The 72,089-nt window shown below is 42.0% G+C and overlaps 3 protein-coding genes across 11 annotated transcripts in view; 1 reads left to right on the top strand and 2 right to left on the bottom strand.

Annotated features, from left to right (window-relative positions):
* cavin1b (caveolae associated protein 1b) overlaps window positions 1-23,320 on the bottom strand; it is a 28,506-nt gene extending 5,186 nt beyond the window's left edge. Inside the window, exons 1-2 of one of the 5 annotated variants that reach the window (XM_010901235.4) lie at window positions 23,074-23,320; window positions 22,386-22,986 (exon numbers count right to left, since the gene is read on the bottom strand). In XM_010901235.4, coding sequence (XP_010899537.1) covers window positions 22,386-22,913 — 528 coding nt within the window. In that variant the 5' untranslated portion in view covers window positions 22,914-22,986; window positions 23,074-23,320. Of the gene's footprint in view, window positions 1-22,385 lie in introns of all 5 variants that reach the window. The other 4 variants (XM_010901236.4, XM_010901237.4, XM_010901234.4 and 1 more) reach the window with 4 other exon arrangements.
* A 14,724-nt stretch (window positions 23,321-38,044) lies between these two features.
* On the top strand, window positions 38,045-61,502 carry atp6v0a1b (ATPase H+ transporting V0 subunit a1b). Of its 5 annotated transcripts, none has more exons than XM_010901230.5 (22): window positions 38,045-38,162; window positions 39,324-39,483; window positions 39,601-39,679; window positions 40,708-40,805; window positions 41,396-41,524; window positions 43,975-44,057; window positions 47,804-47,930; window positions 48,381-48,463; window positions 48,865-48,958; window positions 49,903-50,115; window positions 50,942-51,092; window positions 51,319-51,458; window positions 51,758-51,921; window positions 52,780-52,870; window positions 53,022-53,140; window positions 53,503-53,719; window positions 54,074-54,181; window positions 55,278-55,475; window positions 56,691-56,708; window positions 57,728-57,845; window positions 58,316-58,487; window positions 61,289-61,502. In XM_010901230.5, exons 2-22 carry the CDS (start codon window positions 39,367-39,369, stop codon window positions 61,380-61,382), a joined length of 2,613 nt encoding a protein of 870 aa, XP_010899532.1. In that variant the 5' UTR covers window positions 38,045-38,162; window positions 39,324-39,366; the 3' UTR covers window positions 61,383-61,502. The 5 variants fall into 5 exon arrangements, with proteins under 5 accessions (XP_010899532.1, XP_010899531.1, XP_034147995.1 ...); XM_010901229.5 differs by having other exon boundaries at window positions 39,321-39,483; XM_034292104.1 differs by lacking the exon at window positions 38,045-38,162 and having other exon boundaries at window positions 39,367-39,483; window positions 55,368-55,475.
* A 6,612-nt stretch (window positions 61,503-68,114) lies between these two features.
* LOC105028464 (C-reactive protein) lies at window positions 68,115-69,698 on the bottom strand. The gene is made up of 3 exons (XM_010901227.4): window positions 69,592-69,698; window positions 69,328-69,398; window positions 68,115-69,169 (listed from the first exon to the last, which is right to left on the bottom strand). The coding sequence occupies exons 1-3, from the start codon at window positions 69,597-69,599 to the stop codon at window positions 68,553-68,555; spliced, it is 696 nt and encodes a 231-aa protein (XP_010899529.1). The 5' UTR covers window positions 69,600-69,698; the 3' UTR covers window positions 68,115-68,552.
* Between the last annotated feature and the right edge of the window lie 2,391 nt (window positions 69,699-72,089).

Below are 72,089 nucleotides of genomic sequence, written 5' to 3'. Positions count from 1 at the left end.
AGACCAATAGAGCTCCTGAGCCGGTGAAGCCCGGCAGCACCCCTGAGCAATCCAAACCGGTGAAGCCCAGCAGCCCAGATCCGGCCACCCCAGAGCCGCCTGGCGTCCCTGCCTTGCTGGCCCCGCCCGGTGTCCCTGGTGCTGCCCTGGGGAGCTTTCCGCCTGCCATTCATGAGGATGTTTCTTTGACACGTACCACCAACCTGAGCATTGTTGCAGACTATGTGCACTCTTTCATGGTAACGGAATACCCTGATGGCTTTGGCGGCAGGATAATGCGCCCTGCCACAAAGCAAAAATGGTTGAGGAATGGTTTGAGGAACACAACAACGAGTTCAAGGTGTTGTCTTGGCCCCCAAATTCCCCAGATCTCAATCCAATCCAGCATCTGTGGTATGTGCTGGACAAACAGATCAGATACATTTTAGGCCCCACCTCGCAACTTACAGTACTTAAAGGATCTGCTGCTAGTGTCTTGGTGCAAGATACCAGAGCACACCTTCCGAGGTCTAGTGGAGTCCATGCCTCGACGGGTCAGGGCTGTTTTGGCGGCAAAGGGGGACCTACACAATATTAGGCAGGTGGTCAGAATGTTATGGCTGATCGGTGAATATCCACAGATTTCGATGGGGTTTCTATTTTGTGATTTTGCTGCCATCTCCACTTAACTAGCTACTGTTGCACTGGAGGCATTATTCTAGTGAGCACATGTATAAGCCCCTCCCAAGCAACGAATTTGATTGGCTTAACTTGTTTTGAGACATTATAAAATCCCACCCTTTTGTTACAAAAATACTATAGATATTCCCCAGGCCTAGCGACAAGCCATGCCTGGTTTAAGAGGCTACCCGCAAACTACCCCCTTAAACAGTGTAAGTTGTATTTGAATCCTTATGCCATGTGTACATTAAAGTAGTATTCAAACATCAGCACTGAAGGATACCAATAGCACCTCCTTCACACATTCGCGGACCCTGAGGAGGAACTTGCTAGCCTTATTAAAGCAGGCCTGCTGTTTGAAGCACAGTTACCATTAGCTTATGTACGAGGCTTAGGCTCCTGTATATCAGCAATAATAGCCTGCACTGATTGCTGGTATATTAGTACCTTGTCAGCAATGGCTTGCTCCATATAGCGGTCAATTGAGCAGCCCACTCCCAAAAAGAGCACCTTCCGCCACAGCAACAATCTGGTGTTTTTGCCACCTTTACTATTTTACTACCTGTTCCACATCACTGGCTGTCTGGTTGACAAAGTCTTTATAAGGGCAGAAGGCATTAACCACAAGGGAAACAGGCTCCATTAAGTTTAACTCAGTGAGTAAGATATAGAATGGATCACGGTTTGTATGGTACCAGTGAAACAGTGACCTGGCCTTAAGAGTAGATCTTAACATCATTACAAAAATAGTTTAGTGTTTAAATAAACACACACACAAATAAATTTTTTTGTTGGCTTGTGGGCTGTGAAGGTTTGGAGAAGCCTTAAGGGCTTCGAGCTCCATCTTAACCTGCATGCTGCCACACGTTTGGATTCACGTGCTATCCTAACTCAGCCCCACAGCATCACATCCATAGGCTGGAACCAGAGAAACCAGACAGTGAAGACAACTTTCAGCCTAAGCATTTGTGTACGATTCCCTCACGCCAACCAGTGGTAGCACTGTTCAGTGTGAAAGTACAGGGTTTGAAAGTCGAAGTAAACTCTATGACAACTGTTTAATTTCTCCACATTTTAAAGGACAGGGACGTTACATTTTTCCAAGCTGGACAGGACCCTACTGGTGCTTATTAGTTAGAGAGGTGATTCTCATCCTCCATGAGATCCCACCACAAATGCTGCTTCTCGAAAGGACCTGACAAGTTGACCTGCCTGTATGAGCGCTCCCATAGGCCGCTCATGTTCTTAGCCTCTTGTTGTTGTTTCCTCCTTTCATGCCCTTCCCCTTTCTCACCCACCCCTTCTCCTAGGGCCGCCTTTTCCTCTTCCTCCTCCTTGCATTCCAAGCTCGCAAGCCCCTCATTCTTTTCCCGTGTGCGTGTGTTCCGCCAAAAACCACGTACAATGCACCGGCTTGTTGATGGAAAATACATTCTGTCTTAGCAATATCACTGAGTCACTTGTTAGAACTGCTGGCTCCAATGGGTCTCCAGACGTTATTGTGTATTGTCTCACATAACCCCCTCACCCACTCCCTTTAAGAAAACAGGAACTCATAAAAAAAAATCTTGGAGGGGCAGCGGAGGGGGGGGGGGGGGGGGGGGGGGGGGGGGGGTGGGGGGGTGGCAAGAAAACAGAACAAGGAGACACTAACAGCTATTTTCGTTAGCACAAAAGGTGATGATGCTTTTGCTGCTGTGGAAAACTGTCTGCTCGCTTTGCTGTTGGAAAAAATGTGAGCGGAGCGACGGAGCAGGTGGGAGAGGAGCCTTCCTTATTGCGTCTCATTGTTTGTGAGATTGGGAGTGTACTTTTGGTCAGGCATTGTGCTGCACTGGTGTCAGGGGGAATGTCAACCTTGACTGATGACCGCTCATTTCCTTGATAGCACACAGAAGTTGCATCCCAAAAGGCACTTTGTTGTGCACTGAAAGAAATACTGGTCTATTTGGAACACTAAATGGAAAACAGGGCCATTTGGGATAGTAATGGTTATATGGGGCTGTTTGGACGCTAAAGGGAATAAGGGGACATTTGGAACACCGAAGAAAAAATTTAGCCATTTGGTGAACTGAAAAGAACATGGGGCCATTTGTAACACTAAATAGAATATAGGGCCATTTGCTGAACTAAAGGGAACATGGGGCCATTTGGAACAATAAAGAGAATGCAGAGCTATTTGAAAAAATTTAAGGAATATCAAGCCATTTGGAACACTAACAGGAATATAGGGACATTTGGAAAACTAAGGGAATACAGTGCCATACCATGATTAACATCATAAGCATAACATGGGTTTTCTTCAAACAATTTAACATCTCACTAACCTTATGTGTTACTAAAGCTGTTGTCTAGGGCAGAACAGTTAGGAGTGGTCCTAGCGAAATAGTCATAGTTTCATAAAATGTAAGGTTAATATGATTGTAGGATCGTTAAAGCATTGTTATCAATGACAATATACAACTCATGGGAGGCAAATGCACAGGCAAAAGTCTCAAAGTTCAAAAGCGCTACTGTCCAAACTCAATCACTCTGTGTAAGTACCCATTCAGCAGTAACGTTTAATATATTTTATGTTAAAAACTGGACATCTGTGCCTTTTTTCTACTTTTAGCCATTTGCATCGTATACCTTTGGCCAGCTAAGGAGACTTCAATCAGAATGCAACTTCACAGACTGTTTTTCAGGGGACAATGTGTTAACATTACAGGGCCTCTCATGGAGCCAAAATTGGCCAGTCAACCAGAAGAAAGTATGTATCAAATAAGTCCCAAATGACACCCAGTCCCCGGTGTATGTGAGTTCACGTGTACTGGTCAAAAGTAGGGAACCGTAGAGAGGAAAAGGGTGCCGATTGGGAAATGGGCAGAATGCATCAGGGATCATTTTCTTCCTGACCCTTCCTTATTTAACAGGACATTGTTCTCTCGGGCCGGTATGGGCGCAGACCATGAGGCAGAAAGGCAGGAATGTGAACTCCTGCGAAAACCCCGGTTGTGGAAAGAGCACCAAATGGAAAGCCGAGGTTTGGAAAGGGAATAAGTGTGTGTGTGTGTGTTTTGTTGTGTTTCTGCTTCAATGCAGGGATATGCGATGCGCGTGTGTTTGTGCACTCTTCGCAAAGAAAGTACGTTTCAACATATTTCACTTCAACTTTGCCCATCAATTACAAATGCCCAGCGTTGCACAACTCTGTGTCAGGGTTAATATGACCTAGAGTGTGCTGGGAGTAGTCTGCAACGTGTGTTTCACCATGACATTACTGTGGGCTTTTATCTTGTGCTGGTGTCGGGTAGGACAGGGTTTAATGTGTGTGACTGTGTGTGTACCCAAATGCATGTGTGTGTGTGGTTATTTCAGACCTCCCCTTCTCTGCTCCAAATTCCACTGGCTACTGCTGTGTTCCGTTCTACAGTGGACACACACTCCTCTGTTGTCCTTAGCAACCGCCGCACAGAAACTCCCTCCGAGCCACAGCGCCGTGCCCCAAGTGGTGGACACAGTCTTTCTTTTTAGATCTCTCTCTCTTCCTCTCCTATCATTCTCTCTTTCACTGTCCTTGTCTCTCAGAAGCTCTCTCCCCTCTTTTTTCTATTTTCTGCTCCTCTCCATTTCTCAGTAAGTCCTTGTTTTCTTTTTATCTCCATCTGTCATTCCTCTTTCCCTCTCTTTTTATTCACTTTATTCGCTCTAGCTTTTTTTTCCATTACTCTCTGTCTCCCTCACTCTGAGTGAGAAAAGTGGAAAAGTAATCAGTCTTAAAGTGTTTACAGTGGCTCCACTCACTCTCACTGAGTGCCTCTGCCACCCACTAGGAATATGTGAGTGCACGAATGTGAGTGTTCGGTTGTTTGTTTGTTTGTGTCTGGCGTAGGTATGTCAGTGAGTACACAAAAGTGACCAGTTGGTCTGTGATAATTCAACGCCACACAGTGCATTGCACTGCTGCAGTAGCTGTATTGCACGCAGTGAATAGATAGTCCTGGTTCACTTACATTGTTATTGTTTCAAACGTATTGCGTTGGAGTAAACATGAAGTGTCAACAAGCTGAAACGAGAGCCACCTACGATTCACCACAAGGCAGCCATCGATGTTGCTATACCTATCATGTGACCATATTTTTGAGGCCTTTGGACCATTGAAAACAGCTACAGCATGAATAATGCAATACAGGTTGGAATTACAGGTTGGTGGTGGCATGTGGCACAAAGAGCCAGAGTTTGGCTAGGCTAGCTAAATGAAAAACGGGCGACCTATGTTGAATTGTCATCCTGCATGCTTTGCCATTGTGTTGTAGCGGGGGTCCGGAAAGTTGGGTGGGGGCAGTGTACAGGGCCTGACTGAAGGGATAGTGGTCAGACGGGCTCATATGCTGAGATCAGCTGTTTGCAGCACCATGCCGTCAGCACAAATATGTCCCATTAGTTTAACTAACAATCGTACATGATTCTCCCATCTCCCTTCCTTTGACTGGTCATAATCCCCACAGACATTTTTTGCCAGACCGCGTAAACTGAGCCAGCCAAGAAGAGCAAATGTTTCTTACTAAGTGAGTGAGCGACTGACTGACTGACCCTTGCTATGTAGTGTAGTGGTTAGAGATGCGGCCCTACATGCAAGCGTCCGGTAGATAGACAAAAACTTTGCTGGCTACAATCTTCAGTAGCTGGCTTATAGTAAGCCAAAAATAAAACGTAACAATTATATTGAAACTATTTCTGGTGGATCTTCGAAATGTGCATTCGTGCATTGCTTTTTCAGGTAACAGCCTATAGATGACAACCCCTTGCGCAGTAAAAGAGGAGAGGTTTTCACGATTATCTCTTTTCACTTGACGAAATAGTCAGTTATCTTCACCTATATTGATATTTATTGTTTCAATTTCATTCACAAATGAACGAAAAACTAACGTTGTGCCATGAAATGAAATGTCTTGCTAGCCTTTGCTAAATTCTTATGACTATTCCAAGTAATAAGTAGATGTTAGTGGGCCTATTACTGCCTAATAAAAGCTATACAGTTCATAGATGCTATTTGTGGTGGAAGTAAACTTAATAAGAAACGTTTAGTTTAACACAATGCTTAATGGTGTCTAGCTAAATATTCAAACTTGGTGTGATGTTACCCATATGGAAAATAAATTCATTTTAAATATATTTTTTTAAACATATACATTTAAAAACAATAATTAGCCAATTAATGTATTTAAGGCAATGTTATTAATACATTTAGAATACATTTACAAATACATTACCAAATTCATATAAAGTGTAACAACATTTTTTGGAGATGCATTTGAAAATGTATTGGAAAATACATACTAAATATACTTTACAATACATTTGGGAGATTTTTTTATGCATTTTTAAAATGTAGCAATCAGCAGGCCAGGCTTCAAGCCCATGATGTTTGGTTTCCAAGTAATGTGTGCTAACCGTTACTCCAGACAGGGATATCTGTTTCAGCAGGGCGAGATGTGGTCTTACCAAATTTGCTACAGTATGTTAGAGTATATTGGTGACTCCAAAATTAAATGTATTTTGTAAATGTATATCTATAAATATACATGTATTTCAACACCTAAAAGTGATGTCATCAATACATCACTAACGATGAACATTTTGAAAGTGTTGTTTGCATATTCAGTGTGGAAAGACAATGACGCTGCATTTGTTTAGAAAATCCAGTCCTATTTTTGGCTGTAACATAATATTGATTTCAGAAAAGGAAAACTGGGTTACACCTAAGGGACCCCCCAGTCCTTGCCTTGCCCAATATCCAATAAAACCTGAGGCCTGTAAGGGAATAACACCTGTGTTTAGCTGTAAAAGAGATCTTGGTCTCCGTTTGTGTTCCTTGTTGAAATAATGGTAAAATCATTTTCATGTCTGTTGTGAATTGAAAAGTCTTACATGACATATAATTTTGGACTGTGAACATTAATTGTTTAGAAATAAATGTGGACTACATTGAAATGTACTTATACATTTTGACATACATTTCAGAAATAAAAGGTGAAATACCTTTTTATACCCGCAATTTATTTTGAAAAAAAGATGTATATTCGACATATATTCATCATACATTCTACATGCATTCAATATATTGCAAAAATATATTTATTTTCACGAGACGCAGTTTTCTGAAGAGATAGTATGTCCCAATCAGTCCCAATACTGGCATACTAGCTTACTATATACAAAACAGTACATACTTTACCATCATCTGCAAAGTAAGTACTTATAGTGCGTAGTATGTGTTATTCAATTTGAGATTCAGCCAATGCTTTAGATTTTCTTGTAGTTCACATTGCGTAGTGGTTAGCTATTCAACTGTTATTGTATGGACGACCATCAACAGTAATCTTTGTACAAAAGTACACTTTAGTTCTGTTAATAAACGTTATGTTGCCCACGTTATTTCAGCAAACATTTAATGGCCGGGATGAAAGTGGCATGTGGAGGCTGTATGGAGATGGTTCTGACCCTGGTTCTATTCTACTCTCAGATGTTCCAATTTTTGTCTCTCCGAAATATTTATCCACTTGGTACTTTTCAGCCATCGCACAACAATATATATCCACTTTGTAATACCATGAATCTCATATATTTAAAAGAGTAATTGTATTACGTGACCCTTTCATACTGTTATTGTTTTCTAAATAAAACAAACCAGCCGTGGAGTGATTGGAGTCATTGCTTTTGTTATAGGCATGCTGTATAACTATTGGCTAGCCATCTACAGTAATCTTTGTACAAGAGTACACTTTAGTTCCGTTAATAAACATTCTATTGTCCGTGTTATTTTAGCAAAAATGTAATGGCTGAGGTAAAAGTTGCATTCCAGCTGTTTAAATAGTGTAATGATTAAAGACACAGTCAGCCACATAGGAAACTGCAGATCGAAACCAGCTCGGGACAACAACATTCACCCTTTCAAATCACGGGCTGGCTGAACTAGGCTTGCCTGGTTCCTTTTCTGGTTTTTGTACATGTTGAGTATATTTATATGTATATTTCGAAGGCATTTGTCCAGTGTAAGTATGGAGTTGAACAGGTATATACAGGTAGAACAAGTATTTGATACACTGCCGATTTTGCAGGTTTTCCCAAATACAAAGCATGTAGAATTCTGTAATTCTTATCATAGGTACTCTTCAACTCAACGGAATCTAAAACAAAAATCCAGAAAATCACATTGTATGATTTTTAAGTAATTAATTTGCATTTTATTGCATGACATAAGTATTTGATACAGAAACCTTTGTTTGCAATTACAGAGATCATACGCTTCCTGTAGTTCTTCACCAGGTTTGCACACACTGCAGCAGGGATTTTGGCCCACTCCTCCATACAGACCTTGTCCAGATCCTTCAGGATTCGGGGCTGTCGCTGGGCAATATGGACTTTCAGCTCCCTCCAAAGATTTTCTATTGGGTTCAGGTCTGGAGACTGGCTAGGCCACTCCAGGACCTTGAGATGCTTCTTATGGCGCCTCTCCTTACTTGCCCTGGCTGTGTGTTTCGGGTCGTTGTCATGCTGGAAGACCCAGCCACCACCCATCTTCAATGCTCTTACTGAGGGAAGGAGGTTGTTGGCCAAGGTCTTGCGATACATGGCCCCATCCATCCTCCCCTCAATACGATGCAGTCGTCCTGTCCCCTTTGCAGAAAAGCATCCCCAAAGAATGATGTTTCCACCTCCATGCTTCACGGTTGGGATGGTGTTCTTGGGGTTGTACTCATCCTACTTCCTCCAAACACAGCGAGTGGAGTTTAGACCAAAAAGCTCTATTTTTGTCTCATCAGACCACATGACCTTCTCCCATTCCTCCTCTGGATCATCCAGATGGTCATTGGCAAACTTCAGTCGGGCCTGGACATGCTCTGGCTTGAGCAAGGGGACCTTGCGTGCGCTGCAGGATTTTAATCCATGACGGCGTAGTGTGTAACTTATGGTTTTCTTTGAGACTGTGGTCCCAGCTCTCTTCAGGTCATTGACCAGGTCCTGCCGTGTAGTTCTGGGCTGATCCCTCACCTTCCTCATGATCAATGATGCCCCACGAGGTGAGATCTGATCGAGGGAGATTGACCGTCATCTTGTACCTCTTCCATTTTCTAATAATTGTGCCAACAGTTGTTACCTTCATACCAAGCTGCTTGCCTATTGTCCTGTAGCCCATCCCAGCCTTGTGCAGGTCTACAATTTTATTCCTGATGTCTTTACACAGCTCTCTGGTCTTGGCCATTGTGGAGAGGTTGGAGTCTGTTTGATTGAGTGTGTGGACAGGTGACTTTTATACAGATAACGAGTGGAGAACAGGAGGGCTTCTTAAAGAAAAACTAACAGGTCTGTGAGAGCCGGAAATCTTACTGGTTGGTAGGTGATCAAATACTTATGTCATGCAATGAAATGCAAATTAATTATTAGAAAATCATGTGATTTTCTGAATTTTTGTTTTAGATTCCGTCTCTCACAGTTGAAGTGTACCTATGATAAAAAAAACAGACCTCTACATGCTTTGTAAGAAGGAAAACCTGCAAAATCGGCAGTTTATCAAATACTTGTTCTCCCCACTGTATCTGAGCATGACCAAAATGAAAAGTAAATACATTAAAAGTAATGCTACATTTCTGAAAATCTAAGAAAGGACAAGCGATACTCATGTAGAGGGTACAGTGATGGGTGACAGTGTTGGGGTTTGTATCCAGTCTCAGTACCCCTGTGGTACATAGTGTCTAGCATATACAGTATAATGACAACCCAGATGCTATGCATATTCAAGGTATCAATACAGTCGATTACTGGCAAGATTTCTGGATTACATTTATTTCTGTAAAAGAAAAACGCAACTATTTCGAAAGTTTATAATAACCTTAAGCCTGTGCTTTTCAGTCCTTGTGTGGGATTTGATAGTGAGGCTAATTTTAAGAAATCAAGTTTCTCTACCCCACTATACATTTGTCGATGGACTACTATTGCCACGGTAACAACTGCCTGTCCATTAGTGTGTGCCTGGTCAGTGTTTCCACATTCCACCCTCAACAGGAAAAAGAGATTGAACTTTACAAACAGGCATGTGTCAGAGGACCATGTTTGACCACGGTGAGGCTTGAGGTGAGGGTGAGGCTTTTCTCCCGCCCAGCCCCAAAGCCAGCCCACAGCACAACCACTCATCACTTCCATGAATAGCTCTTTGAATTTTTGTGTGTACAGCTCTTTTTACTGAGTAGTGTGTGTTCGTGTGTACAGCTCTTTTTACTGAGTAGTGTGTGTGTGTGTGTGTGTGTGTGTGTGTGTGTGTGTGTGTGTGTGTGTGTACAGCTCTTTTTACTGAGTAGTGTGTGTGTGTGTGTGTGTGTGTGTGTACAGATATTCTACTGTGTGTGTGTGTGTACATATCTTTTACTGTGTGTTTGTCTGTGCTCACTCCTGTGTCTCCACTCAGCTACAGAGGAATCCCTCTCTCACCAACACTCCCTCTTTGTCCTTTTTTCCTGCTCATGCCCCACCCTGGACATAACCTCCCGCTGAAGAGGAGGAAAAGGGAGGAGAAAAGTACAGAAAAAGGAGGGGGTTTCCAGTAAAATACAGGGAATCCTCATGACATAACATCTGATGTCAAGTCAGCATGGACAGAGTGGGTCATTTGTGGTACAAATGAGGATTGTTGAAAGAGCTTCAAAGACAGAAAGGATGTATGTGTGTCAGACCTGTAACATAATTCAGAATTTGAATTCAATGTTGGATTTTATCTACCATGATCTTGCTGCAAAACCAATAAATCATATAATAAAGTGTAAACAGAGTACAACATTATTTTGTGGTATTCAACCAGGGGTCTGGGGGTCCACATGGCTACTGCATGGAGTCCTTGGAAAGATCTCCCAAAGTATTTATTTAATTGGAAACTGGAAAAAGAACATTCATGAATATGATGTTAAGAGAGGGTAAAGGAAAGGGATTTGTGCTTCTTAACTTAAATAATCAAGGAGGGAAGTAAAGAGACAATGAAGGTACAGGGTGAAAATAATTTATTAATATAATATTGAATATAATATTCTATGAAAGATTTGACAAATTGCAGTGTTACGAACCCTGCATGCATAACATGCTGTAATAAATATTATTATAGATTTGATTTTAGTTAATATATATATATACATTTATATATATTTACATTTAATAGTAGGTCCTTTAGCAGGCATTGTAATCCAGAGCAATTTACAATGTGAGCAGAAAGACTTTCTAACTGGTCCTCCATGTCAATCAAACCATGGGACAACATGGCTCAGGAGGGGGTCCCTGGATTAAATTTTTTTTTTAAGAACACTTGCTTTAATGCTGTTTAATAAACTGTATGTGAATTGCAAATTGTACATTCCATACAAACAATTCACTCCAGATATGAGTATTAAGCCTGTGCTGGAATGTTGATTTAAAGGGATAGATCAGGATTTTGTCTACTTCGAGGACAAGGGCTTTGTCTACTTTGGTTAGATTGCCTCCAGATACCATTTTCATGTTCCTGCATCCTGTTTGATGGAAGTTGCTATCTAACGTTTGTGCAGTTACTTACTAGCAGTAGCACAACAATTGAAAGTCTATAATGGGCTTAGTTGCCAAAATCCCGAACTATATCTTTAAGACCAGTTTTTCTCTGGTGGTAGAACTGGGGGGGGTGAGGGGGGGGGTGGGGTGGGGGGGGTTGCTGGTCCTGGATCTGTGGCTAATGGAAACCTCCATGCTCACCCAACCTTTCAGACCACTTGTCCCTACAGGGGTGACAGACTTGCGGGCACGTAGCCCACAAGACAGATGTCTGTGTGTGGAACTCTCATGTGAGCGGCATGGGAAAGCGTGTGATGGGCAAACAGAGAGAGCCTCTGGGGTGAATGACTGCTCTTTTTTTCCATTCTGCTTTTCCCTGGCTTTTTAATTGCAATGGTGAGAGAGAACAGAGAGAAAAAGGGAGAGGAAGAGGGAAAGAGAGAACAGACAGAATGAGCATAGATAGAAAGGGAGATGTAGAGAAAACAGAGACTGAGAGACAAAAAAAAAGCTGAGAGACATAGACAAGATTGACAATGTAGAGAAATAAAGGCAAAAGAGAGACGGGTGGATGTAAAGAAAGAGAAATAATTAGATAAGGAAAAATTATTCCAGACAGCATGTGGGAGCGAAAGAAAGACGAGAGAGCGGGAGAGAGGAAAGTCTCAGTCACGTAGAAAGACAGAGGGAGAGGAGAGATTGCTATATAAAGTTATGGCATGCCTGAGGTCCCTCAGGGGGAACTGAGCTCGATGAATCACAAGCTCTGTTTTTGAGACATCTCTTCTCCTATGCCCTGTAATCACAGACTGGCCACAGCAACACCAAAACCTTTCTTGCCTTCCCCTAGAGTCCCCTACTGTATGTTGTTGCTATTTGAATGGGTACACTTAGACTCCCCTGTGTTGTTGCTATTTGGATGAGTACACATAGACTCCACTGTGTTGTTGCTATTTGGATGAGTACACATAGACTCTTGTATGTTGTTGCTATTTGAATGGGTACACTTAGACTCCCCTGTGTTGTTGCTATTTGGATGAGTACACATAGACTCCCCTGTGTTGTTGCTATTTGGATGAGTACACATAGACTCCCGTGTTTTTGCTATTTGGATGAGTACACATAGACTCCCCTGTGTTGTTGCTATTTGGATGAGTACACATAGACTCTTGTGTGTTGTTGCTATTTGAATGGGTACACTTAAACTCCCCTGTGTAGTTGCTATTGGGATGAGTACACATAGACTCCCATGTGTAGTTGCTATTTGGATAAGTACATATAGACTCCCATGTGTAGCTGCTATTGGGATGAGTACACATAGACTCCCATGTGTAGTTGCTATTTGGATGAGTACACATAGACTCCCATGTGTAGCTGCTATTGGGATGAGTACACATAGACTCCCCTTTGTTGTTGCTATTGGGATGAGTACACATACAGTAGACTCTTGTGTGTTGTTGCTATTGGGATGAGTACACAGGCTCCCTTGTGTTGTTGATATTGGGAGAAGTTCACATAGACTCCCCTATGTTGTTGCTGTTGGGATGAGTACACTTGGACTCCACTGTGTTGTTGCTATTGGGATGAGTACACTTGGACTCCCCTGTGTTGTTGCTTTTGGGATTAGTGCTCAATGTCTGATCTCCACTGTTCCCTTTAACATGAGAGCACTTTGACTCCCCATACTCTATCCCTTCAGGGATGAGTACACTTTGACTTCACATTTATTGCTCTTGGGACTCCCAAAGCTGTTTTAAAAACCTCCCCCTCCCCTTCCTTGAATGGTTACTAAAGAATAAGTAACTCAAATCTCAAATCTGTTTTCATTTTTGCCTGAATTTGCTTTAACATTTTGTTTTCTCTGCAGGTTATCGCCATTCTCAGTGTTTTCAGGTTACTTAGTAGAAACACTTAAAAAGTGGATGTTCTAACTTGCCACTTCAGAAGGTTACAGGAAACAAGCTACAAATCACTGATGCAATTCTGTTAAATTCTTATAGGCAAATTCATAAACCTTTCAATAATCCTGTATGTTTTCTTCTTTGCAATGAACCTCTGCCTGGCCTTGTCTATCAGTGGTCGTAGACACATCGTTACTGACTCCCTCATTCCTCTCTCTTGTTGCTGTGACTGGCTACCGTCAGCTGTTCTCCCATGCCAGTGTACAGTGATCTGCTTGCAGTTAGGGCGGTAGACAAACGGTAGTAGTATAATGTCAATCTATTCCATCCCCACAGCCTATAGATCAAGACAGATTCTATACATGGCTTAGCACTGATCCACGGCTGTATGTTCCTCACTCTTATGGCCCATACAAGGCTTTGGTGACAACTACGCCTTTTATAGTGTAACCAGGGATACCGTCAGGACAGTGTCAAGCACCCGAAGCACTTTCAGTGTTTTTTTTCTACCTCCACTGTAAGTCACTACAAGATACAGCTTGCCATTGCAAGAAGTCACAGGGAAGATTTTTCCTACATACTTTTGTCCAGGGTAGTAGCTTCACACACACACCCACACACACGAGATGATAACACACACCATTAGCTGTAATGACTAAACACAGAGATCTGTAATTTATTATTTCCAGTCATTCATCTTACATCAATAGGACTACTATGAGGCTTTTTCTAACCATACAACTGATGAGTGATAGGGACCCAAGCATTTTTGTCAAATATATTTTAAATATAACAGGACAAGTTACAAAATGAAATGCCCACAATGTAGTATTAATACAATGGCATTTTCTACAAATGTAAGAAATCTAAATCTAATACAAATCCTCATTTCTTTGCTAAGGGAACTTCAACCAAGCAATAATTAAACATGAGGCATGAGTCTGTGATGTATATGGCCACTATACCATGGCTAAGAGCTGTTCTTAGGCACGAAACATCATGGAGTGCCTGGACACAGCAATTAGCCATGGTATACTGGCAATATATCATAAACCTTGAGATGCCTTATTGCTCTTAAAAACTGGTTGCCAACCCAATTAAAGCAGCACAAAGTCATGTGATGTCATTCCCGTGGTATACAGTCTCATATATCATGCCTCCACACTTTTACGTTCCTGTAATTTTGATAAAGGTGCACCTTTGTCTCATCCATCCAAAAATACTAGCTGATCATTCTACTTTTTAGCAGATTCTAATTTGACCTTTCTGGTTTTGGTGCTGATCAGACGTTTGCATTTTGCAGTGTAGCCTTTGTAATTCTGCTTCCAAACTCTTCTGCGAACAGTGGATTTTGACACTCTCCCCAGCATTCTGGAGGTTGTTGGTGATTTCTCTGATACTTATTTTAGGGTTGTTTTTAATTTGGCTCTGGTAAAATTTCTGTCACCAACTGCTGTTGTTTTCCTTGGCTGACCTGGTCATTGCTGATTGCTGAAGACACCAGTTGTTACTTTCCTTTTCAGGACATTTCAAACTGTAGATCCTTTGTGCTATGGTTCTAATTGAGTCGTAATTTTTTTAGCATCCAAATCACTTGCTTTTCTTTTATTGACAGCTCCCTAGACTTAATGTAGGATTATGTCTACTGACACCAAATGTAGACTCCATGGTTAAACCAAAGGATGGAACTTAGATTACACATTCACAGCATTTTATGTTGTAACAAAAAATGCAATGAGAAAAACCTGATTAATTAGAAACACCTGTGAGCCAAATGTTCCAATACTTATGCTAACATAAAATGGGGGGATGGAACTCTGAAAGTGTTATAATTCCTAGTTTGTAAAATACAACTGTTGAATAAAACAGAAATAACAGGGATGTTGTTTATGCATTATGCAATACTGAGTGCCTAGATACATTTCCATGGCCCTTATTGCTTTTATAAGTTGGTTACCAATGTAGTTAAATGTGCCAGTTGTAAGATTTACTCACCCACCGCATCTCACAGATTATTGTTTGTCTGTTTGTGACTTTGCTCATGGGATTTTCTACGAATACAAATAGGAAGCTCTGTCGGTCTTACACCACAACCCTACACACCAATAAAAATAAGTGATTCTTTGCTTGGTAATGGTTATACTACCAACAGGATATAGGCTATAAAAAAAATAATTCCCAACCGTTGTAGCTAGAAAGTTGTCATTTACTATTTACCTGCAAAGGCAATAACACCTAATATTACATACAGTTTCAGCCAGTTAACATTTGGAGTTTGAACAAATCAGCTTATAATCAAGCACTAAGGCATGAGGGGGTGTAGTTAATGACCAATGTACTGCTGGTAAGTGCTGTTCTTAGGCATAAGCAGCGCTTAGTGGCTAAAAACAAGCATTATTATATATACTGGCAATATATCACAAACCCTAGAGGTCATATTGTGGTATATCATACAATGGCTTTCAACCATTTTGCATTCAATACATGAACTAGGCCTACTCATTTTATAATACACATTATATTTGCATACATACATTATGCACTCAAGGACTCTACTTTTCCAGACATCATCCACTATGATCTGTAAGCAGCCTCTGCCAACGGAACTTGAAACACACACTAATTATTATGGAATAACCAGTGCTTGGCACCGGTCCGTTGGTTCTGTTCAGGCCCGACTGAGGTACAGTACTGTATGCTTGACTCAGGATAGGACGACAGGCACCGTTGCCATGGTGCCCCCTTTGTTACTCTTTCCAGTGACAATGGAGGAATTGTCTGTTTACTGAGAGATTTATGGGCCCGGAGAAGTGTGTGTGTATGTGTGTGTGTGAAGTATGTATGTCTGATTCGTATTTCGTCTAAGTGTTAGAGTTAGATGTTATGGGTTATTGGATGGGGAAAATGGGATATATTGGTTCTAGTCCCGACAAGGATAGAAAAACAAACATGTTGGTGTGTGTTTGCATATGTGCAAGGAAGAAGGGATTTCCTGTAACATTGTTCTACACTTCCTACACACTTGAGTCTGAATTCAAGACAAAACATTGAAGGTCACCCTGCTGTTCCTAGCCATCACATAAATTGATCCTAGCATGGATCTAACTTAGCTGATTGCTACTTTATCAAGAACAACTTGTGGTTGTCCCACCTAGCTATCTTAAGATGCATGCACAACATCTAAGTCACTCAAGCTCTAAGTCACTCTGGATAAGATGTCTGTTTGCTTAATAACTCAAATGTCAATAATATGTAATATGTTTTGGTCATTTATGTTCAAGCTTCAGGATGCATTCTACTTCTGAATGACATAGGTTTTAATAAGGATACTGCTGTTTCCTGGTTCGATTGTTCACTTTGGTTGGTTAAATTATTTTACTGTTGGTCTCCAAAAATGACAAGGCTGTCATGTAAATTTAGGATTGACTTGCCCTCAAGTGATTTGAAGACACGTATTTACAGTGTCACATCATGGACGTGCACAAAGAGAAGCCTATTGGCAATAACTAATAAGCAAGTTCATGTAAGCAGAACATCAAATTTGAAATCACATGATCAAAGTGCCGTTTGTTATTAAGGATGTTTGTGAGAAAGAATCATGAGGGTCTGACTCACTGAGATTTTTTTTTCTGAAAAAACGGCTAGCTATTTTCCAGTATACAATAATTGTATTGATATGTGCCAAAAACTGCCATAACTGTACATTTGGCATGAGACTGCCTATAAGAGACATGAGGAGCTAAATGTAAATTGAGACACTCTCAAATGCCCTTCACAGAATTGTTCAGAGACATCCTTTAGATTGTTAGCCGTCACTTAATTGGAAATAACAAGCTTCATAATTATTTTGGAAAGAAATCAGTTATCATCTGAGACATACAAATGGAAAGTATACACATATTACCGAATGACAATAACAATTCTTACCCAGTTCATGGATAATCACAGACCGCAATCCTTGCTTTGATTTGTATACCTGTTATATTTTTTGGGAGGTGTGGGACTATCCCTTTAAAGTTGAATCACAACCATGGTTGGCAAAAGAAAAAGCATTGTGCATGACAACGACGAGAACATTGGTTGTAATCCGAGCCAAAGTAAACAGGAACCTGCTCTTATAAAGGCCTCTTCCTTCTCACAATCAAACAAGTATGTGATAGTTTCTATTTTTAGATTGCCCCCCCCCATCAAACCATTTTACAGCAGGTCCAGTCAGCAGCGACTCAAGACGCATGGCCCCTATGCCAGCCGTCTGTCTTCCCTGTCATGTTGTGATTCCACTGGTCTGTCAGCTTTCAGCCTGTACATAATGATGTCATACCATAAGTAAATAAGTGTGGCAGACCAAGCACCCCAAAAGAAAGAGAATGAACACTGAATGCTACACTGTTTGGCTAGTAAAAAAGGAGAACCAAAGCATTCCTAAAACCTTGCCTTATATGGCTGTGTAGACAAGAGAGCGTTGTGCAGGCAGATGCTGTTGCATAGACACCGTATGAAGGCTTGAGTTTTACAGTCATTCTCAGGGCACCTTGAAACAAGCAGCTTTTATCATTGCATTTGTGAATTAATGGTTTTAGTCGGGAGAGTTTGGCCGAATGTGAGTCATTTAGAAGTTGCAACACTAGAAAAGGTCAAGTGAACGGACTGGTTGACAGCGCTGTCAAACACAACTGGTGTGTGCGTGCGTTTCTGCGTGTGGGAATGTGTGTGGGTGAAAACAGAATAGAGAATTGCATACCTTTTGTCCCACAGGGAAATGGGGTTAACAGATGGGGTTAGCTAGGTGTGGTTGTTGTGAGTTAGGGCGGAGAAGTGCATGGAGGAGCTGGAGGTTGGGAGTAAGGGTGGAGTAACAGAGAATGAAATGCATTGAAAAGGGGGAGTAAGAGCGGTAAACGGGTGCAGGGTGAGTCAGGGCAGAGTGTTAGATGAAGAGTGAGAGGGGGTGCAGGGTGAGTCAGGGCAGAGTGTTAGATGAAGAGTGAGAGGTGGTGCAGGTTGAGTCAGGGCAGAGTGTTAGATGAAGAGTGAGGGGTGGTGCAGGTTGAGTCAGGGCAGAGTGTTAGATGAAGAGGGAGAGGTGGTGCAGGTTGAGTCAGGGCAGAGTGTTTGATGAAGAGTGAGGGGTGGTGCAGGTTGAGTCAGGGCAGAGTGTTTGATGAAGAGTGATGGTTGGTGCAGGTTGAGTCAGGGCAGAGTGTTAGATGAAGAGTGAGGGGTGGTGCAGGTTGAGTCAGGGCAGAGTGTTAGATGAAGAGTGAGAGGGGATGCAGGTTGAGTCAGGGCAGAGTGTTAGATGAAGAGTGAGGGGTGGTGCAGGTTGAGTCAGGGCAGAGTGTTAGATGAAGAGTGAGAGGGGGTGCAGGTTGAGTCAGGGCAGAGTGTTAGATGAAGAGTGAGAGGGGGTGCAGGTTGAGTCAGGGCAGAGTGTTAGATGAAGAGTGAGAGGTGGTGCAGGTTGAGTCAGGGCAGATTGTTAGATGAAGAGTGAGAGGGGGTGCAGGTTGAGTCAGGGCAGAGTGTTAGATGAAGAGTGAGAGGTGGTGCAGGTTGAGTCAGGGCAGAGTGTTAGATGAAGAGTGAGGGGTGGTGCAGGTTGGATGCTGTGGTTGGAGGGGTAGCAGTGGAGATGGGACAGCAAAGCTGAGGAGCTGGACATGCCGACTGTATGAATCAGCTGTCTAAACATGTGCTGCACTGGATCAAAACACACCCTCATCACCCACTCCTTACACAAAAATGCCCTCGCTCTCTCACACACTCACCGACATTCTATCTCTCTTTCAACATTTACATTTCATTTAGCAGACACTCTTATCAGTGAAGAGCTTTGGCCAGGCTGAACAGGAGAGACCCTCCTGTCGGGGTGGGCCATCAAAGAGGCCAGAGGTCTCCCTCTCTGCCCTAAATCCTCCCTCTCATTCTCTCTTGCCCTCTTTCTCCGCACTCTCCGCCCTGCCTCTCATATAGCTGTCGAATTCCGGTTCCAATTTGCTAAGTGCCAACGGCCCCATTTCTAGACCGCCTCTGATGGGTATACAGCAACAGCTCTTTCAGTCCAGGCTAGATACTCTGGAGACATTAAGGACTTAAAAGTACATTATATTATGTACACATACATGCTTCTGCAGACAGAGGCACACACACACACATACTCCAACAGACGGAAATGTACAGCTGTTCCTGCTAATGGAACATCGGGGGCATTCACCCTGATGCGCTGACAGAGCTTACACAGATTAGGGCCCACTCACACCCCCTGTTTTTGTTATCTTAGCTTAGCCTAGCCTAGCATAGCAGTGGCCTGTTATATTAGATTTGGCTAGCGTCAGCTGAGTGTTTGTCAGGTGCCTGTTCAGCCGCAGCAACAAGCGTCCGGTGGTGGGGACCACACCTGTTGCAGCCTCAAAGGGAAATGGGGTGTCGGGCTGTAACTAGGGTCAACAAGCACATGAAAAGGGAAGATAAATAGGCCTACCAGTGCTCCTGCCGACTACAAAGCACTCAAGCTGTGCGCTCGCCTGTTCTACCTTCCCTTTAAAATGAGTTACTGTATTTTTTAACGTCACAGGAGGGCAGTGGCCCACCGGGGTTTCCCTAAGGGCTTGGATCAGAGTCAGGTTCTCTGGTCTGAAGAAAAAAGATTGTGTCGGGACTTTAACAGGAATTTGAGGAGTGCTGTCATAACCGGAGTAAGATCTACGTAAGTAAGACACTCGAAAAGAACATTGAAAACATGCACAGAAACCCAACTTTTGTTTAGTTAGGCAACATGATTCTGATACACACCGGTATCCTGTTGGTCTGGGTCCCTGTTATCTTATACAGAGACACTGATCAAAAGTAGTGCGCTATGTAGAGACTAGGGTGCCATTTGTCACACCTCCCCAGGTTGAGTGGTATTGGCATCGTAGCGTTACATTCTGTGGCCTTAGCCTGACTTGACCTCTACAGCACATCACCGACAAACACAGCACCACTCACTGGCTGAAACAAACAAACATTGGTGAAAAGACCACACCCTGAGTGTCTTTTAACAAATCAAAGGACAGCGTTGAAACCAACAAGGGTAATGGATGGGGACATTTTGCCCTGCATTCCCTCACATTATCAACTCTCCCTCACAACAAAAGTGTATACATCTTGGCATTGGAACGCCCAATATTAGTTGGAAGAAGTACTTGAATAGTAATATTTCCTCTCCTCCAATTTGCCTAGACCTGGAATGCTCTAGCCTGTGTCTCTGGCCTGTATCCATGGCCTAAAGTAGCAAAAACATTGATAGCGTTCAGGGCTGCGGGTGGGTGGGGAGCTTTTACTCTCTGTTAGTGGTTTACAAGAATTTGACCTTGATAGCTCTATGAGAAAAAAAAAAAAGAGAAAACAGAATAATTTATGGTTGGGGTTTTTAATGAAGATGGAAATAAAGACATGGCTGTGCTCAGCAAAGCTGGTGTTTTCAGTTAAACAGACATCTCAGGGAGTTTCGTCTCCAGCCTGCCGCCCAGAATGTAGGCTTATCAACGAACACAGGCACACACATATTTCATTTAAGAAGGCTTGTAGCCAGACTTGCTCTAGCCTGCCCGTTTTTAATCAAACAAATGATTTAGGGCACTCAGACCGAAAAATAATCCATCCTAAAATAAGGCTGCAAAACGTTATCCCGTGAGTCAACCAATAAGAATTTGTTATTCTTTTCCACATAACAACCCTCTCATCTGTAGTGGATTACATGTTGCCGCATTGCCAGTGTCTGTCGACATAATTGAGGAGAAAGCACCGGATTTGTGCCCAAGTGTATCACGTGTGTATGGGATGCCTGCCTCGTTTGGGTACGATTTGACTGGAGTCATTTTGTAGTTAAAATAAGACTTGGGAGAGTAGACAGCTCGTCATTATGTGTATGTGTGCGTGTGTGTGTGTGTGTGTGTGCGTGGACTAGTTGTGCATGACTCCAATTTGATTTAATTTCCATTGGGGCTTATGAAAACACGGTGCCTCATTACTAGTACAGTGAGTGTTATGAGGTATCCCAACACACAGGCACAAGGGGAATAGGGAGAGGGTTGGTGCTGCCCAGGCTCGGCCTGAGTCAGTCAGCAGGGGTGGAAACTCTGAACGTTCTCGCGCCACTGTGCAAAGCTGCAAGCTATTACGCATTACGCCACAGCCGGGGCTAAAAAAAGACCTGCACAAGGCTTCTGAGCTCACTGGGAAACTACAGCAAGTCTTTTCAAATGAAACATCTGCCATTCAAACTCTCCCTTTGCTTTCACCAGTTCTCCTGTCTCTCCGCATCCTTCTCTAAGTGAAAGTCCAGTGGGCATTTTCAATCATTCGATTAAAGAGTAGATTCTGTATGACCAAATAAATGAGCTAGATCAACGTGTAAAGCTATGTTGAATTAGAATTTTTTTTGTTAACTCTAGTGTGTTCTGTGTCAGTGGCCCACAACCTTTTTCAGTTGCTGTACCCCCCAAAAGATTTTGCACGGCTTGGAGTACACCTGATGTTCCCCCGCATGTTAATTTCACTAATAAACATATGGTGTCATGAGTGTTTTCAAGTACCCCCTGTGGAGAGGCCAAGTACACCCAGAGGTACTAGTACCCCTGGTTGGGAACCACTGTTCTATGGAATCAAAAGAAAGTCTTACAGGTAGTCTAAAGTGGACATCTATGGTGACCCCTCTTCAAATTAATAGGGTGAATAAACATGACATGTTAAAATGTTATTAATTTTTATGTTGATCTGCTCTTTTAATTACATGAAACGGATTACAGTTTGAGAAGATAAATTATACCTTTCCGCTACTTAATTTTGTGCTTTCATGGGTAATTCTGTCCGTAATTAACAGTAAGGTAGATGAGAAAATACTTATTTTTTGAGTGTCATGTTTCATTTTTGGATAACATCGGCAAGCTGTCGTACGACGTTTTACAATGATGGCTTGAGGTGAGCCACACCCTTGCCAGAAGACATACTGGGTCATGAATAATGTTCATATAGAAAGTCCTGTCTATTCAACATTACATTTTTCTTCAAACCTTTACAACATTTACAACTCCCCTCTGCATTAGCTAAACGATATTCTCCTTGGCCCAAGTGGACATGCTATGTCCAATTCCCCATATAACTATCTCACACATCAACCCACCAACTTTCCCTATCCAACATACACATAAACCCTTCAGACCATCATCCCATCCCCACTACACATCCTCACCCCCCAACATCGCCCACACACGCCCTCACCCCACAACTTACCTGGTAGATCATGACTTTGAAGTTTCGCCTCTTCAGCAGCTCGTTCTCATTGCTCTCCAGCCTCTTGATCTGTCCCCCTTGCTTTTCCAGGTTAGCGCGGACCGTCTTCACGTTGACGCTCACCTTGCGCACTTTCTCCAGCATCTTGTTGACCGAGTTGGACGTGGTGCTGTGGCTCTTGGCCAGTTTGGTGAGCTCCCCCTGGATCCCGGTCACCGAACGCTCCATGTCCTGTTGCCGAGCCTCCAGGCCAGTCTGAGTCTGCTGGATCTGGTCCACCGCCCCGATGATCTTGTCCAGCAACGACAGGACCATGACGCCATTCACTTGGCCATCTGGTTTCTCCCCTTCCTTTTCATCCTGATCGCCCTCGGAGATGGCGAGGGCCACCGACGAGCGTTCCTTGGCAGCGGCGGTATCTTCTTCGTCGTCAGAAGGGGGAAGGTTGACTTCATCGTCTGAGATTTCGGTGAGGGTCTGGTGCCGCTCCTGCTCCTCCAAGTTTAGGCTGGATGTTTCCACTTCCATGATCTCCTGGATTGTTGTCTGGATGAAGGCCGTAAAAATAAGTAAGAGGACTACAATTCTGAAAGAAGGATGGCTGAAAACAGATGCCTCATAAATATGTTTTAACTTCAATCAAATTCCTTGGTTTTAAGATCACAGTTTTTTTAACCCCCTCTCTCACCTGACTCACGCTTCTCTGTCTTCTCTGCTTTTCTTTGGTCCCTTACAGTTCAGTCCTGTTCAAGCGCTTGCTCTCAAGTACACAAGCAGGCACTCTCTCTTCCCTCTTGTTCCTAATCCTTGGATGAACTCCAGTCTCCAGGGAAGCAATCTTGCTTTGGAAGTAACTGTAGGAGCGTTGGGAAGCGAATGACACCCTTCAAGGAGAAACCCTTCCAGTCAAAGTGCAGCCAGCAGCTTTTTTCCTCTCCATCCCCCTTTTTCCAGGGACTCTCCCCTTTCCCATCCTCTCCACTCCCCGGGCCCCTCCTCTCTGTCCACAACACTTCACCTCAGACAAGCGGGGAAACCCTGCCCCCCCCCCCCCCCCCCCCCCCCCCCGGATTCAGGCGACCTGCCTCTGTGAGCCAGCCCTTCTTTCTCTCCCAGCATGGTTGGAATAGCTGAAGTGGAGCGGTCGAGCTCGGTAGCATTACCGTCACATGCAAGCTCGGGCATAACAACAGGAGGAATGTGAGGCAGGGGCTACAGAAGGTTTTGTTTCTTGTTTTACCGAAGAATTCTCTCTCGTCTCCATTTGTTTGGTTTGTTAAAAAGGTGAAGTAGTGAATGTGGCTGTGTTCTGATGATGACAGCTTATTGTACTCAATAATTATACTCTTTTCATTCTTTTCATTCAATCAGTTGTTTCTGTCATAGGCCATTACAGTATTTATTGGTATTTAACTAGTACTCATTTAAATAATACTCATAAGACTATTTTTAAAAGCTGAAGGGAAAGATAGATTCAATATTCCTATAATTTTCCAACAATGGCAGCCTTTAAGTATTTTAGAAAAAGACATACTGCCCATAAAAATAAACAGCAGGAAGCATGTACAAATTGATATTTTGAAAGATTATGTGGTGAAGAAAACAATTTTGGATGATTTATATTCTCTAGATACGGTCATACTGTATATAAATGAATAACTCTCACATTGTATGTAAAGCATCTAGATTCTTCTCAAATTCCACTAGGGGGTGTAAAAAAAATGTTCTTGACAGTGATACTCTTTATTCAAATTCATATTTTTTGCACTCATAAAGCAGTCAACACAAACTGTGTACAAGTAAATACTTAAGTCATTTCTGCAAACATCATTTCAAAAGACTCCGGATGAGGCATGATGGATTGATGGTAATTGATCTGGGAGTCAAATCTCTTCAGATGGTTTCAAGAATGGAAGAAGCGTTGATGTTCTTAGAGGTAACCAGTTGGAGTTAGGTTCACACTCCAATCAACACGATCCTCTGTCCTATTGAGATCTCTGTCCTCCGGCTCTGAAGATTGTTGATTAGCTAGCCAGCCACGTCTCTCCCTCGCAAACACTGTGAAGCTCTCACTAGGGTGATGCAATTCAAGAGCAGCCACAAAGGCGCTGGAGGCTCACCACATAATGTTTATGGTTAGAATCAGTTATCACACTTTAGTTGTTACATCTTCAGGCCATGCCATAAGCCTTCAGTGATTTCTCTCTGTCTGGCATACAGTAAATCTGCTTCATCTATAGATAAGGCTGGTTATGAGTGACCCTATTTGGTAATAAGTAATAATTACATTGTCCTATGTAATTACACAATGATAACTTTAGTACAACACAGTAGTCACATAGGTATTACTATGTAACTATGCAGTAATATGGTTGAAGCTGAGTTAGAAATTACATAATTAAAACAAGGAATGTGGAATTACACATTCATTTGCTACATCTTCTTCCACATGTGAAACCAGGGTTATTGTACATTCTCTTGTTCCACTATGGTAAAAACATGTTTGAAATAATTTGTTAATTAAAGATTATTTTACACTAATATTACCTGGTAAGTTGACTGAGAACACATCCTCCTTTGCAGCAACATAGGAGTAATTAAGGTTAACTGCCTTGCGCAAGGACAGAAAAACACGTTTCACCTTGCAGGCTCTGGGATTTGATCTATCTACATACCACGCAATACACATGTATATAAGTGCTGAAACTACATTGATGTCTTGACTTAAACATTAATTTAAATGGTAAGCCTATAGATTACAATAAAACATCTCATTTTCAAAAACTGTAATACACCTATACAGTGGATATAAAAAGTCTACACACCCCTGTTAAAATTCCAAGTTCTTGTGATGTAAAAGAATGAGACAAAGATAAATCATGTCATAACTTTTTCACTAATATCACTAAAATTGATAAGCAAGTGTATTGGTAAGCGTCAGACTAAATGGGAAGGTGGCTGGTTTGGTAGCATGACTAGAATCATACTGTATTTGGACAAAAATAATACTATTACTGTCCTACAGTGGATATAAAAAGTCTATACACCCCTGTTAAAATGATAGGTTTTTGTGATGTAAAAGAATGAGACAAAGATAAATCATGTCAGAACTTTTTCCACCTTTAATGTGACCTATAATGTGAACAATTCAATTGAAAAACAAACTGAAATCTTTGAGGGGGACAATCTTTTAATTAAAAACTCACAATAACTTGGTTGCATAAGTGTGTACACCCTTAAACTAATACTTTGTTGAAGCACCTTTTGATTTTATTACAGCCCTCAGTCTTTTTTGGTAGGAGTCTATTAGCATGGCACATCTTGACGTGGCAATATTTGCCCACTCTTCTTTGCAAAAGCGCTCCAAATCTGTCAGATTGCGAGGACATCTCCTGTGCACAGCCCTCTTCAGATCACCCCATTGACAGGGCCACCTTAATGCACAGGCTTACTGGGGCTTAAGCCCAGGGGCCTATGATGACGAGGGGTCTATCATGAGCCAATAGAAAATCACATTGATTTGTAATTTGTTAAATTTCCTGTCCATCACTTGATATTCATTATTCTGGCTGCTGATTGATCCAATTTTGATGTGACCAATGACGCTACATTACCATATGTTAGCATTAGGTCGTTGTCATGGTACCGTATAATGCTAGTGAGAAGTTGTGGCTAGCTAGGTCAAAATGTCAGAAAGGAAAAAGTTTGAGAGCAGTGCTCAAAAACAAAGAATATCACGGCAAAAAGAAAACAGTGAGAAGGAATTGTTTAAGCACATTAAAAGCTAACAGGATTATTTAAACCTGCTAAAAATGAAGAGCTGAGCTTGTAAATTAGTGGAGAGGATGACAAGCCGACAGGAGGACCGCTAACATTACCGGGAAAAGCTGAAGAGGACGATGACTGGATGAGCGTAGAGCCACCAGAGATGGACAGACCGGAAGCCCGTTACTTGTCTCACCAGGAGAAGAGGACCTGGCAGCATGGGTAGATCCAAACGAAGGGGATCACAGTGGAGGAGACAAGTGGGCAGGATCAGGACGGGACGAGTCGGATGACAACCCCAAAAGCACTGACCCAGGTCTCTGGAGCCAAAATAATACTGAAAAACAGGTGCATCTTTACTGGGCAAAAATGGGACCAGAATTGTGCCAGAACAGAGAGGCTGACCTCTCTGCTTCAGAACGCCAAAACAAACACCAGAGAAGATATTTCTCAAAGACACATTCCAAGCGCAAGCTTGGTAATGAGGAGTATCTGCCCAGGGAGTGGCAATGCTGCTCACCTTCCCAAGGTAGTGTGTTTTCCTTATTATTTGTTCATAATCAGTCTGTACTGTTGTGTTTGGTGTTACAGAACCACATACACATAGATAAACAGTCTAAACCATAGACCTGGACTCTATCTCCTTTTTACCACAATTCCACCTGAACATAGACATAGTGTCTGACGTCACACATATATTCTACGCTGACTTTTGTTTTTATGGTCAAGTAGGCTCACAGGATTTTGTTATCTCATTAAGGGATATGCCCCCTAAAGAAACTAACACATTTGCGCTGTATAGACAAGCATGGATTTTACATATTTTATTATTTTTAGTGTGAGTTGGAGGGGCCTACAAAAACCTTTCAGCCCCGGGGCCTAATGGCAGGTTAAGGCAGGCCTGCCCATAGATGTTCAATTGGATTCAGGTCTGGGCTCTGGCTGGACTATTCCTGGTGAAGCCATGCTTTTATAGATTTGGATGTGTGCTTTGGGTCGTTGTCATGCTGAAAGGTGAACTTCCTCTTCATCTTCATCTTTCTAACGGATGCCTGAAGGTTTTGTGCCAAAATTGCCTGGTATTTGGAACTGTTCATAATTCCCTCCACCCTGACTAAAGCCCTGGCTCCAGCTGAAGAAAAACAGCCCCAAAGCATGATGCTGCCACCACCATGCTTTACTGTGGGTATGGTGTTCTTTGGGTGATGTGCAGTGTTGTTTTTGCGCCAAACATACCTTTCGGAATTATGTCCAAAAGTTTTAAGTTTGGTTTCATCAGACCATAAAACATTTTCCCATATGCTTTTGGGAGTCTTGATGTTTGTTTTTGCAAACCTCAGCCGGGCTTGATGTTTTTATTTTTAAGAAAAGGCTTCCGTCTTGCCACCCTACACCATAGGCCATTCATATGAAGAATACAGGAGATTGTTGTCACATGTAGCACACAGCCAGTACTTGCCAGAAATTCCTGCAGTTCCTTTAATGTTGCTGTAGGCCTCTTGGAAGCCTCCCTGACCAGTTTTCTTCTCGTCTTAGGGACGTCCCGTTCTTGGTAATGTCTCTGTTGTGCCATATTGTCTCCACTTGATGATGACTGTGTTCAATGGTATATCTAATGCTTTGGAAATTATTTTGTACCCTTCTCCTGACTGATATCTTTCAACAATGAGATCCCTCTGATGCTTTGGAAGCTCTATGTGGACCATGGTGTTTGCTCTGAGATGCAACTAAGAAAATGTCAGGAAAATCCTATTAGAACAGCTGAACTTTATTTGTGATTAATCACGGTCACTTTAAATGATGGCAGGTGTGTAATGACTTCTATTTAACATGAATGTGATTTGAATGTGATTGGTTAATTCTGAACACAGCCACATCCCAGTTATGAGAGGGTGTGCACACTTATGCAACCAGGTTATTGTTGTCAGGACTCAGCCCTACTGAGCTGTTCTTCTGTCTGTTTGTCTGTCATTACATCTCCCCGAGTACCAGTCTCCTTGTTCCCGGCACTCCACGAAGGCACCCGTAATCACCACTGATCCTGAGCACCTGCACCAGTCTACACACCTGGGGGGCTGATTGCCATTCTCCCTATAAATAGGAGAGTTCTGCTTTCAGTCCCTGCCGGATTATTGTACAGCCACGTAATTATTACAGTGTTCTCTACCTACTTAAGCAAGCTATCCTATTCCCTGAGCATCCTGATTTTGTTATCTTCTGCTCACCGTGTTTTTTCCCCTGTTCGTTTCCAGCCCCTTGTTCCGAGACCCGTCTTGTACCTCCCTCCCAACTACCTGGATCACCTATCTGCCTTCCCGTTATCGACCTTCGCCTGGACTGACTTCCCGCTCTGTTGACCGAACCCTGCCTGACCTTCTGACCATTCTTGCCTCCCAGACTTCATACCACTGCTACCCACTATCCACCCTCCAACAATACATTCATACCCACCTACGTAATTCTTATGTATCTCCACTATTATCTCACACTACTACAATAAACATCATCATTGTCCTTTTACCCCGGTGTCTGTATCTGCTTCTGGATGTTACCTCTGTCCTGAGTCCCGGGAATCGTGAAAATTGTAAGGGTTTTATTTTTCATTTTTCCCCCTCGAAGATTTCAGTTTGTTTTTCAATTGAATTGTTCACATTATAGGTCACATTAAAGGTGGAAAAAGTTCTGACATGATTTATCTTTGTCTCATTCTTTTACATTTTAACAGGGGTGTATAGACTTTTTATATCCACTGTAGGACGGTAATAGTATTATTTTTGTCCAAATACAGTATGATTCTAGCCATGCTACCAAACCAGCCACCTTAACCTTTACACTCACCAATACACTTGCTTATCAATTTTAGTGATATTAGTATAGATCAGGCGACGGGTCAGACTAAGAGCGGTTCAAACCCCCCTTAATGATGAATAAAATTATGAGTACCGTGACGTCGCCCGGTATGGCGCAGCCGGGGCCCCACCCTGAAGCCAGGCCCGGGGTTGGGGCTCGTATGCGAGCGCCTGGTGGCCGGGCCTTCCCCCATGGGGCCCGGCCGGGCTCAGCCCAAACTGGCGACGTGGGGCCGCCCTCCCGTGGGCTCACCACCCACAGGAGGGACCATAAGGGGCCGGTGCGAAGAGGATCGGGCGGCAGTCGAAGGCAGGGGCCTAGACAACCCGATCTCTGGACACGGAAACTAGCTCTAGGGACGTGGAATGTCACCTCGCTGGCGGGGAAGGAGCCTGAGTTAGTGCGTGAGGTTGAGAGGTTCCAATTAGAGGTAGTCGGGATCACCTCTACGCACGGCTTGGGCTCTGGAACCACACTCCTTGAGAGAGGATGGACTCTTCACCACTCTGGAGTTGCCCATGGTGAGAGGCGGCGGGCTGGTGTGGGTTTGCTTATAGCTCCCCAGCTCTGCCGTCATGTGTTGGAGTTTACCCCGGTGAACGAGAGGGTCGTTTCCCTGTGCCTACGGGTCGGGGATAGGTCTCTCACTGTTGTTTGTGCCTACGGGCCGAACGGCAGTGCAGAGTACCCGACCTTCTTGGAGTCTCTGGGAGGGGTGCTGGAAAGTGCTCCGACTGGGGACTCTATTGTTCTACCGGGGGACTTCAACGCCCACGAGGGCAATGACAGTGACAACTGGAGGGGCGTGATTGGGAGGAACGGCCCACCTGATCTGAACCCGAGTGGTGTTCAGTTATTGGACTTCTGTGCTAGTCACAGTTTGTCCATAACGAACACCATGTTCAAGCATAAGGGTGTCCATCAGTGCACGTGGCACCAGGACACCCTAGGCCGCAGGTCGATGATCGACTTTGTTGTCGTCTCATCTGACCTGCGGTCGTATGTCTTGGACACTCGGGTGAAGAGAGGGGCGGAGCTGTCAACTGATCACCACCTGGTGGTGAGTTGGATCCGATGGCGGGGGAGGAAGCTGGACAGACTCGGCAGGCCCAAGCGTACTGTAAGGGTCTGCTGGGAACGTCTGGCCGAGTCTCCTGTCAGAGAGATCTTTAACTCCCACCTCCGGCAGAGCTTCGACTGGATCCCGAGGGAGGCTGGAGATATTGAGTCCGAGTGGACCATGTTCTCCACCGCCATTGTCGAAGCGGCCGCTCGGAGCTGTGGCCGTAAGGTCTCCGGTGCCTGTCGAGGCAGCAATCCCCGAACCCGGTGGTGGACACCGGAAGTAAGGGATGCCGTCAAGCTGAAGAAGGAGTCCTATCAGGCCTGGTTGGCTTGTGGGACTCCTGACGCAGCTGACGGGTACCGACAGGCCAAGCGGGCTGCAGCCCGGGTGGTTGTGGAGGCAAAAACTCGGGCCTGGGAGGAGTTCGGTGAGGCCATGGAGAAGGACTATCGGCTGGCCTCGAAGAGATTCTAGCAAACCATCCGGCGCCTCAGGAGAGGGAAACAGTGCCCTGCCAACGCTGTTTACAGTAGAGGTGGGCAGCTGTTGACCTCAACTGAGGATGTTGTCGGGCGGTGGAGGGAGTACTTCGAGGATCTCCTCAATTCCGCTGTCACTTCTTCCATTGAGGAAGCAGAGGATGAGGGCTCAGAGGTGGACTCATCCATCACCCGGGCTGAAGTCACTGAGGTGGTCAAGAAACTCCTCGGTGGCAAGGCACCGGGGGTGGATGAGATCCGCCCTGAGTACCTCAAGTCTCTGGATGTTGTGGGGCTGTCTTGGTTGACACGCCTGTGCAACATCGCGTGGCGGTCGGGGACAGTGCCTCTGGGATGGCACTGTCCTTTTTAAGAAGGGGGACCGGAGGGTGTGTTCCAACTATAGGGGGATCACACTTCTCAGCCTCCCCAGGAAAGTCTATGCCACGGTTCTGGAGAGGAGAATACGGCCGATAGTAGAACCTCGGATTCAGGAGGAACAGTGTGGTTTTCGTCCGGGCCGTGGAACACTGGACCAGCTCTATACCCTCTACGGGGTGTTGGAGGGTTCATGGGAGTTTGCCCAACCAATCCACATGTGTTTTGTGGATTTGGAGAAGGCATTCGACTGTGTCCCTCGCGGCATCTTGTGGAGGGTGCTTGGGGAATATGGGGTCCTGGGTCCTTTGCTAAGGGCTGTCAGGTCCCTGTACAACCGAAGCAGGAGCTTGGTCCGCATTGCCAGCAGTAAGTCAGACTTGTTCCCAGTGCATGTTGGACTCCGGCAGGGCTGCCCTTTGTCACCGGTTCTGTTCGTAATTTTTATGGACAGAATTTCTAGGCGCAGCCAGGGGCCGGAGGGTGTCAGGTTTGGGGACCACACAATTTCGTCTCTGCTCTTTGCAGATGATGTTGTCGTGTTGGCCCCTTCTAACCAGGACCTTCAGCATGCGCTGGGACGGTTTGCAGCCGAGTGTGAAGCGGTGGGGATGAAAATCAGTACCTCCAAATCCGAGGCCATGGTCCTCAGTCGGAAAAGGGTGGCTTGCCCACTTCAGGTTGGTGGAGAGTGCCTGCCTCAAGTGGAGGAGTTTAAGTATCTATGGGTCTTGTTCACGAGTGAGGGAAGGATGGAACGGGAGATTGACAGACGGATCAGTGCAGCTTCTGCAGTAATGCAGTCGATGTATCGGTCTGTCGTGGTGAAGAAAGAGCTGAGCCGCAAGGCGAAGCTCTCGATTTACCAGTCAATCTACGTTCCTACTCTCACCTATGGTCATGAGCTTTGGGTCATGACCGAAAGGACAAGATCCCGGATACAGGCGGCCGAAATGAGCTTTCTCCGCAGGGTAGCCGGGCGATCCCTTAGAGATAGGGTGAGAAGCTCGGTCACCCGGGAGGAGCTCAGAGTAGAGCCGCTGCTCCTCCACATCGAGAGGGGTCAGCTGAGGTGGCTTGGGCATCTTTTTCGGATGCCTCCGGAACGCCTTCCCGTCCCACCGGGAGGAGACCCCAGGGAAGACCTAGGACACGCTGGAGGGACTATGTCTCCCAGCTGGCCTGGGAACGCCTCGGTGTCCCCCCGGAAGAGCTAGAGGAAGTGTCTGGGGAGAGGGAAGTCTGGGCATCCCTGCTTAGACTGCTGCCCCCGCGACCCGGCCCTGGATAAGCGGAAGAAGATGGTATGGTATGGTAGTTTAGATCAGAGAATCGTGTTTGCTGCAATTCACCTATCTTCCACATGGAGAGTAAATTCTACATACAGTATCTCACAAAAGTGAGTACACCCCTCACATTTTTGCAAATATTTGATTATACCTTTTCATGTGACAACACTGAAGAAATGACACTTTGCTACAATGTAAAGTAGTGAGTGTACAGCTTGTATAACTGTGTAAATTTGCTGTCCCCTCAAAATAACTCAACACACAGCCATTAATGTCTAAACCGCTGGCAACAAAAGTGAGTACACCCCTAAGTGAAAATGTCCAAATTGGGCCCAATTAGCCATTTTCCCTCCCCGGTGTCATGTGACTCATTAGTGTTACAAGATCTCAGGTGTGAATGGGGAGCAGGTGTGTTAAATTTGGTGTTATCGCTCTCCCACTCCGTCATACTGGTAACTGGAAGTTCAACATGGCACCTCATGGCAAAGAACTCTGAGGATCTGAAAAAAAGAATTGTTGCTCTACATAAAGATGGCCTGGGCTATAAGAAGATTGCTAAGACACTGAAACTGAGCTGCAGCACGGTGGCCAAGACCATACAGTGGTTTACCAGGACAGGTTCCACTCAGAACAGGCTTCGCCATGGTCGACCAAAGAAGTTGAGTGCATGTGCTCAGGGTCATATCCTGAGGTTGTCTTTGGGAAATAGACATATGAGTGCTGCCAGCATTGCTGCAGAGGTTGAAGGGGTGGGGGGTCAGCCTGTTAGTGCTTAGACCATACGCCGCACCCTGCATCAAACTGGTCTGCATGACTGTCGTCCCAGAAGGAAGCCTCTTCTAAAGATGATGCACAAGAAAGGCTGCAAACAGTTTGCTGAAGAAAAGCAGACTAATGGCATGGATTACTGGAACCCTCTCCTGTGGTCTTATGAGACCAAGATAATCTAATTTGGTTCAGATGGTGTCAAGTGTGTGTGGCGGCAACCAGATTAGGAGTACAAAGACAAATGGGTCTTGCCTACAGTCAAGCTTAGTGGTGGGAGTGTAATTCGTCTGGGGCTGCATGAGTGCTGCTGGTACTGGGGACCTACAGTTCATTGAGGGAACCATGAATGCCAACATGTACGGTGACATACTGAAGCAGAGCATGATCCCCTCCCTTCGGAGACTGGGTCGCAGGGCAGTATTCCAACATGATAATGACACCAAACGCACCTCCAAGACAACCACTGCCTTGCTAAAGAAGCTGAGAGTAAAGGTGATGGACTGGCCAAATATGTCTCCAGATCTAAACCCTATTGAGCATCTGTGGGGCATCCTCAAATGGAAGGTGGAGGAAAACAAGGTCTCTAACATCCACCAGCTCCGTCATGGATGAGTGGAAGAGGACTCCAGTGGCAACCTGTGAAGCTCTATGCCCAAGAGGGTTAAGGAAGTGCTGGAAAATAACGCTGGCCACACAAAATATTGACACATTGGGCGCAATTTGGACATTTTCACTTAGGGGTGTACTCACTTTTGTTGACAGCGGTTTAGATATTAATGACAGTGTGTTGAGTTATTTTGAAGCAACAGCAAATGTACACTGTTATACAAGCTGTACACTCACTACTTTACATTGTAGCAACGTGTCTTCAGTGTTGTCACATGAAAAGATATAATCAAATATTTGCAAAAATGTGAGGGGTGTACTCAGTTTGTGAGATTTTGTATATATGTGGTGGATATATATATACTGGTGCTGGTCATATAATTAGAATATCATCAAAAAGTTGATTTATTTCAGTAATTCCATTCAAAAAGTGTAACTTGTATAATGTATACATTCATTACACACAGACTGATGTATTTAAAGGTATATATTTATTTTAATATTTATGATTATAACTGACAACTAATGAAAACCCCAACTTCAGTATCTCAGAAAATTTGAATATTACTTAAGACCAATACAAAAAAAATATTTTTAGAAATGTTGGCCAACTGAAAAGTATGAACATGAAAAGTATGAGCATGTACAGCACTCAATACTTAGTTGGGGCTCCTTTTGCCTGAATTACTGCAGCAATGTGGCGTGGCATGGAGTCAATCAGTCTGTGGCACTGCTCAGGTGTTATGAGAGCCCAGGTTGCTCTGATAGTGGCCTTCAGCTCTTCTGAATTGTTGGGTCTGGCATATCGCATCTTCCTCTTCACAATACGCCATATATTTTCTATAGGGTTATGGTCAAGCGAGTTTGCTGGCCAATTAAAAACAGGGATACAATGGTCCTTAAACCAGGTACTGGTAGCTTTGGCACTGTGTGCAGGTGCAAAGTCCTGTTGGAAAATGAAATGTGCATCTCCATAAAGTTGGTCAGCAGCAGGAAGCATGAAGTGCTCTAAAACTAACTGGTAGATGGCTGCGTTGACCTTGGACCTCAGAAAACACAGTGGACCAACACCAGAAGATGACATAGCACACCAAACCATCACTGACTGTGGAAACTTTACACTGGACTTCAAGCAACGTGGATTCTGTGCCTCTCCTCTCTTCCTCCAGACTCTGGGACCTTGATTTCCAAAGGAAATGCAACATTTATTTTCATCAGAGAACATAACTCAGCAGCAGTCCAGTCCTTTTTGTCTTTAGCCCAGGCGAGACGCTTCTGATTCTGTGTCTTGTTCAAGAGTGGCTTGACACAAGGAATGCGACAGCTGAAACCCATGTCTTGCATATGTCTGTGCGTGGTGGTTCTTGAAGCACTGACTTCAGCTGCAGTCCACACTTTGTGAATCTCCCCCACATTTTTGAATGGGTTTGGTTTCACAATCCTCTCCAGGGTGCGGTTATCCCTATTGCTTGTACACTTTTTTCTACCACATCTTTTCCTTCCCTTCGCCTCTCTATGAATGTGCTTGGACACAGAGCTCTGTGAACAGCCAGCCTCTTTAGCAATGACCTTTTGTGTCTTGCCCTCCTTGTGCAAGGTGTCAATGGTCGTCTTTTGGACAGCTGTCAAGTCAGCAGTCTTCCCCATGATTGTGTAGCCTACAGAACTAGTCTGAGAGACCATTTAAAGGCGTTGCAGGTGTTTTGAGTAAATTAGCTCATTAGAGTGTGTATATATATATCCAGTTAATAAAATCCAGCACATAGGCATGAAATCTCCATAGACAAACAATGGCAGTACAATGCGTCATACTGGAGAGCTCAGTGACTTTAAATGTGGCAAAGTCATTAGATGCAACCTTTTGCCACAAGTCATTTTGTGAAATTTCTGCTGTACTAGATCTGCCCCCTTCAACTGTGAGTGCTATAATTGTGTGGTGGAAATGTCTAGGAGCAACAACAGCCCAGTCACGAAGTAGTAGACCACGCAATCTTGCTTAGCGCCTGTCATCACTCACCATAGAGTTCCAAATTGCCTGTGCATCAGGAGCTTCACAAAATGAGTTTCCATGGCCGAGCAGCTGTATGCTAGCTTCACATCAATATGTGCAATGCCAAATGACAGATGTCAGGAGAACGCTAAACGCCGGAATGCATAGTGCCTACTGTAAAGTTTGGTAGAGGAGGGATAAAGGTCTGGGGTTGTTTTTCAGGGTTTGGGCAAGGCCCCTTAGTTCCAGTGAAGGGTCATCTTAAAGCTACCAGATACAAAGACATTTTAAACAATTGGGTGCTTCCAACTTCATGGCAACAATGTGGGGAAGGCCCTTTCATGTTCTAGAAAAAAGACCATACAAGTTCTGTATTGGCTGAATGTGATTGGAGACACTCCAAAATCTTGTAGGAAGCCTTTCAAGAAGAGTGGTGGCTGTTATAGTTGCAAACATGGCTCCAACTCCATATTAATGCCCATGGTTTTGGAATGGGATGTCCAACATGCTCATGTGATGGTCAGGTGTCCAGATACTTTTGGTCGCATAGTGTATATATTACCAAAACTATGACCAAAGTCTCCACGCCAACGGAGGAGAAAGAACAGAGGTAAACGTTTCCTACTGTATGTAGATCTCTGACAAGCTACTGAAATCCGCCGTTACTGAGCATTTTCCCTTGCAAATGTTTAATAATCCCTGGACAATGAAATGAACGAACTACACGCATGGATTAACTTCCAGCGGGACATTGTGAACTGTTTTGTTTTGGAGACTTGGTTAAACCCTATGGTGCCTGACTCAACCATTACGCACATGGTTTTTCCATATTCCATCAGGACAGATATTTTTTATCAGGTAAACAAGGAGCTGGAGGGATCTGTATTATGGTTAATTATTGCTGGGGTTCAGATGTTGCAGTACTTTCAACACACTGCTCACCAGATCTGGAGCTCATAACTGTAAAGGTACAGCCCTTCTATCTTCCGCAGTAATTCAGCTACGCTATTTAGAGCAGTCTACATACACCCGCATGCGGATAAAACGCGCGTGGTAGAGGACCTATTCAGAGTAATTAATGGACTACAGGACGGTCACCCTGAGGTAGCTTTTATTGTTGTTGGAGACCTCAATAGATAGGGCTAATATGAGGAATTTTTGCCGAAATACCATTAGCACATTAACTCCTCTACCCGTGGTGATCAGACACTTGACCATTGTTATTCACATATACGGAACAGCTACAAACCCATCACCCGCTCTGCATTTGTTAAGGTAGATCACACCAATTCTTCTTCTTCCAATCTACAGACAACAACTAAAACAAGAAGAATCAGTTTTTAGGGCAGTTCAGTGCTGTAGTGAGGAATCCATTACCACTCTCCAGGACTGCTTTGAGACAACAGACTGGCAGAGGTTTTGTGTTGCAGCTGATGGAGAAATTGATGAATACAGAGACTCTGTCTCTCATATATCTCCAAGTGCATCGTTGATGTCATCCCGAAGGTCAATGTCCGGACTTTCCTGCAACACATCACAGACTACAAAGGGAGAAACAGCAGTGATGCTCGTCCCACCGTCTCGCTCCCTGACCAGCTCAACACCTTGAGGCGACCAACACCATTCCTTCAGCGAGGCTTGCTGAGGAGCAGGACAACTGCACTCTGTCCCTAGTCAAAGCTGATGTGAGGAGAGTTTTTAAAGGAGTGAATACACGGAAGTCACCAGGGCCCGATTGCATTCCATGTCCTCACAGGGTGTGCCGACCGATGTCGCTTGCCTTGTCATAAGAATTTCATTTTTCAGAAATAGCAATTATTTGGTGCACATGACAAATAAGAGACTTTGACTTTGAAATACAGTGATCAGCCAAAACAGTGCCCATGACCCCTGTCCGCCTATAATGGGCACTGGAGCATAAGAACTGGACCTTGGAGCAGTAGAGGTTGTCTGGTCCAATGAGTCCCATTTTCTTTTACATTACATTGACGGCCCTGTACGTGTGTGCCGTTTACCTGGGGAAGTGATGGCACCAGAATGCACTGTGGGAAGACAGTGAGCTGATGGAGCAAGCAAATCCATGTGTGCAAAGCTGTTATTGCTGCCAGAGGTACTTCTATAATATTCTGAATGAAGGATATGAATACATATGTAACAAATGTTATTTTTGTTATTTTGAAATAAATTGTCACAAATTTGTAAAAACGTTTTATTTCGTTATTTGGGGTTATTCGCTGTAGATTGATGGCAAAATTGTCACATTTAATACATTTTTAAAAATAACTCTATTACCATTAAGCTATTACTATTACACAGCAACATGAGGAGGGTCAGATTACTTTCCGAAGGCGTAGAAATAAAATTAAATCAAGATTTGCAAATGAATTATGACAGCAGCGTTACTGAAATTGTTTAAATACAAATACCCACAGCAATCACGAAGGCACTACATACAACCTCTCAGCATCCCAGCTCATCACATGACCATCCCTCAGATCCAGCGGATGGTTTGCGTGACGTCACGTTGATTCGTGAGGAGAGTGCCTCTCGTCCGACTTGGAGAAATTCTGAAGAATTTCTACACAGGTAAGCTAATTCATTGCCTGTTTAAATGTCTGTCTGATCTAACTTGTATGTAAATGTAAATCTAATTAACAGAGTGCTATTAAATATACATTTATTTTAAGGTGTAAATCTTTCTGATGTACGTCAGATAATCACGGATGAATCCAATGGATTTGCTGTGAGCTGATGGGTTTATTTAAAATGTACTGATATAATGGACTGGAGTCCCAAATAAAAACAAAAAAAAATACTAATAATCTCAATCGGCCACCAATCGATCGTTTTAAAGTAATTCAGCTTTTGCATTCGGCCATTAGACTAATAATATCTATAGACATTTGGTGAAAAAACATATCCTATTGTGAAAAAAATAGGTTAATATTACTAACGTTTTTATCTTGACGTTAAAGAGGGATGTTTTCATTTTATATCGTCGTCATTTTCTTGGTCAAGACTATATAGGTCTATATGGTTCACTTCTCAAATCCTCAATATTTGAGATTTGGGCCACTATGTATTGACTACTAATTGTGCAAAAGACGTATATCATCAAATAAATATTCCTATAATTTGATCTTATTTTCTCCGTTACCTGTATCATATTGTAAGGGATGCCCAGTTGCCTATAGCAGCCTCATCATGGCGTCCTTGAAGAACGAAGGACAGTGCGGCAGAAAAGACGCTCTACCGTGCGACATTGCTTTTTTGGCTCATGCTTATATCAAATAAGAGTAAATTGTCTATTGAACGTTAAGTGATTCACCATATTTGGGAAATCCACAAGTATATACAATGTATGCCGTATAATGAATAGTATGTTCAGTTTGACTGAGCGGTGTACAGTCACACGAGGGCATTACACACGACAGGATTAGTGCAGGATTTTAATAGGACACGGACGTTTAATCCCATACAGTCAACGGTTAACATTAATGTTGACTGATGCTGAGGACAGTCCTTGGAAATGTATAAAGTACATTGAGGTGGCACCAGCAGAATAAGCGTGACACACTAAAAATATATTGTGTCCTTCATTACATGTATTGTAACATCTTGTGTAGTATTTTGTATCTACTGTATCTCTATTCATCTTTATATCCTATATAGTCTACCTTTGTCTCTCTATCACAGTTTGTCTATATATAAGTCCCTATCAGGCATTTTCCCTTTATTTTGCAGCAGTATAGTTCTTTTTAAACCGTAGTGAGTGTGTGAGGTGGTCACCATGGGGGAACTGTTCAGGAGCGAGGAGATGACGCTGGCCCAGCTCTTTCTCCAATCTGAGGCAGCCTATTGCTGTGTCAGCGAGCTGGGAGAGCTGGGAATGGTTCAGTTCCGTGATGTAAGTCACATATCAGACATCTATCTTTTGTTTTCTAAAAAGTCCACAAGACCTCTCCCCAATGAGACATGGCCAAAAGGGGCAACTGTGATACCTTTTTCTTGATTGTTTTTTTAGCTCAACCCAGACGTGAATGTGTTCCAGAGGAAGTTTGTGAATGAAGTGAGGCGGTGTGAGGAGATGGACCGGAAACTGAGTAAGTGTTATAATTAATCCTATTTGACCTGTTTAAAATACTAATTATGATAAGAAATCTGTATAACTTACAAATTGAGAGGTACTATATCAAAGAATACAACGCACTAATCTCACTACCTGCCAACACTCCTTTCACGTCTTGTTTCAAAGGGACTGAGAATTAAACTACAGTAGTAGCAGTAGTGACAACATTTGCAGTCAGTTTTAATTGTCTTTCCTCTCTGTCCATCACCATCTAGCATAACCCCTAGAATTTACTATTTTGTGTGTGACAAATGATGGATATTAACAAGGAAGTGAATTGAAAAACATACAATTTTGCATCTTAGTAATAACTTCGATGCTTACATTTTTTTATCCATGAACAAATAATCAATTGGACAAAAATAATTAATTAAAATTGATTGGGCATTTCATTTGGTTGCAGATTTTTGCCATTTTGTCAAGCCCCATTTTTTACATCAGTTGAAGGCCGGCTTGCTATCTCCGACAATGACGCAGAGCCACTGTATACACCAGCTATACTTAGGGATGAGGTTCACCACAAGACAATACCTGATGATTTCAGCTGCCACTCTGCTGCCCCCCCACCCCCTCCCCCGGGGTTATCCCTGTCCTTCTGACCTGGATTAAGTTTAATAGACTTTGGACTCAGCTCACATTGCATTTTTTTATAATTACAACTTGTACTCACCTGGCACACCCAGAAGTGGCCTGGTCAGCCCTCTGAGCCTGGGTCCTCTCTAGGTTTCTTCCTAAATTTCGGCCTTCTTAGAGAGTTTTTCCTAGCCACTGAAATTCAACACTGTTGTTTGCTCCTTGAGGTTTCAGGTTTTGTAAAAGCACTGTGACAACTGCTTTTGTAGGAAGGTCTTTATAAATACATTTGTTGATGATGATGATGCCCACACAAATTGGTTTGTGCTGCTCAATTGCCCATTAGCAGATGGCAAGGAAGCGGAAACAGTCTTAGCAACCTGGCCACTAAAATCTGTGTTGAACAGGACTTGTTTTTCTGCATTGCAGGGTTTGTGGAGAAGGAGATCAAGAAAGCCAACATCCCAACTGTTGATACAGGAGAGAACCCTGAAGTCCCCTTTCCTAGGGATATGATTGACCTAGAGGTATAGAAGCTATTGTCTTCATCTTCATAAGAACCTTATGATATTTAAAGATTATGTCCACAATTTCTGTCCACTGGTTGTGGAAGTGGCATTATCGAGACAAAAGTGTTACCTGAAAATGGTGTACAATATCATACATGTGTTGATTAGATTTTTCCTCCATGTTTTTAAAACCAGACACTTTAAACCTGGAATTTCAGATATGATACTGATATGATACTGATTCTATTTATAGGTTATGCAAATAAAAAACAACCCAATTCACATTAATCTCAAAATGAGATAAAACATTTATTTTTGTTAATCCCAAAAGTACAGAATGCTTTTCCAAAAGTACACAATACATTGGCCCTAATTATAGGCCATGGTTAGGACACCTTTTAGGATTCATTATTGATATATTTTCCACTAGAACCTGAATCCCCATTCAATGGGCCTGTAATAGGTGCACCAGGTCTCCATTTTAAAAGTGTACATTTCTGTCTGTTCTAGAGGTTCTAATGGTATAACGATACCTTCTACCATTGCCTCATTCCACCCTAATTTAATCTAATGCTCAATGTCATTGGTTGTTTCTGCTTGATTGACAGGCTACGTTTGAGAAGCTGGAGAACGAGCTGAAGGAGATCAACACCAACCAGGAAGCCCTGAAGAAGAACTTCTTGGAGCTGACCGAGTTGAAGCACATCCTGCGACGCACACAGCAGTTCTTTGATGAGGTCAGTCGTCAACACATGGATATATCAATCAATGTCAATATATCAGCTAGCCACATAAGATATAGCAGTCTGACATCCAACTGTGCCGTTGACGTCTAGGCGTGTAACCATTGGCTAAAGGAGATCACAGCTTTAACAGTTCACATTCAAATAATTACCGTCCTCTCCTGGCACACTCGTGCTGGTTACTTTGACTTAGACCTTTGGCTGACCTGCTTACCAAGTTGACCAGCTGTAAAAAACAGATATTAGTGTGAACTGTGTAGAATGTTAGCAACCAGGAAATGACAAACAGATTTCACTTGCCTGTCTCCCATTTGTCTATTGCTTTGAGGAAAGACGATCGTGTCTCTAGAGCTGTGTTCACTTTGCAGGCCTTAATACTCATATCTGTTGTATGTTTTAAAAATAATTTTGGATTACTGACTGTAAAACACACATTTACAAGTGACCAAATCAGATTTGCTTTGTATGTTTTGAGAGAGTGAGGTCTGAGTTAACATTGATGGTGTTAGGTTAATAGACTGTTATTTACACCAATCAGCCATAACATTATGACCTGCCTAATAATGTGTAGGTCCCTCTATTGCCACCAAAACGGCCCTGATGACCCTTTGAGGCATGGACTCCACTAGACATCTGAAGGTGTGCTGTAGTATCTGGCACCAAGACGTTAGCAGCAGATCCTGTAAATTGCAAGGAGGGCCTCCATGGATCGGATCTGTTTGTCCAGCAAATCCCACAGATGCTCAGTTGGATTGATTTTGGAGGCCAAGTCAAAAACTGGAACTCATAGTTGTGTTCCCCAAACCATTCCTTAACCATTTATGTACATTGTGGCAGGGCACTATATCCAGCTGAAAGTGGCCAATATCTTTAGGGAATACCGTTGCCATGAAAGGGTGCACATGGTCTGCAACAATGCTCAGGTAGTTGGTATGTGGCAAAGTAACATCCACATGAATGGCAGGACCCAAGGTTTCCCAGCAGAACATTGCCCAAAGCATCACACTGCCTCCGCCAGCTTGCCTCCTTCCCATAATGCATCCTGGTGCCATGTGTTCTCCAGGTAAGCAACACACACCCACCTGGGCCATCCACGTGATGTAAAAGAAAATGTGATTCATCAGACCAGGCCACCTTCTTCCATTGCTCCGTGGTCCAGTTCTGATGCTCACGTGCCCATTGTAGGCTCTTTTGGCAGTGGACAGGGGTCAGCATGGGTACCCTGACTAATCTCCGGCTAAGCAGCCCCATACGCAACAAACTGCAATGCATTGTGTGTTCTGACACCTTTCTATCAGTACCAGCATTAACCTTTTCACCTATTTGAGCTACAGTAGCTTGTCTGTTGGATCGGACCACACGGGCAAGCCTTCGCTCCCCATGTGCATCAGTGAGCCTGGGCCACCCATGACCCTGTCGCCGGTTCACCACTTTTCCTTCCTTGGACCACTTTTGATAGGTACTGACCACTGCAGACCAGGAACACCCCACAAGGGCCCTTGTCAAAGTCACTCAGATCCTTACGCTTTTTCCTGCTTCTAACACATCAACTTTGAGGACAGAATGTTCACTTGCTGCCTAATACATCTAACCCATAATTTTATGGCTGATCGGTGTACATGTGTACTTGAGGAAATGTATGAGGTTGATGCTTGTTGATGCTTAATGTAAATCAAAACAGATGTTCATGTCATTGTCAGCAATCCTCTACAGTACAGCTAAAAAATATATTTTATACGACATACTATTAGCAATATCTTCTAAACCTGAAAATGACAGTTTCTAAATGTTAAGATGCAAAAACAACAAAAATATCAAAACTGAACTTAAGTAATTACCTATTGGACCTGTTATAATAAATAAATCATGAACGATTTCACCTATATTCTAATAATTATGTTAGATCAGATTTTTTTGACTGTGTGCCAATGACAGCGTTGTATTTCTATTCCCCTGCAGTACATTGACCTCTTTACACATTCTCGGATTTCATTAGGTTTTTGCCTGTTCATATAGCATTTAATTCACTTCAAACTTCCAGAATGAAAAAAGCTTTAGTTGCCGATAGGGAAAAGAGAGTTTGCTGCTTTTCAGTAGACCAAAACGAATTCTGCATTTTAGGATGCACTTTTGTATGTGTTATGAAACAATATCATTTCGCTATTACTGCAAATCTATTAACAACATTGTATTTCTAAAATGCTTCACATATCCCCTTTAATGCAGTGCATTATATGGCATGCCTGCATTAGTGTTTCTGGATGCAGTTTCTGTTTTTTTTATTTCAAAATGAACCCCTACCCCATTGACACAAACATTGTGATCAATTTGAAAAATAAATTGACCTCATCATGGTTGTCTTCACCACCATAATCATTATCATTGCCATTATTGTCATCACCATCGTCGCCCTCGTCATCCTCATCATTCCGCACGGTCCAAAGATGGAGGATCCTGCCCTGATGGAGGAGTCATCGGCCCTGATGGAGGGCAATGAGGGTGGTCGGGGAGCACCGCTCCGACTGGGGTAAGTGACATGCCGTTCAGACATGTTTTCCCAAAGCAACGTCCAGGTTTCCAGGCAATTCAATTGTTGATATAAACCAGTCTGTTAAAGGCTTAGGGCTGACAGAGGGCCATTTGATAAGTTTTGATCTGTATTAACTTTGAGCCAGGCTAACAGCTAGGCCTCATCCATCCGTTAACAAATGTATTGCCGTTTTTCTGGGATGATAAGGTACTTTTAATGAAACTGGGGTTAAGTTGTTCTTCATTAAAACCTAATGAGAACAGTAGTATTCTTTTTTTGCAAAGTAGTTAGTCATTGTTTCAGTCACATTGTTTTCACACAGTATCAATGCCAAGCATATTTTGTCTTCTATAGCTATGTGAATATGATCTAGTGTCAATAGTAAGAACACTGAAGAACAATAGTTAAGCTACAATCACTATACAGCGAGCACACGGAATTGTACAACCCTGTTTCTAAAACGTTGTGATGCTGCGTACAATGCAAATAAATACAATGCAATGATGTGCAAAACATTTATTCCTATATGTAATTGAAAATAGTACAAAGATCACATATCAAATGTTGAAACTGAGACATTTCATTGTATTTGGAAAAATACATGCCCATTTGGAATTTGATGCATGCCAGCAACATGTTTCAAAGAGGTTGGGACAGGAGCATGTTTGCCAATGTGTCACATCACCTATTCTTTTAACAACACGGTGGTGTAATGAGAAGTGTCTGTTGAGAAAGAGTGGAAGGGTATTAGACAAAGAGACCCTTGATGATGTTAATCAGTGTCCTGGATATCATTTGGTTCTGTAAAGATTTGGGACACCAGGTGTGGGCCATCAGCCCCCATCCTCCTGAGCTCACCTGGAGAGGTAAACGCTGAGAAAACTGGAATGTAACTAAATGCATGATATTGTGGACATTTATCTGTAGGGTTTTTGGGACAGGGGCATGTTTACCACTGTGTTGCATCATCTCTTCTTTTAACAATAATCTGTAAGTGTTTGGGAACTGAGGAGACTAATTGCTGTAGTTTTGAAAGTGAAATGTTTTCCAATTCGTGGTTGATACAGGATTTCAGCTGCTCAACAGTTCGGGGTCTCCTTTGTTGTATTTTTCGTTTCATAATGTGCCAAGTGTTTTCAATGGATGACAGGCAGGCCAGTTTACCACCCAGACTCTTTTATTACAGAACCATGCTGTTGTAATACATACTGTACTGAGTTTGGTTTGGCATTGTCTTGTAGAAAAGATGGCTGCCTTATGTTGCTCCAAAACATGTATATATTTTTATTAGTCAGACCACAGGACAGTTTTCCACTTCCCCTCAGTCCATCTTAAATGAGCTCGGGCCCAGAAAAGACGACGGTGGTTCTGGTTCTTGTTTATATATGGTATCTTTTTGCATGGTAGAGTTTTAACTTGCATTTGTGGATGCAGCAAAGTACTGTGTTCACAGACAATGGTTTTCAGAATTGTTCCTGAGCCCATGCAGTGATGTCCACTACAGAATCATGTCTGATGATAATTGAAAATGTAGCTGAATTCTCTGCCATCACTAATGATAATGACCTTCTCTGGAATTCTGTTAATACCAAATCATGTTACTAATTGGTTGGCAATTGACCTAATATGTTGTGTGATATTCAACAAGGTTTAGTTTTTTAGCATTACACAATTTGTCCAGTCTTTTGTTGCCTCTGTCAACTTTTTTTGAAACGGTTGCTGGCATCAAATTCAAAGTGGGCATATATTTTTCAAGAAACAATAAAATGTCTCAGTTTCAACATTTGAAATGTTTGTATTATTTTCTATTAAATATATGGTTTAAATGATTGGCACATCATTGTATTCTGTTTTTATATACATTTTACACAGACCCCCAACTTTTTGGGAAACGGAACAATATATGTTTAAAATACAATTAAAAATGGCTTTTTTTGTTGTGTGCTTAAATTTTGCTTTTATTGTCTGTTTAGTATCAGAAATATTTATACTGTATATACACATAAATAGACTAGAACAGGGGTCCCTATTCAATTCACAAGTGCTGTGCATTATTTTTCTATGCATTTTATTCCTATTATTCAGGCATATATTTGTAAATAAAATAAAGATAAACATGAAAGATAACTGAAGGCTAGGTCAAAACAATAACACATACTATACAGGTGCTGGTCATGAAATTAGAATATCATCAAAAAGTTGATTTATTTCTGTAATTCCTTTCAAAAAGTGAAACTTGTAAAATTTATACATTCATGCCACACAGATTGATATATTTGAAGTGTTTATTTCTTTTAATTTTGATGATTATAACTGACAACTAATGAAAACCCCAAATTCAGTATCTCAGAAAATTTGAATATTGTGAAAAGGTTCAATATTGAAGACACATGGTGCCACACTCTAATGAGCCAATTAACCCAAAACACCTGCAAACGCCTTTAAATTGTCTCTCAGTCTTGTTCTGTAGGCTACACAATCATGGGGAAGACTGCTGACTTGACAGCTGTCCAAAAGACGACCATTGACACCTTGCACAAGGAGGGCAAGACACAAAAGGTCATTGCTAAAGAGGCTGGCTGTTCACAGAGCTCTGTGTCCAAGCACATTAATAGAGAGGCGAAGGGAAGGAAAAGATGTGGTAGAAAAAAGTGTACAAGCAATAGGGCTAACCACACCCTGGAGAGGATTGTTAAACCAAAGAAGAGAGGCACAGAATCCACATTGCTTGAAGTCTAGTGTAAAGTTTCCACAGTCAGTGATGGTTTGGGGTGCCATGTCATCTGCTGGTGTTGGTCCACTGTATTTTCTGAGGTCCAAGGTCAACACAGCCGTCTACCAGGTAGTTTTGGAGCACTTCATGCTTCCTGCTGCTGACCAACTTTATGGAGATGCAGATTTCATTTTCCAACAGGACTTGGCATCTGCACACAGTGCCAAAGCTACCAGTACCTGGTTTAAGGACCATGGTATCCCTGTTCTTAATTGCCCAGCGAACTTGCCTGAACTTAACCCTATAGAAAATCTATGGGGTATTGTGAAGAGGAAGATGCAGAAGAGCTGAAGGCCACTATCAGAGCAACCTGGGCTCTCATAACACCTGAGCAGTGCCACAGACTGAACGACTCCATGCCACGCCACATTGCTGCAGTAATTCAGGCAAAAGGAGCCCCAACTAAGTATTGAGTGCTGTACATGCTCATACTTTTCATGTTCATACTTTTCAGTTGGCCAACAATTCAAAAAATCATTTTTTTGTATTGGTCTTAAGTAATATTCAAATTTTCAGAGATACTGAATTTGGGATTTTCATTAGTTGTCAGTTATAATCATCACAATTAAAAGAAATAAACATTTGAAATATATCAGTCTGTGTGTAATGAATTAATATAATATACAAGTTTAACTTATTGAATGGAATTACTGAAATAAATACACTTTTTGATGATATTCAAATTTTATGCACCTGTATTAAATGCTATTTAGAAAGTTACAGATTAATAGATTTTTGAAGAAGGAATAATCTCACCTATGACATCGCATTGTATTTGATTAGACTGACACATTGTTATACTGACACATTGTTATACTGACACATTGTTATACTGACACATTGTTATACTGACACATTGTTATACTGACACATTGTTATACTGACACATTGTTATACTGACACATTGTTATACTGACACATTGTTATACTGACACATTGTTATACTGACACATTGTTATCGGCCGAGCAGATTTGTTGCCGGAGTGATCAGCCGAGAGAGGATCCCCACCTTTGAGAGGATGTTATGGAGGGTGTGTCGTGGAAATGTATTTTTACGTCAGGCAGAAATTGAGGATCCCTTGGAGGACCCCACCACGGTAAATAATGTCACCTATTACTGTTTTTTCAGTTTTACCCCTCCCAATTTTGTGATGTCAAATTTGCTGTAGCTTTGTCACTCTACAACAGCACCCTTGTGGTTTGAGAGATTCTAAGATCAAGGCAGGTGTCTTCTGCTGCTTATCTTGCCAATCCATTGTGTTGTTCTCACTCAACTACAAAGTATTTTCCAGCATATAGGCACTTACAGGAGAGCATATTCTCTAGATAACAACTGTGATTAGGCCTGCCCAACCTACCAAAAGGAGATCATAGTGTGAAAAAACAAGGCCACCCTGTCTAAAATCATACCCATCTAAGACAATGTTGTGTGACCAAATGAGCCAGGAAAAATAACATAATTGTTGGCTTAAACGTATTCCGACAGTCCATTATTGATTGGTGAGATGATTGACTCTCTATCAAGTTCTCATTTCACTCTTTTATAGGGCGACCAAGTCCACAAGTCTGTCTTCATCATCTTTTTCCAAGGTGATCAGTTGAAGAACCGGGTCAAGAAGATTTGTGAGGGGTACGTTACTGCCAACAGTCCGTTCATCAATACTGCATTTGACTGTTAGAAATATATAAAACGTTAGAGCAGTCCTGGTCCTAAAGAACTACCCTCCTGTAGGTTTTAACTCCCAACTGTTCCAAGAAAACTTAATTTTTTTATCAAAACCCCATTTCTTGCTGATTAATCTCGTTATTTGAGATGATTTGAATCAGGTACACTAGATTAGGTTTAGACTTTAGAACTCCAGGAACAATGTTGGAGGCCAATGTGTTAGAGACTCTTAAATGTCCAAGTCGGTTTTGTTGTCTAATCACGGAAAATGTATTTCAAGGGGTATGTCCATTCTGGCAATTCAGGTTGTATAATATGTTTAGTGGAATTGTGAGTTTGCATGAATTGTGTCTTTCGTGTTGCAGGTTCCGTGCCTCGCTCTACCCGTGCCCCGAGACACCCCAAGAGAGGAAGGAGATGGCAGCGGGTGTGAACACCCGTATTGACGACCTCCAGATGGTATGCCACAAAGACATTTAACACAGTCAAATAGTGAGCAATTGTTTTAAAACGGTTACTGGAAGTTTAGCCCTTTGATCTGTTGGTCTGGGAATCAAGATGTTCATAGATCGAATCTCAAGCCAACAAGGTGAAAATTCAATTTCCTCTGACGCTGGGTGGGGCAATTAAACGAATTGCTCCAGGTAGCTTTACATAATGGGAGATTTTCAACATAGATACAATATATTGGACTTACATGGAACTGAAATTCTTTTAAAGTTATGGTGTAGTCAGTGTATCAGTCAGATCCTCCAAAACCTGCAGTCCACATGGCCTTTCAAATGAGGAGTTGAATTTAGAAAGCTATTGCAATTGCTATTGGCGTGAAACAGCCTAAAGTAATCATGCAGATATAGGATGTGGTAGAGACATTTGGGTGGTAGGGTAGCCCAGTGGTTAAAGCGTCAGCCCAGCAAGGCAGTAACCCTAATTTCTCTGAGGTTGTTATGGAAAATGATAACGTAAGCATACTTACCTGACAAAATTGTAGAACATACATTTTTGCTGAATGCATGACACACTACCTGAATACAATAAACATGGTTTAAGTTACAATGTTCTCTACAGTAGTTCTTGTCATAAGGTGTCTCACTTATGTGCCCCTCTAACCCTGCCCAGCATTGGAGTAACTGCGCAAGTAATTTTCATTAATGACATTAGTCAGCACCTACAACTTTAACACTTGTGTGAGCTGCCCTAAGATAACACCTATTACCCTAGGCTTTCTTTAAGAGGGCTAGCACTATTTTGTTGACTGTGCAGGTTCTGCACCACATGGCGGACCAAAAGTTTCCTCAACCATTAGTCTGCATCAACAAGCGGAATGTTTCACGGGAGCCTGCCTGCAATGGGACCCAAGCTTTAGGTCAGGTCCTAACCCAGCTATCTCACCTCCCCTGCAGGTTCTGAACCAGACGGAGGATCACAGACAGAGGGTACTCCAGGCTGCAGCCAAGACAATGAGGGTGTGGTTCATCAAAGTCAGGAAGATGAAGGCCATCTACCACACGCTGAACCTGTGCAACATTGACGTCACCCAGAAGTGCCTAATCGCTGAGGTTTGGTGCCCTGTATCCGACCTGGATTCTATCCAGTTCGCCCTGCGCAGAGGAACGGTGAGTTGTGAAACAGAAGGCTTAGATCTCCTTGGTTGACTTCAATTCTTGACCTCTCTTCCTGTTTTTTTCTGATGCGATTGTGATGCTTTGACTTTGAAAATTAATATGACAGACCTATACAGTATGGCAAGAAGTCCTATGAATTACATTTTTTACATTGTTTTAGGGTTAAATAGAAACTTGAAATTGGACAGAAATCATAACACATAATAAAAATTATTGTTTTATCAGATACAAACGCTGATGCGTAATGTGTTCTGCCTGACAATTGTACCCGTTAACCCATAGGTTTATATCCATGCCTATTTTGCCCTCTTTCATGCTGAATAAAATACAGGAATAGGCAAATGTTGACCTAATTTTATCATGTAGCCAAATACTACAATGTCTCTGCCTAGTCATGGTAGAACTGACCTGGTGTCTGTTCCTTCAGCCATTGCTTGCAGGTCTTAGTGACAAGGCGGTTTCTTCAGTCATTTTTCTCTTCAACCATCTGGTCCTTCTTTACATACAATATAGGCCAGAGTGTGTGATAAGCTATTTTCTGTCGATAAAGTAAGTGAACCACTCTAATGGACAGATGGTCAATTACATTTTTTAGGAATTTCTTCTTATTTTTATTGATTTTTTACTTATATTTTTCAATGGCAGGAAAGACATTTAGTTATTATTTTAGTTATTTTAAATGAGCCTTTAAAGAGGCAGGGTTTCTTACATTTTCCCTAATGATAAAGGTTAGGATACAGGGGGGCTGAATATTAATCTGTAGGCATGGCAAATTTAGCCCCAGAACAATGACTTGTTTGATTGGTGGGTTTTACAGGAGAGGAGTGGCTCCACAGTGCCCTCCATTCTCAACAGGATGACCACCAAGCAAACTCCACCCACCTTCAACAAGACCAACAAGTTCACCTCCGGATTCCAGAACATCGTGGATGCCTATGGGATCGGGAATTACCGCGAGATCAACCCAGGTGTGTCACTGGGTGTCTTTGCAGTTGTTGTCATTGTGTCTCTGTTGGTTTTGTTGTTATTATTGTCTCTCTATTTTGTTGCGTATATCTTATTGTTGTTTTCTGCTGTTTTGTTGTGTCTATGTTCTGTCAAGTCTGTTTGTGTTGTTGTTGTTGTCTTTCAGTGTTGTGCTGTAAGGTGTTCCTGTTCACTCCGCTATGTCTAACTCAGTGTTCTTTCCTACAGCACCGTACACCATCATCACATTCCCCTTCCTGTTTGCTGTCATGTTCGGGGACATGGGTCACGGTGTGCTGATGACCTGTGCTGCCCTCTACCTGGTCCTCCGAGAGAGCCGCATTCTCTCCCAGAAAACAGAAAATGAGGTATGGCCCTGTTTCAGTATTCTCTATCTGGAAAGACCAGGATGGTGTTCCTTCATGTTCCTTAAAGGACACATTTGTACATTTTTAAGTGAGTATTTTTCTGTTTCTATGGTGGAAATCTTGGCTCCCTTTTCCAATTTCCCCCGATCAATTGGGAAAGGGAAATAGAAGTGAGCATTTCTTATTGGATGGGTCCAGGTCATTCCTCTCTGTCCCAGTTTCTTTTCTCTTCTCTTCTCCAATGAACCCGACCTAGGCCTCTGCTCCAATGTGTGTTCTTGCTATCCCTGCCCTGGCAGATGTTCAACATGGTGTTCGCCGGACGCTACATAATCCTGCTCATGGGAATCTTCTCAGTCTACACCGGTATCATCTACAACGACTGCTTTTCCAAATCCTTGAACATGTTTGGCTCCGGTTGGAGTGTTCGGCCCATGTTCAACCCCAAGGGAGGCAACTGGACGTAAGTAATCTATCAGTTAACTGTCCAACCTATGAATCTGCCAATTTTCAACCAATCAAGGCCCATCTGGAGAGGGTAGCTGTTGGTAGCAAGCTATTCAAGCTGTTTGAATGATGTCAACAGTACTCAAACATTCATGCATTATAGCAACCCTTTATGTACAGTAAGACCAAAGGTATGTGGACACCCCTACTAATTATTTAGTTGAGGTGTTTCAGCCACACCCATTGCTCACAGGTGCATAAAATCCAGCACATAGCCATGAAATCTCCATAGACAAACACTGGCAGTACAATGGGTCGTACTGAAGAGCTCAGTGACTTCAAATGTGGCACTGTCATAGGATGCCACCTTTGCCACAAGTCAGTTTGGCAACCAAGCGTCGGCTTGAGTAGTGTAAAGCTGGACTCAGTGGAAACGTGTTCTCTGGAGTGATGAATCACGCTTCACTATCTGGCAGTCTGATGGAGAAATCTGGGTATGGCAGATGCCAGGAAAACACCTACTGGAATGCATAGTGCCTACTGTAAAGTTTGTTGGAGGAGGGTTAATGGTCTGGGGCTGTGTTTCAGGGTTTGGGCTAGGCCCCTTAGTTCCAGTGAAAGGTCATCATAAGGCTACAGGATACGAATACATTGTAGACATTTGGGTGCATCCAACTGTGTGGCAGCAGTTTGGTGAAGTGCACAAAGCGGGTCCATAAAGACTTGGTTCAACTAGGTTGGCGTAGAGGAACTCAAGTGGCCTGTACAGAGCTCTGACCTCAACCCCATTGAACACTGTTGGGATGAATTGGAACAGCGATTGCGAGTCAGGCCTTCTCGTCCAACATCACTTAATTGTTTATAATCCATCTAGGTTTGAAACTCTCAGTGAGAATAAGGTGCTGCAGCTGGACCCAGCGGTGCCAGGGGTCTTCAATGGGCCCTATCCACTGGGTATCGACCCTGTAAGTCTGTCTCTCTGTCTGTTTGTCCGGTGTGTCTGCCTGTGTCATACCATCTATCTGCACATAGCAGGAGCCTGTTTTACAATAAGAGCCACTGCCTGTCAGTGGTTCACTTGCATCTCTACCAACACCTTTGCTGTGCTATTTTCAGATCTGGAACATTGCCACCAACAAACTGACCTTCCTGAACTCCTTCAAGATGAAGATGTCTGTGATCCTGGGCGTGATCCACATGCTGTTCGGCGTCTCTCTCAGCCTGTTCAACCACCTGTACGTAGCCTTCTGAGTGCAACACTGTGTGTCCTTGTGGACTTTTACCTATAACAGCCATTATCAAAGAACTGTTGTGAATGTTGTTCTCTGTCAACCTCTTCATGAGAGTTTAAGGCCTGTTCGGACGAAATAAGTGCAAATTATTGAAATTTTTAGAGTAGAGCAAATTATGAAAAAACATTTAAATTGCAAACCTTTAATACATACTGCATGTAGTTACATCTTTGAGCAGCATCTGTTTATTACAATTCTGTATTCTGTCGTATTTGATGTTTTGTTTGAAACATCAAGAAAGAAAGGTCTGTATCCTGAAAACGCATCAGACAATCATGTTCTCCTCTTCTGTAACTGTGTGTCAGTTACTTCAAGAAACCCCTGAACATCTTCCTGGGCTTCATCCCTGAGATTGTCTTCATGTCCAGTCTCTTCGGCTACCTCGTCCTCCTGGTCTTCTACAAGTGGACGGCCTACGATGCCTTGACCTCAAAGGACGCACCCAGCCTCCTCATTGCCTTCATCAACATGTGCCTCTTTAACTACAGCGATGTCACCAACAAGCCCCTCTACAGAGGACAGGTGTGACCTCCCTTCCTTATTCTCTCCTAACTGTTCTGGACCCTTTGCTGCCCGGCTGAATATTGCTGCCCGACTTCCTGTCCTTGCCTTCCTTCCTTTGTCCACACCCATCAGAAATAACTTAACATAGGAGAAGGTAGAACAGTGAAGTCAACATGCTTACAACTGTCCTCTTACTGTTATTACAACTGTCCTTCTACTGTTTCTCTCTCTTTCTGACCAGTGCAAACAAGAGTATGGACAACATGGTCACAATTCTCTGCCAGGTCCTGGAGAGAGAGTTAACATTGGTCGCTGGGGCTTCATGTCTGATATACGTTGTCTGTTAACCACCTTTCTGTCTTGAATCTGTAGATGGGGATCCAGATAATGTTGGTGCTGATTGCCCTTGCATGTGTTCCTTGTATGCTGATAGTGAAAACAATGGTGCTTCGGCGCCAGCACCTGTGGAAGAAGCACCTGGTATGTTCCTCCAATTTAACCTTTAACCTTTTATGACTCTTGTTGATGACCTGTTTTCTATAACCTGTTGTTGTTTTTTTTCTTTCACTTCTATCGTGGCCATTCATTTCTATGGACTGTTTTGAACATCTGTAACGTCATGCTTGTTTATGTTTTGCCATACAATGATGCTTAAAGCATGCCTTGGAAAAGATGTAAAGTATAACAAATCGATTTATTTTGATTTTTTCATGAGAGATTATAAAAGATTATAAATAATTTTGCCGCATGTAAAAAAGGTTGATATATTTAGTGATTTCAGTAACACAGGGCTAGGTTTGCTTGTTTGGCATATAAGGACCACCTCACAAGTCTTTAGAATACTTCCAAACATTTTTATTATATGGTGCCCTCCACTAATATTGGGAACCCTGGTAAATATAAGCAAAATGGGCTGTGAAAGTTTTTTTGTTTTGTTTATCCTCTTAATCTTCCATTCAAAGTATTAACAAAAATATAACCTTTAACTCATCACAGGCACATCATTGCTGTGTTCTCCGGTCTTTCCCATAGTGGTGGATGACTATGGACATTTGGCCCAGTGAAACAGGAAGTCATGACTTACCACTTAAGTGTTGCTTATCACTCAGGTGAACTGAAAAACATAAAATATGAATGGGAATATATTTCAGTTAGATTTTATTCTTTCTATAGGTGCCAATAATTGTGGCACATCTGTTTTGGAGAAACATAAAGATTTCACTCATTTCAAATTTTCAATCATTTTGCTTCAATTAAAGGTTAATTTCTTGTGAATATTTTGAATGAAAGACCAAGAGGATAAACAGCAAAGCATTTTTTCAAAGTATCTTTTTCTCAAATTTACCAAGGGTGCCAATATTAGTGGAGGGTACTGCCTTTGTCATGTACATTATATTTGCATATATTTTACAAATTTAGTTTGAAACATTTACCTGCAACATATACTGTACATACATTACATTAAAATATTCTGTATCTGTCTACTTGATGGCTGGCTTCCTTAGTGCCAAACACAAATGTACCACCCAAAGGCATGCTTTAAGCCAGACACAGATCTTGTGGCTTTTGTATCTAGTCACAGAAGAGGGAGGAAAGCCCTGCAGAGAATCTAGAGCAATCTTTAGAGAAAACAGGCGTGTCCTCATCAACCGGACTCACCCAACAGGGCACACAGAAATTCGGAGGAGTGCGGGTGGGCAATGGGCCAACGGAGGACGAAGCTGGCATTATGGACCACGACGCGCTCTCACAGCACTCTGAGGACGGAGACGAGGTAAGCTAAAGGGACTCTGTTCATTCAGTCTTTTTGGGCCTGACATTCCCAACTTTCAACATGGTCATTCAAAATAACCTCCTTTACTCTGATTGACACTGACTATAATCATACTTCTATGTGGCTGTACTCATCTCCTGTTTTCTTTTCTTTTTTATTGTCTCTCAATTTATTTTCTAATTCGGGACATTTTGTTATCCTGGCATTATAAACCGTGTTAGATATATATTTTTTGTAATTGTGTTTAATTTGTTACTCATAACAAATACTCATAACAAAAACATGTTGCTCGCTCAATGGAAACAATATTATCTGTCATTCAAACACTGTACCCTCAAAGATCTTTAATCGTTACATGGTTATATATATTTTTATTTTGCTGAATTTTTCTCTCATGCCATTTTAAATAATTTAACTTCATGAGTCTGTGGGCATTTACTGTACTTTACAGTGGTCTCCTTGCACATTCTCACATACGCTCATATACTGGCTTGTTATGTTCCAGCTATGACCTGTAATAATTTGTCAGAGCTGGATAAAAACCTGTTAATTTCCCCTTCGTTTCAATACGTCACCGCCCTATTAGGCGTTTATGTCAAATAGCAGATACTGTGCTGTTGAGTGAAGGGGAGAATGTGGGCACGAGTCAGGAGAGATGGGTTGGAATGGAAAAGATAAGAAATGGATTTTCCATTTCACAGTGGCTCCAGAAAGGTAAACAGTGAGGTGATAATGCATGAGAACCAGCCTTAGTGAATCTTTGCAGCAGGGATGGAATTTGGAGGAAAAACAATTTGTGACTCAGAAGGTCTTTTTTTTTTCACGTAGCCCTAATGTGACAAAACCCCTGGTACGAGAGTTGTTTTTACAGAGGCTATGTATGTTGTAGTGCTAGCAGTGTACTTTGATTTCCTATGTAAGTGTTTGGGTGTTAAATAGCAGGCTTTTTTGTCGCAATGCAACTGTGAAATGTGATCATGTACTATGTCCCAGATTAAATATTTTAAAAGGGGCTGTTAGACACCTTTTCTGAAAGTTGAAACATTAAGCAACGATGCTGGCTTAACTAGTGCATTGTTATTTTGTTGTTGCTAAGTGCCATTTAATGTTATGCGTACTGTTAATTTCTTAGTGCTGCCATGGTAGTCCCAAAACAAGACTAAAGTATTGCTTCTGAAACATGCCACTAACCTTTGAACTCTGCTTACTTTCAAGCATGCAGAGGAGGAACCGGTAAGGGCTCAGCATGCTGTGCATCTGTCTGTCAGTCTGTTGGCCCATTCTGTCTGTCTGCCCATTCTGTCTGTCTGCCTTTCAATATGTCAGTTCTTTCAGTCTGTCGGTAATTGGATCCTCCTTTATTCCGTTTCCAATCCTAGCTACTCCCTCCCTTCTCAACACCTGCTTTACCATTACTCCTACATCCATCCATTCCCAGTTATATGCATCGGGTTTTGAAAATGCATGACTTTGCTTTGCTCTACTATTTGGCTTTTTATATCAGTATGCTGGATGGAAACTATGATCTGTGCTAATCAGCATCTTCCATTTGACAATTCCATGTTCTTCACCATAGTGTTGTTTTGGTTAGAACATTAGGTTGGAAGCCTTTTTCAAACAGAACAATGTGAGCCCACACCAGCTTTTCCGTGTACTGTGCGCGGAATGAAGAATGAAAGAGGGATGGAAAAAGGAAGTGTCCCATGCCAAGCTGAACTGAATGAGTGCCACGCAGAGCGATTGATTCTGGTGTTTTTCTGTTCACATCCCGTACAAGGAAAAATCTGCTTTACCAGTGGTTATGAACCTTTAATGACTTTAAGGCCTTTCAGTATAGAAATGCTGCCCCAGTTTTGACCTGAAGGGAAACATTTTAAGCATCCGTGTTTTGTATTAAGTATCGTTATGCTCATGCAATGTTCAAAGGAGACAATGGTGGTCCATTACGTCATCATTATAGGCATGGCCATTTCCATCGCTTACACCCCAACACTCACCGGTTGTTTTCGTTAGTCACATTTTAAATTGTAGTGATAAAGGACTATCCTTTCATTAGAATGTCATAGCCAGTGCCGGCCCTAGCCTTTTTGGGGGCCCTACATTTTTTGGCCAGCCCTGGTCATAACATATTATTAGTGGGTGTTGATCTGGGGAAAGTTCACTTCCATGTAGTTGTCAGTGGAATTGCATTAAATCCAATTGAGAACAGGTTGTTCTGAGAGTACAACCCTGATGTACACCTCTCTCTGCAGTTTGACTTTGGAGACGTGGCAGTCCACCAGGCCATTCACACTATAGAATACTGCCTGGGCTGCATCTCCAACACGGCTTCCTACCTGCGACTCTGGGCCCTTAGCTTGGCCCACGCACGTGAGTGACACACACACACACGCGAATGTAATGCACATGTACATGCAAGTACCGGCTCTGTGGAACTAATTGTCAGCACACACATAAACAAAATAGAATCATAACTCATGCGAAAAGCACACACTGTAATTTTTGGTCTCTCTCGCTCAATCATTCCCAGTACTTGACACTAATGGGTGGATAACGACCTAGTAGCAGAACAAACACTTCCTCTCATCTCTCACTCCTCACCTCTCAATCTGCCCTTACTGCCCGTTTCTCTTATTCCAACTCTCTTTCCCCGTCTTTCTTTAACCTTCATTAATCAGTTTCTTTCTCACTGGTTCGTTTATTCACTGAACTCTGTCTTCCTCTCTTTTTTTGCTCTCTGTCTTATTCTTTGTGTTATTCACTCCCTCTAATTCCTTGTCTCTTTCTCTCAATATCGCTCTTTCTGTTTCTCTCTCCTTATTTCTCTCCCTGTCTCTCAGAGCTCTCAGAGGTGCTGTGGACCATGGTGATGCACCTGGGCCTGTCTTCCAGGAGCGGTGGAGGCTTCTTCGGCCTGTCAATCATCTTTTCGGCCTTCGCCACGCTCACCGTTTGCATTCTGCTCATCATGGAGGGCCTGTCTGCTTTCCTGCACGCCCTTCGTCTGCACTGGTTTGTCTCACACACACATACACACACACACACAGAAGATTTCTGGCTCTGTATATGCAGTTTACAGTTATGTCCCGCGCAGCCCACACATCGTTTCTGTTCATGCTTGTGCTCATTTTGAACCCCTGAACGTCTGTTCACCTGCTGTCGTGTGAACTCAAAGCAGTGCTCTGGGTAAACGGTGATCCCTGTGCCGTAACAGGATCCAGAGGTGACTGATGATCCAGCTCTCAGTCCCAAATAGCACCCTGATTAGAAGTGGTACACTACGTAGTGACCATTTAGGATGCACTTTGAACTGTCTAGTGTTCATGAGACATTTACCCCCCTCTCCATCGTACCCATTTCCCCTCCAGTTTTCCAGTGATAATCATCATGTGGAAAAACAGCTCTACCCGGTGTAACGTAGACAGGTAGAATGACAAGAATTAGGCTATGTATAAACAGTATATATATTCTTTTTAGCAAGCTATCTTTCTAGGTGCTGGGTTTTGGCAGGTAACTTAAAGAGGTTTATTTTCTTAAAACCTTCTCAAACTGGCACTGGCTATTAAGCTCTGATGACTATCTGACCTCATGGTTTGGGAAATGAGCTCTACTGTAGGAGAGTGTGTGTTTTTGTTGGAAGCCAGAATGAGGCTGAAGGCTCACGCCCGCCCACCTGCCTTTGACCCCATGTCTTTGAGTGTGCCAGTGTTGGATTGGTGCAGCGTGGTACCGTTCCCTCTCCCAAGCATTAGTTGGCCTGTCTTCCCTCAAATTACCTCAAAAGGGCCCCCAGGAAAATGCTGTGTAGACCCCCTTAAAGTATTTACAATGTGTGAATTGTAAATGTCATGCTGTTCCCCTAAATAAACCATTCCTTTTTAATGAAATCCAAATGACATAATGTACAGGATATTAGCCAGAGTATCAGTTTTAAAAAATGTCTAATTGAAATATGAACAAACCTGTTCTGACTGAGGATCCATTCTGTTTTATTGTACCCTCAAGCTGCCCTCTCGGGTGGCTAAATATTTGCCATTCCGATGGGACATTCCTTGGTGTTCCCCGTGCCTCCTCTCGTATACCTGTCAGCTGAGGCTGAGGAGAAATGGGAATTGGGAATCCACCCATTGTTTATTCTGGACTTCGGAGCTGTGTCCAAAATGGCTTCTTTTCCTGAACGTATTGCACTACATTTTCTAAAGGCCCGTTTTATGGGTCTCGAGTGAAAAGCTGATCAAGGTTAACATGCTTTTTCCCAACCAAGCTAAATTGTTTAATCACTGGCAGATAGTTTAGCTTTTCAAACCTTTATGAGGTTATTCGTCTAATATCAATATATTTTTCAAGGCCTTAATAATACATTTGAGGTAAAACATCTTTAAAAATACAGCATATAAACCAGTTGCCTTTTTAGTTAAAAACAGCTTGGTAAGTGAAAACCAATTTAGGCTTGAATAGGAATTCATGAATCAGAACCTTGTTTTTGCATGAGCGGCGCCGTTAAGGAATTTTGAAGGAGTGAACTTAGTGGGACTTCCTATGAATTACAGAAAAGATCAAATGATTCTTCCACAGCATAGGGATGGATCAGTCAATACATGTGAGCAAACATTCCATACCTGCAGATGGTTGTAAATCTCTGAACTTGGCTTATACGTGTTCAGACTTACTCCCAGGGCCGTACTATCACATTTAGGGGCCCCATGGCATCAGCCTCTAGATTAATGCACTGTACAACTTATGCCATGAGTCTGAGGGAAATCTTTACAAATCAGAAACTCATAGAAGTAGATGAAAAACATTTTAATACTTCCTTAGTGACTCTGCTCATTGTATCACAGACATTTATATCCTTATATAACTAATTAAAGGAGAATACACAGTATTAATGCAATATTAACTGGAATCCATGTAATGTAATCATCTAAAAAAAAAAAAAAATTAATCACAGGTCTCTGTAATAATCGCTGGCCTTGTGTGTCGACTAATCATACTTTCCATATTTGAAAAAAAAGATTTAAAATTTAATCAAAGACATCTAGGGTTTCTTTTTGGTGTCTGTATTTGTTCCTGGCCCTAAAAAAAGGAAGGGTTCACTTAAAAACATACATTCTTTTATGGAGGTTAAACGATGCAGTGTAAGCTCAGACAAGGATTAAATTAATCAGTTGTCAAGTCAAAGCTGGTGTGTATGTTTGTTTGAAACTAGAGTTGGAAAGATATTCAGCAGCTCTTGGTAGGAGCTGAACAATGGAAGTTAGCCTACGAAATGACAGTTTCATCTTCATCCACTTAGTGATGGCATATATTTTTCTTTGCATTGGTTCCAGGAGTTTCCCCTTTGAGGTATGTTCTGATTCAGAAAGATGGTGATACTGCCAAGCACTAGGCCTTGTATCTGTGGACTATGCTGCTTGTTAATGCCTGAAATTTTGCCTAATGAAAGGGATTATTTCTAAATATGGAAATCAGAGTGTTCCACTTAGATTTCCCTTTTCTTGCCATTCAAATAAGAGCTGGTTTTAGTCATGTGCCCAGAAGTTGGAACAAGTATATTTTATTTAACCTCAAAACCCTGTAATTGGTTGAAATTCAAGAGGTTTTGTTCTTTGTGTTGCGTTTTGTTCTGACTTAAAATTACCTAAAATGTCAATTCATCTGTTCAGTAAATCACTGATTTTTGTTTGTCTTTTTGTGGATGTCCACAGGGTTTTTGACCTTACCCAGCACCCCTGTACATGAAAAGCCTTTAGTAGTGGCCACTCCTGTAAATGCTTTACAATCTCTTGAACCTTCCTGTCTTTTTTTGTTAGGGTGGAGTTCCAGAATAAGTTCTACACTGGGCAGGGCTTCAAGTTTGTGCCCTTCTCCTTCGAGAGCATCCTTGAGGGACGATTCGACGAGTAAATCACCTCACCCCCTCCATGGTGAATCCCAGGCAAACCCCTCCTTTCCCCATCCTGGTCTTCTTCTTCTGAGACTGCTCTGCATGGACCTCGAGACTACAGCTCTCCTACCCCCTCTAGGGGCAATGTTGTGAAGTGTCGCATCCTTAGCCGATAACCTACGTCTCTGTACGCTCCCCACCATCCGCACAATGTTGTGCTGTGTTTTCTGTTCCTTTTTGGTTTTCTGGGAAACTCCCTACTCCACCGATGCCCTAGGAAGTTGAGCACCCTGGAACACAACTCTTGTGTTACATTTCAACCACACGTCATATGATGGATGGACATTACTAGTACAGCAACTTTCATGTTTGTGTCCGGCCAGTGACTGTTTGTGTCTCCTGATAATGGTTATGTAATGATTGCTGTTTACAACTCATTTATGAGATGGCGTCATACCTTTATACACCTAAAACTCATGTAATACAAATCAAGTAAAAACACTGCCCGTTTAACATACTGTATCCTTTGGCATTCCCTCCACCGGCGAAACCTGTTCTGGTATATCAATTCACAGGGAATGTCCCATGGGTGTTGTGATTCTCCCTTCATGTATTGTTTTGTGCAGCATGATCTAGCTATTAGCTACTGGAAAGAGTGACCCTGTCGAGAGGAAATCTTAACAGATGCGTCCTGCTGAGGATATGATGTAATTGAGACAGGGACATGACGGAACTTGTTCAGAAGCAGTATCATTTTACTCTTTATTTTTGAAACCGTTATGTAACTGCGAGGGTGGATATAGATCAAACATACACATACCTGGCCTCTCCATGACTCCACAGTATTACCAATACCCTTAAATGTGCACTTAGATATCTTTATTTCAAATAGTCCATTTATAAAAACACTGTGTTTGGCCGATTTCGGTGGTTGTGTGACGTGGGATGTCATGTGTAATTTAAACATATCTGCATACAATTATGAAGTCCTCTTGTGCAATTATGTGGCTGTCAATCTTTTCCTTCCTGTGTGTGAGTGATGCGCTTGTCCACGCACACAGTATCTGCAGTAGGGGAGGGAATCTAAAACAAAGTCTGAAAACTCCTGTTATTGACTGTCACATTTATCCTGCAGTGTTATAGGTACTTTGCAATCCAAGGTGTTTGTCAGGCTAACTATTAAAACAAGGTGTTTGTCAGGCTAACTATTAAAACAAGGTGTTTTTCAGGCTAACTATTAAAACAAGGTGTTTGTCAGGCTAACTATTAAAACAAGGTGTTTGTCAAGCTAATTATTAAAACAAGGTGTTAGCGGGAACCGCCCTACTGTCCTGTTTTTTATGTTGTCATGGTTATTCATTATTTATGGTCACTGTCATTCTTCAGAAATATACTCCTACCCTTGGATAGTTTACCCTAATTGCGAAATTACATATAATTTTTTATTTCTATCTCTGTTTATAACAGGAATCCAAGCTTCGGTTTAACCAGTCTACAAAGCGTAAATTTTTTAGTATTGACTGCTTATTGTTTCAGGAAACTGATACTTTGGGTGAACCCTTTAAAGTTCCCATCGCCGAGCACACACATTTCTTAACATACTTCTTAGAGTTCTGTTTTTTTCTTAGATTCCCTGATCGGTCAAGCACTTTAACAACTGATTTCCCTGTGTGAAGGTGAAGCCCTCTGAGATTTACAGACCTCCATTGTGCGAGGTGAGAGGAACTACATCAACACAGCTCTGGTTACACAAAAAAGAGAGCTCTGCTGCCAAGCCATCCCACCCATTTCCCAATCTCCCCCAGCCATATGGCCCTCTGAAGGCTGTGGAAACAAACAACCTGTTAGGACAATGCGTTGTTAATGGGAACTCCAGGCTCAGTCTTAGCCTACCTCTTCCTGATAAAATCAAAGTATACTAAACACAATCTGTACACAAGGTACTTCAATCTCAATTATGTAAGTTACGACATTTAAGGAATTTTAATTTCTGGTTGAAAGTATTGCTATAGGCCTAAAGAGACATACAGTGTGGAGAACAGGTATTTGATACACTGCTGATTTTGCAGGTTTTCCCACTTACAAAGCATGTAGAAGTCTGTAATTTTTATCTTCAACTGTGAGTGATGGAATCTTAAACAAAAATCCAGAAAATCACATCGTATGATTTTTAAGTAATGAATTTGCATTTTACTGCATGACATAAGTATTTGATACATCAGAAAAGCAGAACTTAATATTTGGTACAGAAACCTTTGTTTGCAATTACAGAGTTCATATGTTTCCTGTAGTTCTTGACCAGGTTTGCACACACTGCAGCAGGGATTTTGGCCCACTCCTCCATACAGACCTTCTCCAGATCCTTCAGGTTTCGAGGCTGTCGCTGGGCAATACAGACTTTCAGCTCCCTCCAAAGATTTTCTATTGGGTTCAGGTCTGGAGACTGGCTAGGCCACTCCAGGACCTTGAGATGCTTCTTACGGAGCCTCTCCTTAGTTGCTCTGGCTGTGTGTTTGGCCAAGATCTCGCGATACATGGCTCCATCCATCCTCCCCTCAGTACGGTGCAGTTGTCCTGTCCCCTTTGCAGAAAAGCATCCCCAAAGAATGATGTTTCCACCTTCATGCTTCAAAGTTGGGTTGGTGTTCTTGGGGTTGTACTCCTTCTTCTTCCTCCAAACAGGGCAAGTGGAGTTTAGACCAAAAAGCTCTATTTTTGTCTCATCAGACCACATGACCTTCTCCCATTCCTCCTCTGGATCTTCCAGATGGTCATTGGCTAACTTCAGACGGGCCTGGACATGTGCTGGCTTGAGCAGGGGGACCTTGCATGCGCTGCAGGATTTTAATCCATGACGGTGTACTGTGTTACTAATGGTTGTCTTTGAGACTGTGGTCCCAGCTCTCTTCAGGTCATTGACCAGGTCCTACCATGTAGTTCTGGGCTGATCACTCACCTTCCTCATGATCATTGATGCCCCACGAGGTGAGATCTTGCATGGAGCCCCAGAGCGAGGGTGATTGTATGTCATCTTGAACTAATTCCATTTTCTAATACTTGCGCCAACAGTTGTTGCCTTCTCACCAAGCTGCTTGCCTATTGTCTTGTAGCCCATCCCAGCCTTGTGCAGGTCTACAATTAAATCCCTGATGTCCTTACACAGCTCTCTGGTCTTGGCCATTGTGGAGAGGTTGGAGTCTGTTTGAGTGTGTGGACAGGTGTCTTTTTATACAGGTAACAAGTTCAAACAGGTGCAGTTAATACAGGTAATGAGTGGAGAACAGGAGGGCTTCTTAAAGAAAAACTAACAGGTCTGTGAAAGCCGGAATTCTTACTGGTTGGTAGGTGATCAAATACTTATGTCATGCAATAAAATGCAAATTAATTATTTAAAAATCATACAATGTGATCGGCAAAAATACTATCAAATACTTTTTCTCCCCGCTGTAACATGTCTTTTCATTGAGGATTGCTGATGGTAGGCATACTTATTTAACTGTTTTTACTTTATCTCAAACCAAATGGATGCAATTGCTATTGGTTTCAAATGGACTGCTGCAGAACAGGTTTGGGTTTGTCCCACTGCTTTTTCAGCAAGAAACTCTGTCCTCTGTCTTTCCCCACTTTCCTGTCAAATAGGAAAATGCCTTTTGTTTTTTGTTGCGGAACATCCGCAAAAACATGTAAGACAATTTATCATGTAAACATCCAGGCCTAATTAGAGTGTCCATATGGTGATGGCTGTGTTGTTGAAAGTAGGGGGCCGGGTTTATGTTCTAGAATCATGCATTCCTCAGTGCACGGAATGTGCCCACATGAGTCAACAAAGACTTTTCAGATTCTTGTGGCTGACAAATTAAGTTTGCTTTAGCGTGCCTTCACCCTAGCTTTTACTTCTTGGCAGTGAGTCGACATCGCATTAGACTCATCAAGCTGAAATTGCCTATAATGCACCAAGATGGCCTGTGCCATGGCAACACTGACAAACTGAGAGAAAATTGGCAAATCAGTTCCACTGCTCACAAGTAGTTACCTCGCAGGGTTTCAATTGAATGACGTACAACGTCCGTCACAACCAAGTGTGTACATCAAATGAACGTATTAAGGGGACTTGCTCAAATTTGGAAAAATACAAATCAGCCCCGCAGACAACAGATGTCCTATTTCAAAACTCCTGAAGACACTTTTATCATTGCCTATGTTACAAAAAATATCCACTGAATTTGTCTTTGACAGCAGATGATATAAATGCTTAATGTATTGACATGTTTTCAGTGCTAACGCTCGGGCTTACATGAGAGTGCACAATGAGGGCTAGTGTGCCTGATCACAGGCTCTGGCAGACAGCCCAACCTGATGGCAGCCACCATAATTACATTAAATACAATGCTCCGACATTTTAGAAGCTGCAGAAATAGTTTCATAGTTCTGTGTTTGTAAGCCTATGTTAAGTCAAAAACGAATGACTGACGTAAGCTACTTGAAAGGATTCTTCAATTACACCTAAAATCTCCCATTTTTTGTAGGGTTCTAACCCTCATTCAGAAAAACAAAATGTGCCATTGAATGGCAGTCAATCAAAAAGTCATTCACCTTTTCCTGCTGAATGGATAGCAATCAAACACGCCGGTCATCTGCACTTTCTCTTTCAGTTGTGATTCCACATAGTATAATACAGTTATTCTGAAAATAAGCACTGCTGGGCCATACAAATAGGCCCAGAAAACCCTTTAGACCAGGGGTGGCCAATATTTTTCCCTGGGGGCCCACATTGAAAAGGCCAGAAAGCATCGTGGGCCGTATTGCTTTTTCAACCAACATGCTTAAAAGACACACAGCATAAAACTCTGTTTTCTTGCATATTATATTTATGCATATTTATATTCCATGCAACACCATTTTCACAATCTAACTTAATTTACTTTAACAATGTTTTTTGTATTATACTCTGTTATTATTGAAGGTAAAGGCCTAAGAAATTCCTTTTCAAGGTTATTACTCAACGTGAATATTACACGACATATTTGCCTAAAAATTTTACTTTCAACTTAACAGAGAAGGCTATATTACATAAGGTAGGCTATATTGTCAACAACAGTTATTAGGGCAGCCATAAGTCTATGAAATCCCTTTTGAAGATTTTCACCCAATGCAAATGTTGGTATAATTGCCATCATCTAACTTCATACAGTATGTTTATTTGTACTACATGCTTTTAACGACAGCTATTCTGAAAGCCCAGACCCAAGATATCAACAATAATATGTAAAGCTAACATTGCAGTTTTTAAAGAGTACAAATTGCAGGGGCACTTCCAGAACAACTGAACTTTATTTGTGATTAATCAGTCACTTTAAATAATGGCAGGTGTGTAATGACTTTGAATGTGATTGGTTAATTCTGAACTCAGCCACATCCCCAGTTATAAGAGGGTTTGCACACATATGCAACCAGGTTATTGTGGTTTTTATTTTTTTATTATTTTCCCCCTCAAAGATTTCAGTTTGTTTTTCAATTGAATTGTTCACGTTATAAGTCACATTGAATGTAGAAAATGTTCTGACATGATTTATCTTTGTCTCATTCTTTTACATCACAAGAACCTGGCAATTTCACAGGGGTGTGTATACTTTTTATATCCACTGTATTCTAATCTACTATAAACCCTTCCCTATAAAAAGGGAAGGGTTTATAGTAGACACACTGTTAACGTTCTTTCATTCGCACTGTGAATTCGAGCAGCTGACATTTCAAGTATAGAATATTAAGAAAAGTAAAACCTATAGATGCAATGTTAATGGATGTTGAGGCTTCCATCTTAACTTAAGCATTTTCTTAGCTGCAGTTAAATCAGCTAGCCATACCTTTTTTGTTGTTTTGACATTGACAAGGATGTGCTATCATTCAGCAATAACACAACTGGAAGGCAAGGGACATCAAAGCCTAATATTTGTGACAAGGTTACTGTAATTCCCTTCCAAAAAGTTATGACTTGAGGACAATTCCACATGGCATGCATAAAAGAGCCAATTGCATTATGTGAACAAAATGAGCATACAGGGATGTTAAAGAGATTTTATATGTTTTGTAAGGAGTAGTATAAGTTCTTTTTAAAGCAGCACATAGCTGAAGATAAAGAAAAAAAGAAAAACCAGGTCAATTAAACTTATCTCCTGGAGACTGTTGATGTAACTATAAGAATCTGAACAAAATGTTAGCCATGCCAACGACCTGCCTTCAACTACAAACATTAAACATTTCAGTGTTCAACACAGACTGTTCAATGTGTTTTATACACTAGATGCTAATTTTTAAAAATCTGCAAACTTTAGCTTGTATGTGGAGAAAAAAGATCCACTATTTCTCAAGGCCTCCCTGGAGATACATCCAGTCAGTCTTGGTGAAAGTTTACCAAAAGGTTAACAGGTATTAATCAACTCCCACCTGGCCTTTATCACTTCCATAATTAAAGCCATAGTCTAGTTAAAGCCAGAAACCTGAGGTTAAAGAAACAAAAAAGATAATGCAGGAAGTCCAGAAACATCAGATGCTGAGAATACATTTTTTCAGCGCCATCTACAGGGTTTTAAAAGATCTTGAAAACTCCAGGGTCACAGGTGCCTCTCCATCCTCTTTTTGCAAGTCAAATAAATCCTGTCTCAAATGTCAGATTTAGGCTCAATTTCCAGGGAAATGTCACTGTAGTTGACAATCCAGGGACAAGGTCTGAAGACCAATACGTTTATCCAATGTGAATTTACAATTGTTCTTTATTTTAACAGTGAAAGGTTGCCAATACTTTTTTCCACAATTGAATATGTATTCATATCCAGTTCACAGGCAAGTTAAAACGGTGACAGCATATTTAGTTCTTACTTCAATTTGTCAGCAAAGCAATTTATCTGCATTTTAAATGACCTGTGCACACATTCCAATGCACAAAGAAATACACACATGTATATTTATGTAATATTATTGCATCTTTATTGACATTCTTATCTAGGCTTATTCTGTTTTCATTCTGCTATGTTCATCAGGAACATGAAATTATTACATTCTGTAAAATATTATTATGACATTGTGATTTGCAAAAGATTGAGATTTATAGTTTAAGTTACCATGAATATGTTTTAAAAAATTACTGTCAGCAGAATTTGTTACAAAAATGATCAATAACTGCTCTACATTTGCTAACAAGAAAAGTCACTTAACTGTTCAAATACTTTTTCCCCAGCAGTGAATTCCATTGCCTGCCAGTTAATACTGTTTCCTGGAATAAAGTTTTTCCCTTGCATATACAGTTTTATTTGACAGGGAGAGATCATAGTGTCCCAGAAATGGACATCGGTAATATCACCAGTGAATGATTGGAATGCTACAAAACCTCCCCCATAACTTCCTTGGTTTTGCCCTAAGATTATACTTGGTTTTCCGATTATAGGGCCATTTACCTTTAAAATCTTCCATGCACTTCGTCTACCATTTGCCCAGATCTGGTTGAGACCAGTTTTAGAGTCCCAAGTGAAACAAAAGGAGATCCATGCATTTCTGTTTTCCGGCATCCCACGGAAAATTACGCTATCTCCTCGGATGCTCAACTGATACCCACCGCTTGATTGGAGCAACAGATTGATATCTTTGGCATTAGAAGGGGTTGCCAGTGAGAAAAGGGACTGATCTCTTTGCACATCAGTGAAGAACCTCTGACACATAGTCATGGCAGTAATAGGCTTTGAGAAGTTGCCAGTGAGTTTTACAAATGAGTTGCTTGTCTCAACTGGGATGATGAACTTTGTTCCAGAAAGATCTGCATGGGTTGAAAATGAGGGAAGGGGATACAAATGTAACTGCTCTTAATGATTGGAGGAGGAGGTACAGACACAATCAGAGTAAGTACTGTAAATACAGTATTGAGCCAGATTGACATGGTTAAAATTACAAATGATAACTTCGGAATGAACTCACCTTGAGGTCTACCGTAACAGCCATAGATCAGAGCCAGCAGAAAGGACACCGTCTTCATCCACTTAATTAAACTGTTCCAAACAAAGAAAATGAAAGTATCATATATAATTCTGATTGTTAAACTTGCCATTAAGAATAATTTAAAGTGATATGCACTTTAAATTGCACACAAAAGCACAAAAGCAGTCACATTTACATAAGACAAGAATAATCAATTTAAAAAAACTATTATATTTTAACGAAGTCATGGAGATTTTAAATGACCTATCCATGTCTCCTTAATGTTGAGCCTCGTTGCAGCAAACACCCAGGACCCAATCTTGACTATAGCTCTCCCCTGCGTCTTTTCTGCTGTAGAAGTGAGATACTTTTTTCAGGGGGCAGAACCATTATGAACCAATTGGGAAGATCGTCAGATAAATACACCCCCTGGTTGCTATGTTTTACTAGTGAGTTTAAGGGGGTCAATAAATCCAACCTGCTGTTCATATATGCACAGAGAATAAATATTACCAGACAAACTCAATAGCCTCTGCACAAGGAAACAGCTAAACTACAGCTGCTACTACAACACATATATTGAATGTTAAAGCTATCAATTGTCATATTAACTATTTACCATCTTAGGAAATGTATTACATTTAATTTCAACATGAATTTAGTGCTGGCTTGTACTGGAAACAAACTATCAACAAACCATCTGCTTATAAGCAAATGCCTGCTAAGGTTAGGATTAGATTTAGAGGAATGTATAGGGTAAGGGTTAAGGCAGAGCTGTGCACAGACCATTCGAGGGGTATGGGACAAAATGACAAAAGGGCTCCACAGAACAGGCGTTTGGTGTCCTTGAGGCAGTACCATCTCTCACCAGTCAATCCTACCAACGTTTTAAGCCTTAATTGGAACTGTGAGTAATTTTGGTTATCTAGGCCCCAGATTGGGGCTGATGGTACATGCAGATAAAATGTCCCCAGGCCACAACAGCAGATAGAGAGGAGTATACTGAGGTCCTCAGAACAATCAAAAAGAATATAACAGAATATAAGAATTTATATCTCAACATTTCCTCGTTTCCTTTTTGGAGATAAGGGAATTAATTAACTAATCCACTAAAAATACATTCCAGAAGCTGCGTCATGGTGGCCATGATTTTAATTTGGTTTGCAGCATACCAACAAGCGCCAGAGTCCAGCATTGGGCTGTGCAAATTGAATACATTTAAATATTCTTATTAATTACTAGTACTCTTGACACAAAGATACATTTTTCTTTTGTTCCTTTATTTATCCTTTAAAATTGAGTAAACTAGTCGATTGTAGCACAACCAATTAGATAATTACAGACGTTTTAGTGACTTCACTCTCATCTGGAGCTTGATCACATTATGGCTATGCAATAAATGAATGTCTTATATAGAAAAGATTTGGTGTTGCTAGCACAGATTCAGACAGACTTAATAGAAAGTAAAACCTGTTCTCATGTTTTGTGAGTAGATTATTTCTATACAAATGTGCAGTTGTGGTTTTGTTCCTTGTACCCTCACATTTTAGAAATAAGTATTAGTTAGCATGTCAAGTAAAAAAAATAATAATTTCATTTATTTTAACTTTGGAGTTAATTCATCCAAATACTGTCTCTCTCTCTCTCCTAGTTAAGTTTGTTTCTAAAAGTTCTCAAAAAGTCACATGCTGGTTATTTGGGAATGTTCAGATTAGTTTCACTGAGCCCAGATGTGTCAGTGTGAGATAAATTAACTGTTATTATTATTTCAGAAGATGGGGGGGCTTGTGTAAGTGGAATGTTATGAGATCTTGGATCCTCATGTTTTAACCACCCTCAGCTAACAGACCTGAATCACAACTTGAAAAATGATAAAGCCAAAAGTTTTTCATACAGTATTTTATATTTTTCCTGGTAAATTAATAAATATACCAAAATAATTTGCACTGGGCTGTCTTTTTCATTTATTTACTTGGACCTACTTGAATTGGACTGAAATTGTATATTTTAACTGTAGGCTTTATAACTAGCTTAAATAAATGTTTATAGTTTATCTATAATATTGTTTTCTAAGGTTAGCTTTAGTGTTTGATGTTTCATTACAATATCATTTTATATAGTGCTGGTCCATTCACAAGATATCCAAGAGATGTTAGTCTCAGTTACTGTTAATAATGGTTCCTCAGTGATCTTAGACATTGTCTGTCACATTATGCATGTGACATCTCAATCAAAGTCTAAACCAGTTTCTTAGATTCATTGGAGAGCAGTTGGGGAGGACAAAAAAACTACTGAAACACAAGGCCATTTCACAACCAAATTCAATCATACTGTATAGCTACAAGACTCATCCACGTTGCCGCCACCAATAATCACTTTTGAAGTTGTAACTACCAACATCACGCTCAGAGCAGAAACTATCCATGTTTAGCAGTAACTATAGCAATAGTTGCTTAGGGGACCAAGACAATTCACAGGACCTACCAAAACCAGCCAATGATTTATTGGTAGAGGAGGGGTGCTAACTGAGGGCTCACTCTCCTTCTGCCTTTAACCCTCCTGTTATGTTCAACTGTAAGGAACAGTAATAATGTTCCTGGCTCAATTCACCCGGTGCATGTTTAACCAACCGAAGTAGTTACAAATATATTATTCTCCATAAACATTATCTTTAGCTCAAATAACACCAATTTAATTAATATTTAGGGTAATCGAGGCTTTCATCCCTTAAAAGGTCATGGTTTACTTATGACAATTCACAC

The sequence above is a fragment of the Esox lucius genome, chromosome 5 (assembly GCF_011004845.1).
Source record: "Esox lucius isolate fEsoLuc1 chromosome 5, fEsoLuc1.pri, whole genome shotgun sequence".
Classification (NCBI taxonomy): domain Eukaryota; kingdom Metazoa; phylum Chordata; class Actinopteri; order Esociformes; family Esocidae; genus Esox; species Esox lucius.
Note: the sequence above shows the minus strand (reverse complement) of the source record. Positions and strands in the feature narration are given on the sequence as shown.

Excerpts from the sequence above, each read along its gene's own strand:
- atp6v0a1b (XM_010901230.5), top strand. The coding sequence starts at position 39,367 with ATGGGGGAACTGTTCAGGAGCGAGGAGATGACGCTGGCCCAGCTCTTT. Across the intron at positions 47,931-48,380 it reads CCTTGGAGGACCCCACCACG|GGCGACCAAGTCCACAAGTC; the intron begins GTAAATAATGTC and ends ACTCTTTTATAG. Across the intron at positions 48,464-48,864 it reads GTCAAGAAGATTTGTGAGGG|GTTCCGTGCCTCGCTCTACC; the intron begins GTACGTTACTGC and ends TTCGTGTTGCAG.
- LOC105028464 (XM_010901227.4), bottom strand. Across the intron at positions 69,170-69,327 it reads CTGTTACGGTAGACCTCAAG|ATCTTTCTGGAACAAAGTTC; the intron begins GTGAGTTCATTC and ends CAACCCATGCAG.